The sequence below is a fragment of the Oryx dammah genome, unplaced genomic scaffold (genome assembly GCF_014754425.2).
Source record: "Oryx dammah isolate SB20612 unplaced genomic scaffold, SCBI_Odam_1.1 HiC_scaffold_25, whole genome shotgun sequence".
NCBI lineage: Eukaryota > Metazoa > Chordata > Mammalia > Artiodactyla > Bovidae > Oryx > Oryx dammah.
In genome coordinates this window covers 14,698,476-14,770,564 of record NW_024070209.1, presented here as the reverse complement: position 1 = coordinate 14,770,564, position 72,089 = coordinate 14,698,476, and the positions used below count along the sequence as shown (strand labels likewise).

Genomic DNA, 72,089 nt, shown 5'->3' with positions numbered 1-72,089 from the left:
TACCTCGTTAAGAATCATTGGGTGTGATCATATTTTTAAAGAACTAAAATTTAATTTTAGAGATACTACTACTGTGTCAACCTTATTTCTTTTGTGATGAATTTGTCTTACATATTCTCATTACATTAGACTTGAGAAATATAGCCACAATGGACTTTGATTCTTAGATGAGATAAATGTAATCTTTAACACTGCAGTTGAGCGGCATTTTCAACTAACTTATGAATAGCAAAACAAATATGACTTGCTATTTTTAGCTTAGGGAGTCTATCTTAAACCATACATGCTGGTACAACTGTGAAATCTAAGCTTTTAGGATTTCTCCTGAGTTAACCAGATGGCATGCTTATGGTCTGCCTAAAAAACCTTTCCTTTCTTTTCAAATAAGCTATTTTTCACTTTCCACTTTAAGATCATATGCTTTTAGATTCTTTCCAAGTGAGAAAAAAAGTCCAGGCTACATTAGACACTAAAGTAAATTATCACAAGTCCTGAGATTCCTGGGACTTATAAATCCAAGGAAAATGTCACCTATCTCCATGTTTTTTACCCTCACCTTGTTATATCTTCATGTAACCTTAGCTTCTAATCTATCCTTGCAGTAACAGCAAATGCACATATACTCCTTATTTGCCAGGCATCATTCTAAGCTCCTTCACATTTATTTAAATTGCTTTTCACTTCATTGAGGCATAACTGATATACAAAACTGCACATATTTAAAGTATATGATTCAGTAAGTTTGCACATGCATACAACTGTGAAACCATCACCACAAAGCAATAAACATATCTATCGAAGTTAAAATGTTTTGACTTAATTTCAGACAGAAAAATTACAAGAATAGTACAAAGAGCTACTGGATATCTTTCACCAAGATTCAGCGGTTGTTCCCACCCTACTACATTTGATTCTCTCTTCCCCCCTCTGTATGTATGTTTGTCTATAGTATGTAATTTTTTCCTCAACCACTTCAAAATATTACATTATGCCATTTTACCTCTCAATACCTCAGTGTAGTGTTTTTCCTAAAACCAAGGAACTTGACATTATGATGACATTATCTAATTTACATTCAGACCTCACCATTTGTCCTAAAAATGTCCTTTAAATCAGAAGAAAATCCAAGATGAATATGTGCATTCAATTGCTATGCCTCTTTGTCATCCTTTAGTCTGGCAGTCTCAGTCTTTCTCTGCAGAGAATGATATTGACATTTTGGACAACTAAAGGCCACTGGTGTTGTGGATTGTTCCTGTTTGAATTTGTGTGATAATTCCTCATGAAAGAGATTCAGGCAATGCAATGTGGCAAGAACACCACAGAAGTGATGGTGAGTTCTTGTCAGTGCCTCAAAAGACGTATGATACTGGTTTTTCCCAATATGAGTGATACTATCTTTGACATTGGTTAAGGCATGATCAGCTAGATTTCCCCAGTCTTTTGTAGTTAATAGGTATCCTGTAGAGAGATACTTTGAGATTACGTAAATACTTTGTTATCCTCAAACTTTCACCCACCAGTTTTAGCACCCGTAATTATTACTATGATGGTTGCCAAATAATGATTTTCTAATTTTATCATCTCCTCTACATGGCTTTCTACTTAAAAAAATGAACTTTCTTTACCTATCTGCCTATGTATCTACCTATCTGTATGTCTGTCTAGTTCTATCAGTGTGGTCCTACTCTTTACTCAATTAGTTATATTCCTTCGCTTTCTTTCATTTTTATTTTGATGTCAGACTGTTAGATTCGGTCAAATTAGAGTTCCTTCAAACAGGTTTCTGTGATTGACATAGCTCAAAAAGATGTCTCAGCCCTGGAATCAAGTCTTGGTTGTTTTGAATGGTATTTAAAAGCATCTGCATGCTGTGTGTTTATTGCTATTGGGCTCTGTGAGTAGACAAATGGGAACTGGATGTATTTATAGACATTTATGGAGAAGGCAATGGCACCCCACTCCAGTACTCTTGCCTGGCAAATCCCATGGACGGAGGAGCCTGGTAGGCTGCAGTCCATGGAGCTGCTAGGAGTCGGACACAACTGAGTGACTTCACTTTCACTTTCCACTTTCATGCGTTGGAGAAGGAAATGGCAACCCACTCCAGTGTTCTTGCCTGGAGAATCCCAGGGATAGGGGAGCCTGGTGGGCAGCCATCTATGGGGTCGCACAGAGTTGGACACAACTGAAGCAACTTAGCAGCAGCAGCAGCATAGACATTTATACATACATATCTGTGTGCATATACATACACGTATACATATACCTTATTGCACTTCACTTTATTGTGCTTCACAAATACATCAAATTGAAAACTGAATCAATAATACATCAAATTGAAAGTTTGTGGGAACACTGCAGCAAGCAAATCTATCACCATCATTCTTCCAAAACCATTTGTTTACTTCATGTCTCTGTGCCACATTTTGGTAATTCTCATAACATTCCAAATACTTCCATTATTATTATATTTCTTATGGTGATATTTGATCAGTGATCTTTGATGTTACTATTGTAAAATTATTACAACTTGCTGAAGACTCGAATGATTAGCATTTCTTCCAAGAAAGTATTTTTAAATTAAAGTATGTATATTGCTTAGAGACAGAATACTATTGCACACAACAGGCTGCATTATAGGGTAAACATAACTTTTGTATCCACCAGGACACAAAAAAATGTGTGTGGATCGCTTTATTGCAGTATTCGCTTTATTGTGGTGGTCTAGAATCAAACTTGCAGTATTCGCAAGGTCTGTATTAATTCCTAATGTCTGTATTAATATTTATTCATTGTTACAATCCTATGAAGTATCTACAACTTTTATTTTCATTTTACAGCTACAGAAACTAAAGCACAGAAAACATTAAATAACTTGCCAAGGATCTTCCAGTCAAGTTAGAAGGCTGAGATCGGAACTTAGGCAGTCTGGTTGCAGGCTTACCCTCTAAGCATAACTATACAAAGACAAAAGTTTTTCCTCTTTTGCGGAAAACCCAATGCCAAGGAAATTGACATTATTATATGACATTATCTAATTTACATTCAGACCTCACCATTTGCCCTAAAAATGTCCTTTAAATCAGAAGAAAATCCAAGATGAATATGTGCATTCAATTTCTATGCTTCTTTGTCATCCTTTAGTCTGGCACAGTCTCAGTCTTTCTCAGGGTTGAGAAGAAAGTTTATCCAACATGGTCTAAAATTTTTACCGAGTTCTTTGACTTTAATGTCATATCTCATTTATTACTTGGGGAAAAGTAAAGGATGTCCTACTCATCTGGGAATCAAATCCGAGCAATAGACTTGACACACAATTGCTTCTTCACTCAGAAAACTAAAGGTGTGCAACTGCTTCCTATGCTTGGTTCTCTTTCCTAAAGCTGAGTCTAGCCCTTCAAGAATTTTTAGACCTTCATGGAAACAGGCTTCTGGTGAGCCTACCCAGCTATCCAGTGGACGTGATCAGACTTCCCTTCAGGCTAAGCTGAGGTTCCACCTCCTGCTACTTATTCACATTTTAAAGTACTCATGCAAACCAAGGAAATTAGTGTTATTTAAACAGAGGATGAAGATGACTGTGGGGCCTTTCCTTTTATATGGTCAAAGGAAATTTATTACTTTAAAAGTAATCAAGAAATACCTCATAGTGGGATATTGGAACATTTTAAAAACCTATCCAGAGAATACCTGCTTTGTTCAAGATTATGTTGCTCTGAAGGAAGCAAAAAATCTAAGAATGACTTTAAAAAGCCAAATTTAAGACTGTGATGATACCAGTATGAATTTATCCTTGGAAGATTTTATAAAAGCAAAAAGAAGGTTGAATATAAATTTAACATATACATTATGTCTAATTTTGGGAGTGGTATCATGAAAATTTTAAGAATTCATGTGATACCAAGGCCAGTGGCTCTTAAAGGAAATACAAAAGGATAGGGAAGCTTTTATAAAGATATTCTAACAAAGTAAGTGCCAGTGATTCCATAAAGCAACCAAAGTGCCATGAATGGAGCTCGCAGATGAACCCAGACAAACTCAAAACTCAAGGATGAATAAAAAATACAAGACAAACCCTCAGGATACTGTAGTAGGGCACACCACGAATGATCTCTGTATAGATGTATACATACCTTGAAACTGGACACATTGCAGGTGGGTGGGGATATGTTGAATTATCTATTAAATATTGCTTGGACAATAAGTTATCTATATAGAAAATAGTATTTGTTCCTACCTCACACCATAAGCAAAAATAATTAACAGGACAATTAAAGTCCTCATATGAAAAGCAGAAATTTTACACACAGGTATGCTGAGGTTAGGGAGAATATCCTTCTGACTAAAGGACAGAAGAGCTGTTTGTTGTTGGTTTTTTTCTTTAAACAAAATTAAAGCATACATGCAAGAAAATGACATTTGATCAGGTTAAGCTTTAGAAACTGTACATCTTTAAAACATTCCCAAAGTTAAAAAAAAAAAAAAAAAAACAAGCTGAAGATTGGAAGACTATTTGCAAATGCAAATGAATGACAAGGAATCAAGTTTCTTGAATACATAAAGAACTTAGTACAAATTAATACAAGAAAGACAACCCGATACTGTAAAATAGTAATATCGAGAATAATGATGACATGGTATTAACACATAAGAGTTTTACAGAAAGCTGAATAGTCAACAAATATATGGAAAGATGCTCCACTTCAGTGGTAATCAGGGATGTTCAAACCATGATCAGGTACAATTAGACTGGAAGGTTAAGAATTTTGAGAATGAAAAAACAAAAAATTCTGAAAATGTTAAATATTAATGAAGATGGGAAGTAAAAGAAAAGTTCTGCTAAGAGATTATGGTGTTGTATTCACTTTGGAGAGCAATATGGCAGCTTATATTGAGCTAGAAGATGCATGGCCCTGTCAGTCAGTTCAGTTGTTCAGTCGTGTCCAGTTCATTGCGACCCCATGGACTGCAGCACGACAGGCTTCCCTGTCCATCACCAACTCCTGCAGTCTACTCAAGCTCATGTCCATTGCGTCGGTGATGCCATCCAACCATCTCATTCTTTGTCGTCCCCTTCACCAGCCTTCAATCTTTCCCAGAATTAGGGTTTTTTCCAATGAGTTGGTCTTCACATCAGGTGGCCAAAGTACTGGAGTTTCAGCTTCAGCATCAGGACTAATTTCCTTTAGGATGGATGGGTTGGATCTCCTTGCAGCCCAAGGGACTCTCAAGAGTCTTCAACACCACAGTTCAAAAACATCAATTCTTCGGCGCTCAGCCTTCTTTATACTCCAACTCTCACATCCATACATGACTACTGGAAAAACCACAGGTTTGACTAGATGGACCTTTGTTGGCAAAGTAATGTCTCTGCTTTTTAATATGCTGTCTAGGTTGGTCATAGTTTTTCTTCCAAGGAGCAAGCATCTTTTAATTTCATGGCTGCAGTCACCATCTGTAGTGATCTTGGACCCCCCAAAAATAAAGTCTGTCACTGTTTCTTCTTTCCCCATCTATTTGCCATGAAGTGATGGGGCCAGATGCCATGATCTTAGTTTTCTGAATGTTGAGCTTTAAGCCAACTTTTTCACTCTCCTCTTTCACTTTCATCAAGAGGCTCTTTAGTTCTTCTTCACTTTCTGCCATAAGGGTGGTGTCATCTGCATATCTGAGGTTATTGATATTTCTCCTGGCAATCTTGATTCCAGCTTGTGCTTCATCCAGCCTGGCATTTCACATGATGTACTCTGCATATAAGTGAAATAAGCAGGGTGACAATATACAGCCTTGATGTACTCCTTTTCTGACTTGGAACCAGTCTCTGTTGTTCTATGTCCAGTTCTGTCACTTCTTGATACAGATTTCTCAGGAGCCAGCTCAGGTGGTCTGGTATTCCCATCTCTCAGAATTTTCCAAAGTTTGTTGTGATCCACACAGTCAAAAGCTTTGGTGTAGTCAATAAAGCAAAAGTAGATATTTTCCTGGAATTCTCTTGCTTTTCCAATGATTCAAGTGATGTTGGCAATTTGATCTCTGGTGCCTCTGCCTCTTCTAAAACCAGCTTGAACATCTGGAAGTTCATGGTTCATGTACTGTTGAAGGCTGGCTTGGAGAATTTTGAGCATTACTTTACTAGCATGTGAGATGAGTGCAACTGTGTGGTAGTTTGAGCATTGTTTGGCACTGCCTTTCTTTGGAATTGGAATGAAAACTGACCTTTTCCAGTCCTGTGGCCACTGCTGAGCTTTCCAAATGTGCTGGCATATTGAGTGCAGCACTTTCACAGCATCATCTTTCAGGATTTGAAATAGCTCAACTGGAATTCCATCATCTCCACTAGCTCTGTTCGTACTGATGCTTCCTAAGGCCCACTTGACTTCACATTCCAGGATGTCTGGTTCTAGGTGAGTGATCACACCATCGTGGTTATCTAGGTCATGAAGATCTTTTTTGTACAGTTCTTCTGTGTATTCTTGCCACTTCTTAATATTTTCTGCTTCTGTTAGATCCATATCATTTCTGTCCTTTATTGAGCCCATCTTTGCATGAAATGTTCCCTTGGTATCTCTAATTTTCTTGAAGAGATCTCTAGTCTTTCCCACTGTGCCCTGGGTCCTCCTAATTCTACTCCTAGTTAAAATTTCCTTTAGAAAAATGTTATATGCACAATGCACTGGGAGAAAGAATGTGCATAGCACATTGTAATAGCAAATATTTGGCCACAACCTAAATGCCCCATCCACCGGAGAATGGGAAATAAATACTATGTGGTATATTCAGTTGAACAAATTCTCTTAAGCTGTGGAAATGAGTAAAATTTATAGCTATCTGAATCTCCACATATGGAGGATGCAAAAGAATATATAAATACTCCATTGACATAAAAATTTTAAACATACAAGGAAATCCTACACATACTGCTTAAGAATACACACACATACACACGTAGTTAAATTATAAGAAAAGACACAGAAATAACAAATCACCAAATTTAGGAGTTGGCATTTTTGTTGGGGGGATGAAATAAATTATTGGTAAATTTTATCTAAGTTCTTTAACACAGGTGCTGATTTTATTAATCTGCATTCTTTTTATTAGTTTGAAATGTTTTGTAGTATATTTAAAGATGAATCACCTTGGTCTTATTTTCCTAACTGTAGGCACACCATGATACAAACGTAGTTCATCATGATGAAAATGTATTACCCCTTTTCCAATCAAGCTTTTTTTAAGAAAAGAATTTTTTATTTCAATTGGAGGCTACTTTACAATATTGTAGTGGTTTTTGCCATACATTGACATGAATCAGCCATGGGTGTACATGTGTTTCCCATCCGGAACCCCCCTCCCACCTCCCTCCCATCCCTCAGGGTCATCCCAGTGCACCAGCCCTGAGCACCCTGTCTCTTGCATCGAACCTGGATTGGTGATCTATTTCATGTATAATAATATACATGTTTCAATGTTATTCTCTCAAATCATCCCACCCTTGCCTTCTCCCACGAAGTCCAAAAGTCTGTTCTTTATACCTGTGTCTCTTTTGCTGTCTCACATATATGGTCATCATTACCATCTTTCTAAATTCCATATATATGCATTAATATACTGTATTGTTCTTTCTTTCTTCACTCTGTATAACAGGCTCCAGTTTCATCTATCTTATTAGAACTGACTCAAATGCATTCATTTTTATAGCTGAGTAATATTCTATTGTGTATATGTACCACAGCTTTCTTATCCATTCATCTGCCGATAGACATCTAGGTTGCTTCCATGCCCTAGCTATTGTAATCAGTGCTGCGATGAACATTGAGGTACACATCTCTATCGTTTCCTCGGTGTGTATGCCCAGCAGTGATTGCTCGGTCATATGACAGTTCTATTTCCAGTTTTTAAAGGAATCTCCACACTGCTCTCCATAGTGGCTATACTAGTTTGCATTCCCACCAACAGTGTAAGAGGGTTCCTTTTTCTCTACTTCCTCTCCAGCATTTGTTTGTAGCCTTTTTGATAGTAGCCATTCTGACCAGCATGAGATGGTACCTCATTGTGGTTTTGATTTGCATTTCTCTGATAATGATATTGAGCATTTTTTTGTATGTTTGTTAGCCATCTGTATGTCTTCTTTGGAGAAATGTCCATTTAGTTCTTTGGCCCATTTTTTGATTGGGTCGTTTATTTTTCTGGTATTGAGCTGCATGAGCTGCTTGTATATTTTTCAGATTAATTATCAGTTGCTTCATTTGCTATTTTTTCCTCCCATTCTGAAGGCTGTCTTTTCACCTTGCTTATAGTTTCCTTCATTGTGCAAAACTTTTTATGTTTAATTAGGTTCCATTTGCTTATTTTTGCTTTTATTCCCATTACTCTAGGAGGTGGGTCACAGAGGATCTTGCTGTGATTTACGTCAGAGTGTTTTGCTTATGTTTTCCTATAGGAGTTTTCTAGTTTCTGGTCTTTAGATCTTTAATCCAGTTTTTTTTTGTGTGTATGGTGTTAGAAAGTGTTCTGGTTTCATTCTTTTCCAGGTGGTTGACCAGTTTTTTTGCCTCTTTTGTCAAAAATAAGGTGTCCATAGGTGCATGGATTTATCGCTGGGCTATTTTGTTAGGTTGATCTATATTTGTCTTTGTGCCAGTACGATACTGTCTTGATGACTGTAGCTTTGTAGCAGTCTGAAGTCAGGCAGGTTGACTTCTCCAGTTCCAGTCTTCTCAAGATTGCTTTGGCTATTCGAGTTTTTTTGTATTTCTATACAAATTGTGAAATTATTTGTTCTAGGTCTGTGAAAAATACTTTTGGTAGCCTGATAGGGACTGCATTGAATCTAAAGATTGCTTTGGATAGTATACTCGTTTTCACAATATTGATTCTTCCAAGTCATCCAAACCATGAACATGGCATATTTCTCCATCTATTTGTGTTCTCTTTCATCAGTGTTCTATAATTTTCTATATATAGTTCTTATTTCTTTATATAGATTTATTCCTGTTTTATTCTTTTCATCGCAATGATGAGTGGGATTGTTTCCTTAATTTGTTTTCTCATTGTGTGTAGGAAAGGATTTCTGTGTATTAATTTTATATCCTGAAACTTTATTATATTCATTGATTAGCTCTAGTAATTTTCTGGTGGTGTCTTTAGGGTCTTCTATGTATAGGATCATGTCATCTGCAAACAGATGATCATGTCATCTACCGCTTCTTTCCCAATGTGATTCCTTTTCTTTTTCTTCTCTGATTGCTATAGCTAAAACTTCCCAAACTATGTTGAATAGTAGTGGTGAGAGGTGGCACCCTTGTCTTGTTCCTGACTTTAGGGGAAATGCTTTCAATTTTTCACCATTGAGGATGTTTGTCTGCATTTATCATATATGGCTTTTATCATGTTGAGGTATTCTAATCAAGCCTTTATGTTCTAGAATGTGGACTCTTCTGCACTAGGGTGTGTGCTGGAAGTGGGGAGGGTCTGTTGTGGCTCCTTTGGTGGCTGTCACGGAAAAAAAAATTCTTCCAGGGTTTATTGCAAAGGAATTAATCTGGGTTGGGAAGATCTCCTGGAGAAGGAAATGGCAACCCACTCCAATATTCTTGCCTGGAAAATCCCATAGACGGAGGAGCCTGGTAGGCTACAGTCCATGGGGTCACAAAGAGTCAGACACGACTGAGCGACTTCACTTACACTTTCAAGAATGGAAGAAGGATGTGGGAGATACTGGTACTGGGATGGAAAAGCAGCAGTCTGATTAGAGAAAATGGAGGCGTCCTGGGGACTAGGTTTGGGGGATTTTCTTAAGACATTTAGATGAATCTCTCTTGGGTAGTCATACCAGGATGGTCAAGGCTGGTGTAACTGCAGGGACCTTGAGAGCAAAGCATAAGTCTATGTTGTGTCAGCCTATGATTAGAGCGGAAATGGCAGTGAGGGCATCTCAGTGGCCCTCACAGAGCAACAGGGCCTACTAGAGAAAGGTGTGCCATCCCCAGCCAGCAACAGCATCCTCTAGAAAGTGTGGAAACAATGAGGCACACCCAACCTTGGCATGAGATAAGGCCAAGGGTTCTTTTAGGATTCAATGAAGGGGTTAGGGAACCCAGTTTCTGACCCACATTGGAAGTTCTTTAGCTAGCCCTGAGGAAGCTCAGGTTAGATTTAACTTATTTTAGAAAAACAGAAAAATGTGATGTTTCTTGTAACTGAAAGACTACCCATTAATGTCAGAAAGCTACCACACAGAATAAGCAAAGGCTAGAGACTATTAGGAACAGGTCCAAATCCAAAGAAGAGAGTTCACTGTCAGTAGATAATTGGAAGCAAACAGCTAGGAGTCTCTTTTTCCCTTCTTCTCAAGGGAAAAAAAAACAATCTTCAAACTAATGGGCCAGAACAATGGTAAAACAAGGAAACTCAGGTTCCCCAACAAGTGAGTAACAGAAGCATTAGATGAACCAACTTGGGTCATCGGTGTGATTCAGCTTCCAAGAAAGCAAACCCCATAGCAGACTGCACTGTCAGCTTGGAGGGTCAGATCATCAGAGGGAAAAAAAACCCCACCGACTGCCAATTAGACCACAGCCAGATTTGAGGAACAGCATGAAACTACTCATTAAGTGAGTGAAATTAGCTTTCAGGTAACCCTATTCTTTTTTTTTTTTTTTCTCGCTGTGCAGCACATGGGATCTCAGTTCCCCAACCAGGGATGGAAACTGTGCCCTCTATATTAGAAGTACGGAGGATTAACCACTGGACTTCAAGGGATGTCCCAGGTACCCATATTCTGTAACAAGTTGTTTATATATATGACAACTCATCTACAGAAAACCTTTCATTCCTTATGCTTTAAAAGGTAAGTATTATAAAACTATTTTCTCTTATATAGGTTTCTGACATTCAATGAGCACTAAAGTATACTTAGAATAAGATTACACGAAATTTACTTACATAAAATGTCCATGTTTTAAGACTATGTATAAGGAACAAAAAAATAAAGTGTATTAGGTTTCTCCAGAGAAACAGAACCAAATAGGAAGTGTGTGTTTGTATATATTTTGCTCTTAGTAAAAATAGATGCCAGAGTGTTCTCTAGTCCCTTCGGCCACATGAAGGTACAATGTGAAGTCTGAACACCAAGAAACAACAGTTCTTAGGGACAAACACTTTTAAAAGCATACCTATGGTCCTAAGAAACCCAGAAGTCTAGGGATACTTACTAACTGCAAAAAACTGAATACATCTTAATGACCTCTGAGAAAGGGCTAAGTTATATGTAAATTCTACAATTCTAACGGCAGCAATAATAAAATTCCTCTACAAATATTTTTCTTTTAAAATGTGAGGCCTAAATGCTCACTGACACATACGTTTAGATATATATATATATATTCAAGTAGATTTATTAAAAGGAATTAGTTCACAAGCTTATAAAGGCTGACAAGTCCCAAGATATGGAGGGTAAGCAGACGAGCTGGAGACCCAGGGGAGACAAAGGTACAACTCCAGTCCAAAGGCTAGCAGGCTCAATCGAAGAGTTCTGAATTGAAGGTCAGGAAAAAAAGATATCCTAACCAGAGGCAGTTGGGCAGGAGGAATTCTTACTGTGGCCAGGGTGAAGAGGGGCAGCCCTTTTGTCCTCCTCAGGCCTTTAAGTCCACCCACCTTGCTGTGTTAAGTCGCTTCAGTCGTGTCCATCTCTTTGTGACACTGTGGACTGTGGACTGCCAGGCTCCTCTGTCCATGAGATTCTCCAGGCAAGAATACTGAGTGGGTTGCCATGCCCTCCTCCAGGGGATCTTCCCAACCCAGGGGTTGACCCTGAGTCTTTTGCATTGTAGGCGGATTCTTTACCACTGGGCCATCAGGGAAGCACCCCAACCACCTTAGGAAAGGCAATCTATTTTACTCAGTCTGTATTTAAACGTTAATCTCATCTAAAAAACATTATCACAGAAACACCCTAATATCTGGGCTCCACGTGGCCCAGACAAGTTTACATATAAAGTTAACCATCACAGAAGGGAATACATCAATATGTTATCAATTAATTGGGTAGTAATACTTTCACTTGCACTGGCCTTCTATTTTGTTATTTCAAATGGCATATTTCTATATTTTAATTATTTTTAAAAATTTTACTGAGTTATAACAATCAAGAGACTTCTCTGGTGGTCCAGGGTTAAGAATCTGCCTTCTAATGCAGGAGATGTGGGTTCAATCCCTGGTCAGGGAACTAAGATGCTACAGGGCAACTAAGTCCACACACACCACTACTGAGCCAAGTGCCACACTAGAGAGAAGCCCACATGCCACAGAAATGATTCTGCCTGCCACAACTAAGACTCGATGCAGCCAAAAATACATAAATATTAAAAAACAATTAACAATCATTATCATATATATATTTCCATATTTCAAATCATTTCTGCTTCTTTTTCACGTTTTTAGTTTCAACCACATTTAGTTACTGTCAAATTAATTTATAAACCTCAATTAATAAAACACTACTCTCTGGAGAACCTAAATAATTGATATCTTCACTAAATAATTCTAGTAAGGACAACTTTCTAAAAATATTTTCATATTCTAAATGTTTGTTCTGGTATCAAAATCTCTAATGAAGAAAATATACAAGGCTTGATAAAATTTCCAAATTACTTTTGTAGTTCTAGCACTACAGGTTGCTACTGAAACCAAAATATAATTCCAATTCTCATTATCACAATTTATCACAAATTCTAAGCTCTTCGGGTATTATTAACTTTCTCAGAAAAATTTTACATTTGCTATCACAAATTTATCACAAAATTACATTTCACTGGGAAATACTTATAAGTGATTCATTTATTTACATATTTATATCATTTGGAAATATTTTAGTGTCTTTGGGCCAAATTAAAACATCAGGAAATCTAAAACTTTGGCTAAATTTCCAGATTTTTTCCCCAAGCTTTCCACAGTACTGGCTGTTCAAAACCCAGTAAAGTTTCTATATAGTTCTTATTGTTATTATTTTCCTTGAATATCTGTAATAAATTTTGGTATCTCCCCCCCAGATAATACCTTTAGGTCCACAGCATTTTAAATTATGATATTTTGCCTCTTAAGTAAATTATGAAGCCACTTTCATGTGTAACAATTGAAGCTGTGCAGTAATGACTGAATTTTTTCTCTTCTGTTTTTGTCAGATATGTTTTACAAGTGAGACCATAAATCTAAATTCCAACAAGTCTGCATTAATTATGTTTTATTAATAATGTTTTATTGGGAGAAGGAAATGGCAACCTACTCCAGTGTTCTTGCCTGGAGAATCCCAGGGACAGGGGAGCCTGGTGGGCTGCTGTCTATGGGGTCATACATAGTTGGACCCAACTGAAGCGACTTAGCAGCAGCAGCAGTACTTAACAACATAGCAGATGGTGTTAACAATTTGAAGGGTATTTAAAAATATTTTTTATTTGAGCAATTGAAACTCTTAGATAAAATTTTCAGAACATCACTTGCAATAAATCATGTTTTCATTTCAGAAATGAAAATCATTTATTTTATATTAATTCTTAGGCAATATCAAAAGATGTTTCAGGACGTTTTTAAGAAACATTTCAAGCTATAGTTCATTGTCATGTTCTTCCACAGTTTTAGAATATGAACACTTACAGCATTTAAAAGGAATGTTAAGAAGCTTACCAACATTTTGCTAACACTCATTCTGGGTGTTTTTTCTCCCTCCAATTCACAACTGTAAACTCAAACACAATAACTTCACAGAAAGGTATAAATGTTACATATGTATAGTTTGATAAATTTTCATAAACTGAACACATACACGATTAGCACCCAAATAAAGAAATAGATCATAGAACATACCAGCATCCCGAAAGTCTCAATTCTCATACCTTCTTTCAGTTATTTCCTTCCCACTTAAAGAGTAACCAACATCCTGTTTTTGTACTTCATATAAAGAGAATCACAAAGTATGTATTCTTTTGTGCCTGGTTTCTTTTGTTAAACATTAGCTCTTTGAGATAATCCGTAATCTTACACATGGTTATACATCTTTCAATATTATTGTATTCTATTGTGTGACAACACCATAATTTGTCAATCCGGGTTGTTTCCAAGTTTGGATATTAGTAATGTCACTGCTGTGGACACTCATTGCTCAGACCAATAAGATAGGTACTAGCCTCCTCAGTTGCACTAAGCACATTTCAAATGGTCAGTGGCTACATGGCTAGCGGCTACTGCATGGATAGCACAGAACAGAGCACTTTCATCACTGCAGCAAGTTCCACTGCATAGTGCTGAATCCACAAGTTGGTGAACATATGAAATTGCTGGGTCAAAAGCTATGCGTATGTTCCACATTAACAGAAGATAGCATCAAACAGTTTTAGAGTGTCCATTATTATTCTAAGTTCTTCTATTTTAAAATATTAAAACACTGTATTTACTTTTCACCTAATAATCATAATACACTAAATAGGAAAACCACAACAGCCACTGTTAGAACATGGAATGATTCACAGGCAGGAACATTAGTTACCATAACACAGTTCAAGTTAACACGTTCCAAATGTTTCTCAGATGTCATTACAACAAAAGGTTCATTATCAACGGCTGTCAAAAAAGAACTAATGGACTTATATCTATTAATTTTAGTGCTATTGCAGTTACAGTAAAATGATCTACCACTGGTATAAATTTCAGTATTTTAACTGAGACAGCCATGCTGGTGTCTCTATCAGCTAAACATCAGATCTCCTCATAATCCCAACCAATTAACACCAAATATTACCAATCATCTCAAGTTTTGGCAAATGGAGGCCAATGTTGTTTAAACTGTATTTAACCACGAATGAATTTGTGCACCTGTACATATATATGTTGGTCTTTATCATTTCTCCCCTCTTGAGTTGCTCATTTATATTCCTTGTCCATTTTAAACTATCAATTTATAAATTATTTTACTATTATACATTATATACTATGATTGCTCATGTATGTCCTTTGCTCAAAGTTACTAATTTCCAAATGTTATTTTTATATTAAGGAAATTAGCCCTCTGTACACATAAGTCGTAAAAATATTTTCCTCCAAATAGTAGTTTATCTTTTTCCTATAAAATTGTTTTAAATGCTAGGTAGTCAAGTTTATTTTTTTTTTAGATTTTGTGTTTTACGTCATGTTTGAAAGCCTTATCTTCTCAAATAGCGTATGAAAAGTCAATTTTTCTCCTGCCTATTTAAAAAAATACTTGATATATCTGTAACTTACATACTCCAGCCTAAGAAGTAGAACCATCCTTGCATTTTTTAAAGTGGCCTATAATGTTTCTGTTAGAAACTGCTAGTTACCTACCTGGCACCCATTCTTCCTTACTAACAGACATGACTTTGTTTAGGGCAGTAAATGTGCCCAGCTTAAAATACTTTACCAGACTCTCTTACAGCAAGGGGTGGCCAAGTGTTTCTGTTCTCTGCTGAGATATAAAAGGAAGTCACTGAATGTGGCTTCCAGAGAGATTTTTAAAGGCAACTTTGACTGACATGCTCCATTTGGCCTCTTAACCTTCCCTTTCTTCCTGACTGGAATCTAGATGTACTACCTAGAGGTGAAACAGCTATCCTGAGACAACATGGATGAAGGCCACCAACCAAAAAAATAACAGAGTACAAAGATAAAAGGAACCTGAGTCCCTGGCGACATTAAGTTGCTGTTAGTCCTAGATTATACACCCTTGGATTGCTTATGTGAGAAAAAGAAACTCTTTGTTTACTGAAGGATCATAGGGTACAATTATCCAGTATGACCGTACTGATCATAGGACTGTTTCTTGCAAACAAATACATTTCTATCTGATGCATTATCTCATGTACACCAATTTGGCATGTGACTTTTATCTCATACTTTCTGTATATAATTGAGTATGTTTCTGGAAACCTTCATTTCATTGATCTAAATAAATTCAGTTAAATAGCTTTTATTGAATATGGGACACTTTTATATGCTTTATATTAACTAGCTCACTTAAGCCTCACAACAGCTCTCTGAACCTTCACTATTTACTATTAATGTGTAGTACTTGTAAACCTAACGCTAATGGTAGATTTTTTTTTAATGAAATGGAAAAAGATCAAAAAGGAAAGAGAAAGATGTTTCAATTATCTATATGACGGACTGCAGCAGAAGGCAATCATCTATGTTGCCCTCTATCTGGCAACACTGGTGTTCCACACTGTAATGGAAAAAGCAGCAGAAGGATGGTTTGAAGACATAAACTCTTATTCCAATTCTGTTGGTCAAAGTTGTTTGACAACCCTTCCTTAGACTTTAGTTTCCTCGTCTCTACAATGAGGTATGATTACACTCAGTAGATGATCTCTAAAGCTTTCCCTAACTTTAATAATCTATGAAAAACTAATAATTAAGCTATTGGTTTTGAAATTCACTGGATCCAAATCTGAATTTGGGATTCAATAACCAGGCTGCTGTATTCATTCAACAAAGTACTGGGAATACATTAACAAACATGTCAGAAAATGTCCCTGCCCCAGTGGAGCATACATAATAGTGGAAGAATTAAAAAAAAGAGAAATCTAGACACTTACCAAGTAGTAGTACTACAAATGAAATAAGCAATGATGTAATAAAGATTTAACTGAGGCATACAGCCGGAGAGTTACAAGATTCAGGGAAGATTCCTCTGAAGTATGGTTATGAAGTCTGTAGAACATGAAAATAGTTATGGCATAATACATGAAAAAGAGTAAAATGTGAAGTGGCAATTTAACTATGTTAAAACAATTACAAAAATTAAGGATGCCCTGTAACACACATACAGAAAAGCACATAAACCGTAGAGCTTAATTATTAAGTCCTCCTTAAGATTTTTTCCAAATACAACTTTTCTCCCTCCTCAATAAGGGTAAAGCATTAAAACATTTTGGTGGTCACTTTCTTGCACATGGCACTAATTATTTTCATTGCATAAAATCCCACTGTATACTTGTACCTATTTTATGTTGATGGACATGCTATGTCCAATTTTTTGCTATTACGAATCATATTACTATGTTCCTGTTTTCTGTGGCATATGTACATGCATTTCTGTTGGGGATATATCAAGAGTAGGACTACAGACCTTGGCCTTGGTATTAAAAGCACCATTATATCTAATCAAAAGCTCTGACAAGTACTAACTTCCGCCAAATGAGTTTTCATTTCCTTCTACTCACCTGCTATTCCCTCTGTCTGTAATAGTCTTCCCTTCCTTCTTTGCTTAGTTAACTTTTACTTACCCAAGGATTTCAGCTTAAACATCATTGCCTCCGGAAGGCTTTTCTTGTCTAATTCCTCTGTCATATACTGTCTTGTTACCACAGGCCCCTTTCTTCATTTGTTGCAACTGTTTTTACAATTTGTTAAACTAATTGTTTTATCTCTCAAAAATACTGGCTCATTAGGGTGCCATGTGTGGTCTCTGTTGTGCATCATTTATTCCTAAACCTAGGGCAGAACCTGGCACATAGAAAGGGGTCAATAAACACTTGATGGATATCTGTTCTCTTCGCACATTCACGGTACCCAATTCAAATGCCAATTCTTCTGAATGCTTCATTCCTGAAGCTACAACCAGTACCATTCTTTGAAAATAAATCTATATTAAGCAAAAGTTTCCTAGGTCTCATTTAGCAAAAATATTGAGTATGAAGCACTTAGCATGTAAGCCCATCATCAACAACAAAAATATTTTCACTGTTTTCTAGGGCGACGCTACAGTTATCAGAGTGTAATTTAGCATAAGGATTACAAAACATATGGGTTGTTTCATTATCAAATGCTGCACACAATTAAAGTGATATTTACACAGCAACTGATTAATTTTAACAAAAGTAGAAAGAATCACTATAAAATCAAGAAAAATGTACAATTTCAATCATTTATCACTGAGCATTTATGAATAGCAGCAATCTTTTATACCAGCTTTTCCTCTTTATTACCAGATGACAAATTTCTCCCGTAATCAGTCATTCATTGTAATTTCATTTGATCCTATCTAAATACTTCGGTAAGCTGTTTTCACTTGCTTGGTTTTTAATAAAAATTGCTCAGTGGCAACTATTATAGAGAAACTAGTGCCTCCATTCTTGATAAATCAAATTTACTTATATTCCAAGTATTAACAAGCTTATTACAGGTAGGAGAGCGTACTTTCTCTGCCCCATAAGCATTAATAATCTTTATATACTCTAATTACAAGTTAAATTCAAAATACTTCATTAAAATGTTTTTCATATTAATATCTAACTTAAATCTCAGTGACAGTATATCGCTGAACTGTTCAGAAAGGATGTTTAAAGAATTTTTTCCAAGCATTTGCAAGTTGTAAACTAAACACCTTCAAAGTAAAAACTTACAGATATCTTGCTGAAAGTCAGAAAAGTTGAAACCAGGGTAATCACCAATACAGAATGTAAAATAGGGAGTTATTTTACTAATGCCATCTTAATCATTCCAACAATTTTACCTAAATTAACCTCCAAGGTGTAACATCAGCATATCGAGAGAATTCAAGTGAGCAACCTAACCCTGTAAAGTGTCTGACTCTTTCCAAGTCCATGGACAGTAGCGCCTGCTAGGCTCCATGGTCCACAAATACTGCAAGCAAGAATACTGGATGGGTAGCCATTCCCTCCTCGATGGGATCTTCCCAACCCAGGGATCGGACACGAGTCTCCGGCACTACAGACAGATTCTTTACCAACAGGGAAGCTCCAACCTAACCCTAAGCTTTATGTTTAATAATATACGCTTTGCACAGGGAATATTCTCTTAACCATTTCTCTTTAGACAACTATACCCACTAAGACATAGCAGAACCTAAAACTGTCATAAAGTATATTGAAAGTCTGTTATAAAGAAAATGTATTTCACAAACAGAACTTTCTTCAGAACTATAATGATTTCTAGTGAAAAGATATAAGAATGTCTAATATTAACTAATGTCAAAAACCATATTTTGGAATTTATTTAAAAAGTGATAGCAGATTCTCAAACACAAAAACTACTGTCAGATTACACAAAACAGGAACAGAACACTTGTAATTCTGTTTCTAAAGGGAAATTACCATTTGGTACTAGGTAAAGCCCAAGATGTAACACAAGGGTTCAATTAAAGAAACTTCTTAGGATAGTAACTTATTTTATGTGACTAAAATATCAGAGAAGAGAGAATCTGAGGATGATTTTTAGCTCTATTAAGACTTATTTCAGACTGCCATGAACTGTATTAATTCAAGTCTAAATCCTGTCATAGGGCCTTTTAAACACTCTGAGACACTCTACAGTTCGCCATGATGTGTGTTGTTCTCCTTTGCAGCAAAAAACAAAAAAAGAAACCCAACTTGTATATTAGTATATTATATATATAAAACAAAACTTTGTGGAAGTAAGACATTTTAACAAAAATTATCAAACGTGTCACAATTTCCTAAAACTTAACACTAGCTAAAATACGTATTACTGAAAAGGTAAAAGTAACAATCATCTTAAAATATTCAGTTTGTTGAATCTGAAAAATATTATTTTTATTAGTTTGTAGAAGGATTATTTTATTCAATGTTTTATTACATCAGAATTTTTTAAATTAACTAAATTTTAAACAATATATAAACAAAAATATCTACCTCACATTTTAAGTCAATGTAAATTTTCACTAATTTAGAAATATATTAATATTTAGGGAATTTTTGGAAATAGATTATATATAAAATTGCATTACAGACCTTAGAAATAAGCAAGTTTAGTAATGGTTTATAAAACTTTATAAATCTTCCTAGACTGTATTTTAATATAAACAAAATTATATATAGATTTTGATTTATAATCAATTTAAAACAGAAATAAATGTCTCTAATTCTTTTTTTTTTTTGAAGATTAACATTCATCAGGATTACTACGACTGGAAACACTTTAAACATTTATACACACATACAACTAGGAGAGATCATCTGGGTAATTCTGTTTTAAAAATACTAATGAACTAATAATTAGGTTGGAAATCATTATTTTAAATCAATATAACATAAAATATTTTTATATATAAATTCAAGCAGAGGACATTATGGTCAACTTACCATTATTAGCTGTAACAGTACTGTATCTTGTTCACATTTACAAATCATGTTTCAAACTGACAATCCTTTTTAAGTGCTTTGCTCATTAGCCCATGAAGACAGTGGCTGAGCTTGAAACATTATGAAACATTATAAATTGTTTTTATATAAACCTTAAACTGGACTAGTCCCAAGATTAAATGCTATTATTTTAAAATACTTTTTTGGAACATAAGTACTTCATTTTATCTTACATCAATAATAAACAAGATTCATACAAGTGAACTTTTCATTCACATCTTAAAAAAATGATAGCTTAAAAAAAAATTTAAACCACCTTTGGATGGAGTTGGTCCTAAGATCACTTGACTTACTGCTTAGTAAAATTCTACTGCCTGGGACGGACCCCCAAGCTTTTGGGGGAACATTCCAGGGTCAGCGCTATGAACATCAAATATAATAATCAACCAAAACAAAGTATTACTCTCAGAAACCCTTACAGTATGATAAACATTTACTTTGTAGTTACTGCTTCTGTAGCTATAGATCCTTCCTTACTATTCCAAATTATTTTAGGTTTTAGAAGTTTTATCCCTCTGTTGCTTCTAGTCTGTTTTCCTAAGCTTGTTTAAATTATCAGCATCATGTAATTTTCCCACATTATTCTGGCCCAAAGATAGCTCTATACTTCTCACTTCTGCAGCTTAAAGTTTTTTTGTGTTTTTTTTTTTTCTATTTTAGGGGGAGAGGAGAAAAGAATGAGAGATGGGCTTGATATCTTGTTAACTTGTAGGCTTATTTCAGAGTTGCTGGATATTTCCTGACACATTAGGGTGCTCAAGGAATATATCCCAAGAGGTGGCCACATTATCATATTGAAGACAGCAGTTAATTCTTCCAGTTGAGACCAGAAAAGACAATATAACAATTTGCTAATAGTTCTTAGGCATTTGGTATTTTATGGATATCAAATATTTCACCTACTTTACAAACTAGCTGGAATTTCTTAGTATCTCTCACCTGATACTTGGTTAAAATATCAGGTAATACAAGACAAGGTGTTATAAAACAAAACACACAGCTGGGAAGCATTTTATTTTTTTTCTACTTCATATAACATTGCTCGGGACCACAAAACTCTAAAGGTCTCTTTTCAGCAAATTTTACGGCTTAGAAGTGCCACTTAAAAATATTTATTGATGCTATAAATAATATTGTTTTTCTACATACTGACAGTTTTAATAAATGCCATATCTGTCATCAAATGCCATAAGCAGAAACTTTAAATCAGATATTTAGACATTCAAAAGTGGTTTGTAAAAAATAGCACACCCAAACAAACCGAATCTACATCAGCAACTGTTATAATTAGTTTTAGTTGTTATTACTGAGAATTCCGATGTATGGCAGAAACCAGCACAATATTGTAAAGCAAATATCTTGCAATAAAAAAGTAAAAAAAAAAAAAAAGAATTCTTAACAAGGACATATTGCCAGAAGCATGTACGAGACTTTAAAAATTATATATAATTTAAGAACAAATTTAATTTCATAAATAAAAAGATTAAAGGCCAAATTAAAGAAAGTGTAAGCATCGGATTTAAAATATCTTAATTTTTAGGCTATTCAGAAATATATTTTGTGAATAAGAATTACTTCATAAATATACATGTATAAATATAAATATATATCTACAGGATCTGCAATGCAGGAGAAAACTCTTTAAAGGAAAAAATTGCACTTTTAGATGATCAGAATGTTATTATATTTACCCTTCAAGTGAAATATAATTACCATTCCAGGTGCTTTTGGCACAGATTTTTAGGTGAATATTGACACAATCTTAAAAACACAATGCTTTTATATTTTATTCACTGGAATATGAAGAATCAAACAGAATTCAGAATTCTGACCAAAAATATTCAGATAACTGCAACTGCTTAATTAAATACAAAAAAAAAAAAAATGTTTTAAAAAGACCTGAAACTGCCTTTACATCTGAACATGTAAAATTTTACCGTCAACAGGGTTTTTTTTAATATCCTCAAGCAAGAATTTCCAGCCTACACAGAAATGTAACATTGTCTTTTTCTACTTATATATGATTTAGATCACACCCCAGTATATAAGGACAAAAAATAAATGTATAATAAAAAGATTGGATAAATCAGGAGAGGCTTTTTGGTCTTGAATTCTTCACCCACTAACAATGAAGCAGCACTGTAGGCAGCCCAAAACACACCAAAGAGCTTAAAAAAAAAAAAAAAGACAAAAGGCAGCATATTAGCAAGTCAATTAACATTTTAAGTATCATAGAGTAAAAATAACATTTGCAATATATTTTTTTTAAACAACCCTGGCAACCAATTAGAGAAACAGCAAAATTTATTGAGAATGTTGAAACCTTATTAAGAATATTCATCCTTGCTCTGTTCCTTGACATCTGGAAATGACTTAGGTTTTACGTTAAAAAACTTGTCTAATTATAAGAGTCACCTGGGGTGACTATTAGCTTCCTGGGATTCATTCTAGTTCTACTGAATCAGCATCTCTAACAGAAGAAGGGTCTTTTAACAACTGTCCTGGATGATTTAAGACAAGGCAACTTTTGGAAAAACTATTACTGGATGAGATGCTGAAAGATAATTGTTTCCTAAGAAAAGTAACTGATTCTGTAGAATATATTATTTTTTTCCAAGAGGTAGAAAAATAGATTAAGTGAAAATTTCACACAATCTTATAAGTATCGAGTCATTTTCCCAGGACTAGGTAGAAATATAGTGTTACAAGGGAAGGAGGAGAAATGTAACATTTTGGTTTAGAGTATTCTGACTATGCACCTACTTATATTTTAAATTACATCCACTAGAAATTTATGTAATACTTCTTAGTGTAGTCACTGAAGGCATTTTATAGAATAAAATGAGAGAATAACTTCAAGGATAGAAATCAGGGAAATTATGATAGAAACACTTGCCACCGAGCAGGGTTTCTCAACCTTGCACTAATCAAATTTCTGGGCTGGATGATTGTTGTGGGAAGTTGTGCTGTGCACTGTAGGATGTTTGGCAGTACCCCTGGCTTCTAGCCACTCTATACTAGTGCCACCCCACCACCCCCATCTGTGACACTCAAAAATGTCTCCAGATATTGCCAAATGTCCCTGGAGGGCAAAACTGCCATCAGTTGAGAACCACTGGTACAGAGGTAAAAAATAAACACTGGAAGATTGACTGAAAATTATTTGAGATGATCCAATTTTCTACTGCACTTTAAAAACTAAATGCAAACAAAAAATACAAGATATTTTAATCTTACAAAAAAGTATAGAGAAATAAAATTATAATCAAATTCCATTTGTACATGATGATTAAATGTTTGTTGTGAATAAATGGTTAAGATTGGTAAAATTACAGAGATTTAATGTTAAAAAAAATTAGTGCTTGTAAACTGCTTTCCAATGCTACAGTTAAAGGATAAGAGTTCTCATGATTTGTTTATTTCATTCTTTCATTATTATTTCATTATTTCTCAACAGACTTTGGACTAAAACAAGAAACATGCAAAACAGATCACTACACAAAGAAGATTTAAGTGATTAGGGAAAGAAATGTGGCACAGAAATATCTAAAGTTCACAAAATTTTTATCCTAAAATTTTAATGATTTTATAAAAGACTTCTGTTTTATAATAACACATTCACTTGTTGTATAAAGAATATTAAAGACCAATTTTCAGTTGAACTCAATGACTAAAAATAACCAGAGGACACAGTTTTAGCAGTTTTGGGAGTAGTCTCAGAAGCATTCAAACAATCTTTAACCCAAGTAAAACAACACACAGGCAGCGATCCTGAATGACTCAGTAAAGTGGTATGTTCACTAAGACTAAATAATTAAATGCCAGCATGGGTGGGGCTAGCTTCTGCACTGCAAGACTTTCAACCTAAGCACTAATAATGATATTTTTTAAAAAATTAGGGTTAGAGGAATGAAAGTGTTTCTTGGTTTCTAGAGTGTTCCAACAGTTGAAACATACAAAGATGTTCTCAAAATATTCATTTAATATTTATAATAATAACAGCTACTGCTTGAGTGCCTACTGTATGTCAAGCACTATACTAGTCATTATTTATTCTTCAAAATTTTCATAACAAATCCGAAAAAGTAGTTGCTACGTTTACTCTAAGAGGAAAGTAAGAAAAGATGACTCCCCAAGGCGGACAGCAAGAGGCAAAACCAGGATTTGAATTCAGGAATTTAGAATTCAGTTCTAAAATCCAACTCTTCTCAATATCCAAGGCTTATATGTCAGTGTTAGCCTGGAGTTACTCAGTTCTAAAAGGAATAATTTCTTTTACACTGGAATTAGTAATAAACTTTAAGTGAAACCAAAAGTCATAAAGTAACTCTACTTAAGTGAGTCTACTTAAATACTCTTAGTATTTAAATACTCTAATATGGAGACTACATAATGGTAGTTCTAGTATTGAAAGTAGTGGTCTTAAGAAGTTCTATTTTCCATAAAGAAAAAAAATTACATTCACTGTGTAATATACATACATGTGTGAAAGTAGTCATTTTTTTTTCCAAAGTGGTTCAAAATTAATAAATGCCAACATTTGCTGTATCACTATTCATTAATAGTGTTTAATATTAGCAGTAAATGTTTAAAGTGGGTACACTGTTAGTAAGTTTAACACAGCCTAAAGAAGTCCTGATTTCTGCAACATAGAAACATCAGTTTATTAGAACTACGTATATCTTACTTGACCAGTAATTTACTATTCAAACAGGAGTAACAATTATTAAATAAACATCCAATGGAATTTCAAATAAATATAAATTCATCTTATAAGCACAGAAAAGAAATTTTTAACATTAAATAAAAAATTTTGAGTTTAATATCCTGAGGCCAGATTTGCTCTTTGTTCTTTATTCCACCCTAGATATACATTATAATTTCTGGCAATTAAAAGGGGAAAGTATTTGGTAAAATCAGTGAGTAAGGTCACTGTTTCAAAATACTACTAACTGCTTGATATAAACAGTTATAGATTATAAGATTCTTTAGCCATAAAGCTAGTACAGTCAGCTCTTATAACTTGTGGGTTCTGCATCTACATTCAACCAACTGTGGACTGAAAATATTTGGGGGAAAAAAAAAATTCCAGAAAGTTTCAAAAAGCCAAACCTGAGTATGCTGGACTACAGACAACAATTTTTATTGTATTAGGTATCATAAGTAATCTGGAGATGATTTAAAGTAGATGCAAGGATTTGCATAGGTAATATGTAAATACTACATAATTTTATACTGGGGACTTGAACATCTGAAGATTTTTGTGTCTGTGGTGGTGTTGGAGGCAATCCTGGAACCAATCTCCCATGGATATGCAGGGGCAATTGTAGACTGTCCTGACTGGAAAACAGTAAACTACTTTTTATAACACACACTACTTACTTTTATAAGTGTAGACACGACTTCAAATGATCCAACCACCAAAAGTATAGGGGCTATTACAATGAGAGGAAGTAATGAATATCCTATAACTCCAAGAACTTGGCCATACGCAACCTGTGAATTTTCAAAATTTTAAATAAATATCATAGAAATCAAGTTACTTATTTTAACCACTATTAAACATCATATATACTTTGTTGTATTTACATAAGCATGAGAATTAAGAAAATCATAAAAGTATCATGTAGTAGTAGTAATACTATCCCCATTATGAAGAAACTGATTCTCAGAGAAACAAAGGTCTTTGCTCAGGAAAGACACAGCTAGCTGGTTAGAGTTCAAATAAGATCTAAGATCTAGGTCTTTTAACTTCCTCAAACAGTCTCTTTTTTTTTTTCTTCAATTTATTTACTTTTTAGTTGAAGGATAATTGCTTTACACAATTTTGCTGTTTTTTGTCAAACTTCAACATCAATCAGCCATAGGTATACACATGTCCCCTCCATCCTGAACTTCCTTCCCATCTCCCTCCCCATCCCACCCCTCTAGGTTAATACAGAGTCCCTGTCTGAGTCAACAACAATCTTAAATTACCAAAACAATTAGTGATACCTGTCTTCATATAAAAATTGTATGAGATTTTATCTAGAATATAAGAAATAATACACAAATGTCATTTTAAGTCCCTGTTAAAATTATTTAAAATTTCCATAAGCAGAGTAAAAAAGTTACACAGATAAATGTTACTCTAAACTTATTCAAGAGCTGTAGATTAAGATGGTGAACTGAACACATATCTAATACCATTCCTTCTCGAAACTCCACTAAAAGGGAAGAAAAAAAAGAAACTCCTTTTTGTAAGAGGCATAAACAAGAGGCAAAAAGTTGGAACAACAGCAACTTAATTTTGGAAACTAGAAAGTAGAAGAACAAGAGCTAAGAATCAGATTTGGAGACCTTTCCCCCAAGTGTGAGAAAAAGGCTCAAGAGTTTGACATTTAGCATTCAGTGTTCATGCTGCTGCTGTTGCTAAGTCGCTTCAGTCGTGTCTGACTCTGTGCGACCCCATAGACGGCAGCCCACCAGGCTCCCCCGTCCCTGGGATTCTCCAGGCAAGAACACTGGAGTGGGTTGCCATTTCCTTCTCCAATGCATGAAAAGTGAAAAGTGAAAGTGAAGTCGCGCAGTCGTATCCGACTCTTCTCGATCCCATGGACTGCAGCCTACCAGGCTCCTCCATCCATGGGATTTTCCAGGCAAGAGTACTGGGGTCAGTGTTCATACAGTAAGCCTAATATAAGTCAGCACCCGTATGATAACTGTGCCTGACATCCCTTCTGCTTTGCTCTCTCCACAAACAGCTGAATCCCAGAGTGCTACAATTCCTAGGTATACAGTAATGCATAAACTCTAAGTTAATGGGGCAGTGATTCTCAAGGTGTGGCCCATGGTATTCTGGGGATCCAGGAGACTCTTCTAAAAGACTGGACATCAAAACTATTTTTTATAATAGTGATAAAACATTATTTGCCTTTTTAAATTAGGTTGACATTGATACTAACAGAACAAAAGCAATGGGTAAAACATCAAGCTGCTTTATTATGCCAAGGTGGTATGAACTGTATTAATAGTAACTATGTTCTTTACTACCACACACAGAAAAGAAAGAAAAAACCCCTCCTGTTTCACTTAAAAACGTCCTTAACGAAGCAGTTAAAATGACTGATTTTATTAAGCCTCAACCTTTGAATATGCCTTTTTAATATTCTGTGTAAAAAAAATGCAAAGTACACAGAAAGCATTTCTTCTACCTTGATTCAATGGTTATCCCAAGGAAAGCACGTGTACAACTGCTTAAGTGAAGAGTTGAATTAGATGCTTTATCCATGGAACACCATTCTTATGTGAAAGAACAAATGAAAAACTATAAGTATTCAGAGTTAGGTACTGATAGGCAACATGACTGAAAATGAATGAAACAAGCCTGCTGCTTCAAGAAAAACAACTCACAGTACTTCTTTCAAATTACTAAATGCTCTCTCAAGCAAAAAGTATAATTTTGGTAAACTTACATCCAACACTGTAATGTTGACATTTTTTGCTGAGATAGGTGATATTAATGAATGTGGTTTTCTGATATTGTAGAATAAAACGTGTCAACATTTGGAAGTTATGTAAACCTCAGTGAACTAGTGTTTTCTAGATGACCATGCACGGGTAAAAAGATCCATTCAAAATGAATTTCAATGAAACAGAATATAAAAAGTTCACTAATATGGTTTGAGATTCCTCACAAGAAAACTTTAAGCAACTATTTCCTGTTGAGGGCACCCAAAGCTGGTGCCCTGGGAATACCCAGAGGAACAGGGTTGGGAGGGAGGTGGGGGGGTGTGTTTAGGATGGGAGGGACACATGTAGAACTGTGGCTGATTCGTGTTGATGTATGGCAAAAACTATCGCAATACTGTAAAGTAATTATCCTCCAATTAAAATTAATTAATTGAAAAAAGTGATGGTATAGGTCAGACAAAATGTCTGATTTTTGGCAAATTATAAATATTAACAAGAGACAGAAAAAAATCTATTATATTATCTCTTGAGTGTTAATGTAGTATCAGAATAGAAAAACCACAATCATCCAAAAAAATGTGTTAAAATATCCTTCCTTTTCAAATTATATACCTGTATGAGGACGTATTTTTTATATATACTTTATCCAAAGCAATATATAACAATTGAATGCAGAAAGCAGATATCAGGATCCAGATTCCACTAACCCAGATATTAAAGCTACTTGCAAGAATGTGTAACAATGCCTTTTCCTCAATTTGTTTTTAAAAAGTCTTCTTTAAAATGCATTATTTATGTTAAAATGTATTTGATTTGCTTTTAGTTTTAAATGAATAAACACACATTAAAATTTTTTTATTTTTAATTTCTAACATGATAATTTTGTTTGCTTTAACTTTTTTGGTCACAAAATGAGGCATGTTTATTCCTTGACCAGGGACTGAACTCACACCCCCTGCAGTGGAAGTGTGGCGTCTTAACAACTAGACCACCAGGGAAGTCCCCATGATAAATACTGGTAAACACAACCTGGTAAACACATACACATACATTAAGCTCTATGGTTCAGTTCAGTTCAGTCGCTTAGTTGTGTCCAACTCTTTGCGACCCCACAGACTACAGCATGCAAGGCCTCCCTGTCCATCACCAACTCTCAGAGCTTACCCAAATTCATGTCCATTGAGTTGGTGATGCCATCCAACCATCTCATCCTCTGTCATCCCCTTCTCCTCTGGCCTTCAATCTTTCAAATCATCAGGGTCTTTTCAAATGAGTCAGCTCTTTGTATCAGGTGGCCAAAGTACCAGAGTTTCAGCTTCAACATCAGTCCTTCCAATGAATATTCAAGACTGATCTCCTTTAGGATGGACTGGTTGGGTCACCCTGCAGTCCAGGGGACTCTCAAGAGTCTTCTCCAATACCACAGTTCAAAAGCATCAATTCTTTGGCAGTCAGCTCTCTTTATAGTCCAACTCTCATATCCATATATGACTACTGGTAAAACCATAGCCTTGACTAGACAGACCTTTGTTGGCTAAGTAACGGCTCTGCTTTTTAATATGCTATCTAGGTTGGTCAAAACTTTCCTTTCAAGGAGTAAGTGTCCTTTAATTTCATGGCTGCAACCACCATCTGCAGTAGTTATTTTGGAGCCCCAAACAAGAAAGTCTGCCACTGTTTCCCCATCTATTTGTCATGTTAAATAAGCAGGGTGACAACATACAGCCTTGACGTACTCCTTTTCCTATTTGGACCCAGTCTGTTGTTCCATGTCCAGTTCTAACTGTTGCTTCCTGACCTGCATACAGGTTTCTCAAGAGGTCTGGTATTCCTATCTCTTTCAGAATTTTCCACAGTTTGTTGTGATCCATACAGTCAAAGGCTTTGGCATAGTCAATAAAGCAGAAACAGATGTTTTTCTGGAACTCTCAGGCTTTTTTGATGATCCAGCACATGTTGGCAATTTGATCTCTGGTTCCTCTGCCTTTTCTAAAACAAGCTTGAACATCTGGAAGTTAATGGTTCAAGTACTGTTGAAGCCTGGCTTAGAGAATTTTGAGCATTACTTTCCTAGCATGTGCTGCTGCTGCTAAGTTGCTTCAGTCGTGTCTGACTGTGCTACCCCATAGACAGCAACCCATTAGCGTGTGAGATGAGTGCAACTGTGCAGTAGTGTGAGCATTTTCAGTACTGCTTTTCTTTGGGATTGGAGTGAAAACTGACCTTTTCCAGTCCTGTGGCCACTGTCAAGTTTCCAAATTTGCTGCCATATTGAGTGCAGCACTTTCACAGCATCATCTTTCAGGATTTGAAATAGCTCAACTGGAATTCCATCACCTCCACTAGCTTTGCTCCTAGTGATGCTTCCTAAGGCCCATTTGACCTCACATTCCAGGATGTCTGGCTCTAGGTGAGTGATCACAGCATCGGGATTATCTGGGTCATGAAGATCCTTTTCGTACAGTTCTTCTGTGTATTCTTGCCACCTCTTCTCAAAATCTTCTGCTTCTGTTAGGTCCATACCATTTCTGTCATTTATTGAGCTCATCTCTGTATGAGATTTTCCCTTGGGATATCTAATTTTCTTGAAGAGATCTAGTCTTTCCCATTCTGTTGTTTTCCTCTAATTCTTTGCATTGATCACTAAGGCTTTCTTATTTCTCCTTGCTATTCTTTGGAACTCTGCATTCAAATGGGTATATATTTCCTTTTTGCTTCTCTTCTTTTCACAGCTATTTGTAGGACTTCCTCAGACAGCCATTTTGGTTTTTTGCATTTGTTTTTCTTGGGAAAGGTCTTGATCCCTGTTTCCTGAACAATGTCACGAAGCTCCGTCATAGTTCATCAGGCACTCTGTCTATCAGATCTAGCCCCTTAAATCTATTTCTCACTTCCACCGTATAATCGTAAGGGATTTGATTTAGGGCATACCTGAATGGCCTAGTGGTTTTCGCTACCTTCTTCAGTTTAAGTCTGAATTTGGCAATAAGCTCTATGGACCTGAGATCAAAAGTTTCAGGACTAAATAGAGAATAAATTGTATACTTCCCTATAAAGCTCTAAGTTATTTATAAATGATAGGATTTTTTCTTTCCTCTTTCTCATAACATTTAGAGTATGCATAATACTAATATATAGGTCACCTTGAAAGAAGTAGCATAAATTAAAAGCAGTTCTGAGGCAACAAACAATTATAATGAACATAGTTACTAATAGTATCTGCAATATCAAAAATAAAGCTTACCATAAAATCAAAAGACTATTTTCAAAATTAACTACTTACTTCTCCACCAAGAACTCTAGCCAGTAAGAAAATCGTTAGTGAACCAAATATCCAAATGGTTATAATCCATGAGACCACCTTAAGAAAAAAAAATTCATGCAATTAATATCTGTGTTACCAAATAAGCTGAAAATTTCCCATGAGCTCAATTCTCTACCATATAAGGTATTTTGGTATCACTGACTTTAGGTCATAGGAAGTTTGGGTTCCCAGGTATCTTCCCAAAACCTAATAAGAATATAATATATAACTTTACATCCAAATTGAAAATTTGGCAATGATCAGTTACTTAAGGAAACCTCAGTATTTTAAGATCTATGATAAAGATGACTGCAAAAAGAGAGCAAAGTGTTGACTCTCAACTGCTGCTTTACAGCATTCTACATGGTAAATTTATCCATGAAACAAAGTTACTAATCTCAGGAGGTCTCTAAAATTTACATTAATTACACATTTATCCAAGTAATAGAATGTGGACAACACTTCAGACAATTTTAACTCTTCAGACTTGACATAATAATGATACATGCATATATGTCCAAGTTCTATCTGCTTGAGGGGGTCTAGAAATAAAGATACCCGGTAGCAACGTAAGAAGACTAACTGCCCAGTTATGGTGCATGACGTGTGTCCTTAGCCGTGTCAGATTCTTTGCGACCCCATGGACTTGTAGCCCATCAGGCTCTACTGCCCACTGGATTTTCCAGACATGAGATGCCATTTCCTTTTCCAGGGGATCTTCCCGACACAGGGACTGAACCCACGTCTCTTACATCTCCTGCACTGGCAGGTGGATTCTTTACCACTAATGCCATCTGGGAAACCCAGACACTTACTGGTTTCTAAATATTCCCCTATAAAAGGAACTAGGACTCCCTAGGGAAATGACTGATTCCAGGGCTGGGACAGGGAAAATGAAAGATGAGTCCAGAATCCACTGTGGAGTCAAGAAGAAAGGAAGCACTCAAAAAAGGATGGGACTATGTCAAAAGGATACCAAAGCTAATCTGAAGGACCTTCCAGTAGCTAAAACTTCAACAATCTAAGCAATAAAATACATGATTATACTGGATTGTAGTCCATAATCATAAGGGATTTGATTTAGGTCATACCTAGAGTGCCTGATGAACTATGGATGGAGGTTCGTGACATTGTACAGGAGACAGGGATCAAGACCATCCCCATGGAAAAGAAATGCAAAAAAGCAAAATGGCTGTCTGGGGAGGCCTTACAAATAGCTGTGAAAAGAAGAGAGGTGAAAAGCAAAGGAGAAAAGGAAAGATGTAAGCATCTGAATGCAGAGTTGCAAAGAATACCAAGGAGAGATAAGAAAGCCTTCCTCAGTGATCAATGCAAAGAATTAGAGGAAAACAACAGAATGGGAAAGACTAGAGATCTCTTCAAGAAAATTAGAGATACCAAGGGAACATTTCATGCAAGGATGGGCTTGATAAAGGACAGAAATGGTACGGACCTAACAGAAGCAGAAGATATTAAGAAGAGGTGGCAAGAATACTCAGAAGAACTGTACAAAAAAGAGTTTCACGACCCAGATAATCACGATGGTGAGCCAGACATCCTGGAATGTGAAGTCAAGTGGGCCTTAGAAAGCATCAATACGAACAAAGCTAGTGGAGGTGATGGAATTCCAGTTGAGCTATTTCAAATCCTGAAAGATGATGCTATGAAAGTGCTGCACTCAATATGCCAGCAAATTTGGAAAACTCAGCAGTGGCCACAGGACTGGAAAAGGTCAGTTTTCATTCCAACCCCAAAGAAAGGCAATGCCAAAGAATGCTCAAACTACCACACAATTGCACTTATATCACGTTAGGAAAGTAATGCTCAAAATTCTACAAGCCAGGCTTCAGCAATACGTGAACCGTGAACTTCCAGATGTTCAAGCTGGCTTTAGAAAAGGCAGAGGAACCAGAGATCAAATTGCCAACATCTGCTGCATCACTGAAAAAGCAAGAGAGTTCCAGAAAAACATTTATTTCTGCTTTATTGACTATGCCAAACCTTTGACTGTATGGATCACAGTAAACTGTGGAAAATTCTGAAAGAGACAGGAATACCAGACCACCTGACCTGCCTCTTGAAAAACCTATACTCAGGTCAGGAATAAACAGTTAGAACTGGACATGTAACAACAGACTGGGTCCAAATAGGAAAAGGAGTACGTCAAGGCTGTATGGGGTCGCACAGAGTCAGACACAACTGAAGCAACTTAGCACCAGCAGCAGCAGCAAGGCTGTATATTGTCATCCTATTTATTTAACTTATACGCAGAGTACATCATGAGAAACGCGGGGCTGGATGAAGCACAAGCTGGAATCGATTGCCGGGAGAAATATCAATAATCTCAGATATGCAGATGACACCACCCTTATGGCAGAAAGTGAAGAGGAACTAAAAAATGCCTCTTGATGAAAGTGAAAGAGGAGAGTGAAAAAGTTGGCTTAAAGCTCAACATTTAGAAAACCGAGATCATGGCATCTGGTCCCATCACTTCATGGCAAATAGATGGGGCAACAGTGAAAACAGTGGCTAACTTTATTTTGGGGGGCTCCAAAATCACTGCAGATGGTGACTGCAGCCATGAAATTAAAGGACGCTTACTCCTTGGAAGGAAAGTTATGACCAACTTAGACAGCATATTCAAAAGCAGAGACATTACTTTGCCAACAAAGGTCTGTCTAGTCAAGCCTATGGTTTTTCCAGTGGCCATGTATGAATGTGAGAGTTGGACTGTGAAGAAGGCTGAGCGCCAAAGAATTGATGCTTTTTAACTGTGGTGTTGGAGAAGACTCTTGAGAGTCCCTTGGACTGCAAGGAGATCCAACCAGTCCATTCTAAAGGAGATCAGTCCTAGGTGTTCTTTGGAAGGAATGATGCTAAAGCTGAAACTCAATGGAAAAGACTGATGCTGGGAGGGATTGGGGGCAGGAGGAGAAGGAGACGACATGGATGAGATGGCTGGATGGCATCACCGACTCGATGGATGGTGAGTTTGAGTGAACTCTGGGAGTTGGTGATGGACAGGGAGGCCTGGTGTGCTGCAATTCATGGGGTCGCAAAGAGTTGGACACACGACTGAACGACTGAACTAAACTGAATTGAACTGATAGTCCACAAAGTAAAGTAAGTATCTGTCTATACTAACAAAGATAAGTAATGACAAAGAAAGAATAGCTGTTCCAAAGAGAATACTAATTAATCCATGTGGAAGAAAGGAGGAAAATCATATTCAGTAAACAATATAGTAATAATTATTGAAAGAAAGAGCCAGCAATAGAAACTAAAATTAGTGGGCTAAAATTTTATGAGAAACAGAGTGCTTGCATAGTCACAAAGTATCTCCACAAGATATTTATTATATTAAAAAGGGAAAAAAAGCAACTTTACAGTGGAGGAATTGGGCAGATACCACCCCCTTGCCTTACCAAGTGATCAACAATAATAGCACTAGGAATAAGACATATCAGCATCATGTAATGCCTAATAGTATGTAGAGAAGGGCACAATGTCACTTCTTTGATATTCCTGCCAAAAATGTATTACCTCGATCCAGCATGAGAAAATATTAAACAAATTCAAATTAAGAAACATTCTATGGAGGTAAGAATTTTCTGTTTTTAGCCTTAGAACCCTGAATTCAAAGGAAAGATTATATAGATAAAATTCACTTAGAGATGCTCTGCATGAAGGGTTGGTGGTAGGCAAGAGACCAGAACCCCCACTCAACTTCTTCAATGGTGCTTGTCTGCAACGTAATACTTGATATAAACTGATCCAAGGTAAACATTAATAGGACTGGCGTTACATAACATTAAGGATTTTGCTATGGAGAGAATACTCTGAATTATCAAGCACAGATTTAATCACAAATGTCCTTTAGGAAAGGAGGCAGAAGGATACCTGACTACAGTAGTGAAGACAATGTGACATGGAGGTTGCAGTAATGCGACCAGAAGTCAAGGAACGCCGCAGCCACTGACTTGCCAAGAGGCAAGCAACAGACTGTCCTGGAGCCTCCAGAGGAACCAGCCCTGCTGACATTTTGATTCTAGCCCTTTAACACTCAGCTTGGATTTCTGACTTTGAGAACTATCAAAGAATAAATCTGTGTTGTTTTAAGTCACTAAACTTACAGAAATGTATTATAGAACAAAAGGAAACTAATTTATTTCCAAATCACCCTGTGATAAAGAATTATTTTTTACTCCCCTAAAGTCTTAAACTAAAGATGAGGGAGTGATGTGTATATGCTGTGTTTTGATGGTACAGATAAGGCCTCTGAGAATGGGACACGGTAAAAACAAATACTGATGGAATTCCTGTCATCATTAAAAAGTTTATTTTAAAAAACAGAACTAAAAATGAATAAAAGGTAAAAACGTGAGTATTGTTTTTTCCAATTATTTACTCTTATGGAAAACCAGAAAGGGCATGGGCAACTGGGAACAGTCCCAACCACTTACCCATTTGCCATATAAATACTAATACTTTTCATGTGAATGATGATGTAGAATAGTTTGGAAGCCATTAATCCAAGGAACCTCCCACTTATTTAAGAACAGTTGTAGGGATGGAAAAGTGAGAAATAATGGGTAAAGCTAAAGCATCTTTCAAACATAATGAAGTACTACAGTTAATATTTGTTATTTTAAATTTTAAAACTCTTAAACTATTTAGAATTTGTGTAAAGGAAGATGTACTTACCCTAAACTGTCCATATAATGATATCATCGAAAAGAAAAGAACAACAGCCAGAGGACCCCAGAAGTCAGGATTGTCTCTCACCACTTGTCTATTAAAACCAAGTGATGGCATTGGCATCAAAACACATCGAATTTTGTAGTAAATATCCTTTAGATCAATATCCAATTCTTCCCTATAATTTTAAAATAAGAATTCTTAGAAGGCACATACTTTTGAATATTGAGCCAGTTGTAGAAGAATTTAAGAAAAGTTTAAATATAACAGTAGTCTCCACAGGTCAACAAAACATTTGCATTTGAAGTACATTTCCAAGATGTACATTTTCAACATCTCTAAAGTTGGGATACATCTCACAATAGCTGGTGTCTTAACAATTGTTGTCAGTCTGGCGTGAGGCCAAGTGCTTCCAAGATCTGCTTTTCCTTTTGCCAGTCTCCTCGAGGCACTACCAATTTCAGACTTTAAATAAAATTCTTCTCTTGAGAATTTTTGGGACCATAGACTGCAAGTCTATATTCTCATAGGAACTTTTTCTTCCAACACTTCATCCAGTGCCAAACAGACAAGCAAACTTCCTTGGTTTCTCTTTTTGCATGGTTGATCATTTCTCATTTATCCTTACAATAAGGAGATAAGATAGCCCTTTAATGTTCTAGCTTTATGCTGTCTTAGCCACTTTTTCTCTTTTATTAATAAATGTAAAATAACTGCATCTTAAAATCTATAACATCTTAGATTTGATGAAATTCAGTATATTAACATTAAGAAACAGAATGTTTTTAGTACTTGATCTACCAATAATTACTACAGAGAATAACCTGGTAACGCCTTGATTTTACAATGCTATAGGTTGTTCTTAGGGGAGAAGGAAATGGCAACCCACTCCAGTATTCTTGTCAAGAGACTCCCGTGGGCAGAGGAGCCTGGTGGGCTGCTGTCCAATGGGTCGCACAGAGTCGGACACAACTGAAGCAACTTAGCATGCATGCATGCATTGGAGAGGGAAATGGCAAACCACTCCAGTATTCTTGCCTGGAGAACCCCAGGGATAGAGGAGCCTGGCGGGCTGCCGTCTGTGGGGTCGCACAGAGTCGGACACGACTGAAGCAACTTAGCAGCAGCAGCAGGTTCTTCTTTCCAAACTGTTAAATTCTTCACTTTTTCCCCCTAAGTGATACATATGCATGCTATTGATTCTTTACATGTGCTAAGTTGCTTCAGTCGTGTCTGACTCTGCGACCCTATGGACTATAGCCCACCAGGCTCCTCCATTCATGGGGATGCCCTCCTCCAGGGGATCTTCCCAACCTAGGGACTGAATGTCTCTAAGTCTCCTGCAATTGGCAGGCGAGTTCTTTACTACTAGCGCCACCTGGGAGCTCAAGGGATACATAATCGCTTAAAAATCTTCAAGTACTATGAAGAAGGTGAAAGTATCCCTGTAGTCCTCCCAGGGGTAGCTTGAGAACTGCTATATGGGAGAGAGTCTGGAGAGGTAATCTTTTGGGAATTCTTAATTTGTCTTAAACTGAACTTTCAATGAGTTAAAAATATTATTCATTATTCCAGTTTTACTAATTACTGGTGACCCTGAACAATGTAGGGATTATGGGTGCCACCCTCCATCAAAGATACATGTATTAACTGTGACTCCCCCAAAACTTAACTGCTAATAGCCAACTGTTGACCAGAAGACTTAGCAATTACATAAAAAGTTGATTAACACATATTCTGCACATTTATATTTTATGCATTCATGATATTTCTAGGCTACACAGTTCACCTGTGAGTTTTTTTTGCACTATTGCAAATCTCAAAAAAATTTTCCAATACAAGTGCTGAAAATAATCCATGTAGACCTACACAGTTCAAACCTCAGTAGTTCAAGGGTCAAATGTACTAGCAAAATTGAAAATAGCTAAAACTTTTTACCAAAAAGGTTAAGGTTTTCCATACTTGTCTTAAATAATATGAAAGAATATAATCATTTCACAGACCAGCTCTAAAATCCAAAAAATATATATTATTTTTACATACAGGAGTGGCTTGTTATCTTCAGGGTCATCATCTTCAACTTCCAAAAGCCAGCCATATCCTCTTTGTCTCAGAAATGTTGTGGCTGTAGATTCTTTGATAAAATCTCCACCAAGGTTTAACTTGACATCTGGGGGTGCTATTGAACCACTGAGATCTTAGGAGAAAAGACGACAAAACTCTAAATCAAGGTAAAATGTGTGGATCTTAACCAACATAAGCAAATATTCAACTAAAAATTATCATTTGAAGATCTCTAAGTACGAACACTGCTAGTGCATACAATTTTCATATTTTATAGTTGCTAGAATTAAAAACAAGACAACAAACACAAAATGGGAGTTACTTATGCTAAGTCCCATGTCACCAAACCAAAAATTAATTACAGTTTTGGCTTCTCCCAGAAACAGAATCTTAAAACTGGAGAGTCAGAAATCACCTGGTCATTGTGAGTGAGGTAATCTGCCTGAAAGACCCTGCAATCTCCTAAAGGAAAGTGACTTTGCCATAACTAACCCACTTCCAGCTAATACAACTTCCTTTCCCTGCTTCCTTCTGCTTAAAGTCTTTCATTTTGTACAGCCCCTCAAAGCTCCTTTCTATCTGCTAAATGGAATGCTGCCCAATTCATGAATCACTGAATAAACCAATAAAATCTTTAAAAGATGTTACTCAGTTGAATTTATTTTTTCACCAATAGATACCTTCACTTTTATTTTTACAGAAAAATGAAAATCAGAGTAGTGAAGACATATGAAAGATTTCACATCTAATTAGCTAACCTTGTACCAGAATCTAGACTTGTTAACGGTAACTTTAAATTTTAAATGGAAGATATATAAAAATAAATATATTATAGGATATCATTTTCTTTTTTTGTTGTTGTTTGGTACATTGGTTGGTTTGGTTTTGGCCACACCTCAAGGCTTATAGGATCTTAGTTCCCCTACCAGAGACTGAACCCTGACTCTGGAAGCAAAAGTATCAAGTCCTAATCACTGGACTACCAGGGAATTCCCAACAGGATATCATTTTGAATTTCCTTCATTATCAAGTACATTATGTGCTTCAGAACAAAGTGACTGCATACATTCTTTTTAAAGGCACTGCATATTAATATATATATAAACCAACAGATATTATTATTTGCTAAAGGAAAACCACAGATAATTTCTCCTACTTTTTCATGTACTTATTAATATTCTTTTTTCTAAATCATCAACTATCTATGCTAAGTGCTTTATATATTAATGCTTAGTTCTGGATAAATCTAAGTAGTAAGAGTTCCCTGATATTTCAGCTAACTTTTTTTCTTTATATAATTACATCATTTATCTTTAGTTTTGGCAATTTGGGTAAATTCTAAAAAGCAGTCAAGAGATCCTGTTTATCCACATTACAAAATAAATCCATTCACAGTCTGTACCAGTGCCTCAGAGGTTACAGATAATCACAGCAGTACATGTATCACATGTTCTGGTCAAAAAAAAAAAAAATGGGAATAGTGAAGGACTTGCCTGAGGTCATAAAGGAACTAACTGAAAACACATCTGCAGGACCAAACATCAGGCACTAGTAAACGATCATCAGTGCTGCTACCTAGTCCCAAGACTGGAGTGGTCCACCAAAAAACGGTTTTGGCAACAGCAAGCCAGAACACTCAACACAGACTCTCCTTCCCTGGACACCATATACAGTAAAAAGAAGAGCTTAATTTTGCACATTACCCTAAATTCTCTAGGTTAGCTTTTGAAAAATGCTATTTTAAAAATGTGACTTAAAACTTTCATCACTGAGGGGCTCAATTATGGGAACAGTGTGGGAATTATGGGTGCCACCTTCCGTCAAAGGTACATGTATAATTTTGACTCCCCCGAAACTTAACTACTAACAGCCTACTGTTGACCAAAAGACTTAACGATTACATAAAAAGGTGATTAACACATATTCTGTACATCTACATATATTTTATGCATTCATGATATTTCTGGTTCTGACAATTCCTGCAATTGTCTGGTTCTGACAACTCCTGCAATTAATCATAATAAAGTTTGTATTCTGAAGCTAAGTTCTAACTTAGCTACTAATTAATACAGCAAATTATTAATGCTTCTGGTCTCCAGCTTCCTATTCAAAGTTCTTTCCATGTTTAATACTATATGACTCTAAGAAGCTTTAAATGGGAGTTTATTCAGCTAGAGATAAAATCCACGGAGAAGGCAATGGCAACCCACTCCAGTACTCCTGCCTGGAAAATCCCGTGAACAGAGGAGCCTGATAGGCTGCAGTCCATGGGGTCGCTAAGAGTTCGGCACTACTGAGCAACTTCACTTTCACTTTCATGCATTGGAGAAGGAAATGGCAACCCACTCCAGTATTCTTGCCTGGAGAATCCCAGGGACGTGGGAGCCTAGTGGGCTGCCGTCTCTGGGGTCGCACAGAGTCGGACACGACTAAAGCGACCTAGCAGCAGCAGCAGCAGCAGCAGCAGCAGCAGAGATAAAATCCAAGTACTTTTGAATGCACTGTCCTTCCCTGCTTAGGCTTAAAAAATAGTCTCTGTAGATGCTGCCAGAGAATCTTTTGATTAAAATACTCTCTCAAAATTACTTTGTGCTTCGTCTTACTCTGAGATGAAGACGAAAGAGTTGAAACTTAACTAAAATTCTACTTCCAACAAGTACAAAGAGTGTTATTTTATTTTATTTTTTGCTTTAACAAGATGATGATTTAGATCAGGAAGACATTAGTACAACAGTGACATGAAAGGTTTTGGAATTATGAGACAGGAAAGGACCTTAACAACTGTTTCCTGGCCTCTTGGAAAGACTGCACTTAAAGTCCTTTTCTAAACCAAAAAAAAAAAGCTATATAAATCCTAGAGCTAAGGAGTGCTGTAAGAAAGAATTGTATATGCTTAGTGGTTTTTCATAGCATGGATGCAGAGCCTCAAAAAGGCACCTTTAGCTTACAATTTGGTAGTGTTTTCCATTCTAGGCAATGTAGAAAAACATCACGGACACATACAGGACAATGCTAGAAACAGCAGTTTGACACATCACTCAGTTCTCCCAAGATACAAGTAGATGTGAGTACAAAAAAAAGCAACAGAAAAGTTAAAAATAGAAAACTCAGTAGTTATCCTAAAACATGAGCAAGCTAGCACATAAAAAACATCGGAAAACAATGAGAAATATTCCAAATCGCTCCAGGAGCACAGCTGTCTTCCATTAAACCAGAATAGAAAGAAGCTAGCTTGATCAACTCCAGCACAGGTATCCAGAATTACAGGGCTTCCCAGGTGCCGCTAGTGGTAAAGAATCTGCCTGCCAATGGAGAATACACAGGGACCTGGGTTTGGGAAGACCCCCTGAAGTAGGCAATGGCATCCCACTCCAGTATTCTTGTCTGGAAAATTCCATGGGCATAGGAGCCTGACGGACTACAGTCTATGGGGCTGCAAAGAGTTGGACTCAACTGAATGACTGAGCACATCTACCAGAATTATAATACACTCATTTTAAATTATTTCTTTGTTATTGTTATTTAGTCCCTAAGTCATGCCTGACTCTTTGCAACCCCATGGACTGTAGCCCATCAGGCTCCTCTGTCCATGGGATTTCCCACCCAAGAATACTGGAGTGGGTGCCATTTCCTTCTCCAGAGGATCTTCGCAGCCCAGGGATCGAACTTGCTTGAAAGGCAGATTCTTTACCACTGAGCCACCTGGGAAGCCCAAATTCTCTCTTACTACACTATAACATTCTTGTCATTTTCCAAGTAAAAAAACAACAAGGATAATAATAAATATAAGTGGGTTTAAGAGGAAATAATCTTTGAAAGAAATCTCAAAAATGTTTCCTTTGCTTGTCTGGGCTCAGAGTGAAGAAGAATATCAATATGTTTCAAATTTTATTGAAAGCCACCTGGAAAAATGGCAGAACAAAACTTAATGGTAATTCTCCCTCCTTTTCAATTCAATTCCAGTTGGGTTGAGGAATCCTTTCTCTGAACCTTCTACTCAGCCTGAGCAACTTTATTTTGAAGAATTTGGTCAGTGTAGTACGATGGTATATTCAGGATGAAATTTACTGCTGATCTGCCCCTATGAAAGTTCTAATTTTATGAAAGAAGAGTAAACTGCAATGAACATGAACATTTTGTTGGTACTTGCCAACTTCTTATATACGTGAATAAGCATTTTCTTAACAAGCAACAAGAGCAAGGACAAAAAAATTACTCCATTTTATTTGAATGAAAATGAAATGAAATCCATGTGAGTTTAAATCTAAACCAGAATGGACTATCTGTGCAGCAAAATAAAACAAGCACATGTTTCACACTTAAGGGATAAATTCCACTGTTCCATTTTAGTTATAAAAACACTTTAATGCACATATAGTCCAATGAAAGAGCTCAAGAAACCAAGCAAGTACATAATGGTTTTATAATAGCAATGGCAACCCACTCCAGTATTTTTGCCTGGAGAATCCCAGGGATAGAGGAGCCTAGTGGGCTGCCGTCTATGGGGTCGCACAGAGTTGGACACGACTGAAGCGACTTAGCAGCAGCAGCAGCAGCAGCAGCAGCAGCAGCAGCAGCAGCAGCCTTCCCAAGTAGCTCAGAGCTAAAGAATCCGCCTGTAATGCAGGACAAAGGTTTGTTTCCTGGTTAGGAAGATGCCATGGAGAAGGAAATGGGAACCACTCCATTACTCTTGCCTTGGAAATCCCACAGAAAGGCTGGCAGGCTACAGGCCATGGGGTGGCAAACAGCTGGGCACAACTTAGAAACAACAGCAACAATAGACCTATATTGGAGCTTGATTATATTACTCCATAAGAAAAAATTTTAAAGCCTTGTATAAAATTATGTCCTAGGTAATATTTTCATTCATATCAGTTTGGTTTACAATTTTAGTAGCTTTACTATTTGAGGCAAGAGTACTGGAGTGGGTTGCCATTTCCTTCTCCAGGGAATCTTCCCCACCCAGGGATTGAACCCGGGTCTTGCACATCACAGGCAGGTGCTTTACCGTCTGAGCCACCAGGGACGCTCTTACTGTTTGATACTACTAGTTAATTTTCATATTGCACATAATATTAATTAAAAGAAATTAAATCGCCTGAACCTACCTTTAGAAAAATTAAATCTCATGTTGGCAAACCAGCTGTTGCTGTTCACTCAGTTGTATCCAACTCTTTGTGACCCCAGAAAAAGACTGTACCCAAGTACTGCATTTCAGAGTCTTTTTGTTGACTATGAGAGCTACTCCATTTCTTCTACGGGATTCTTGCCCATAGTAGTAGATATAATGGTCATCTAAATTAAACTCACCCATTCCAGTCCATTTTAGTTCACTTATTCCTAAAATGTCAATATTCATGCTTACCATCTCCTGTTTGACCAATTCATTCATGAACCTAACATTCCAGGTTCCTATGCAATACTGTTCTTTATAGCATCAGACTTTACTTTCACCACCAAACACATCCAAAACTGGGCGTTGCTTCTGCTTTGGCTCAGACTCTCTATTCCCTCTAGAGCCATTTCTTCACTCTTCTCCAGGAGCATCATGGGTACCAGCAACCTGGGGGGCTCATCTTCCAGTGTCATATCAGCCTTTTCATACTGCTCATGGGGTTCTCAAGGCAAAAATGCTGACGTGGTTTGCCATTCATTCCCTTCTCCACTGTACCACGTTTCTGTTAGATAAATCAATTAGCTAACAGAAACCTATTTCATTTGCTTTATGCATCTTTTAACTGTTACTCTGGAATAACCATAGCTCCACAGCAAGTAAGGTCCGATGTGCCCGTCACCTTGTTTTCCCCCAATGGCACCATTACATCACTATCAAAACCAGGACACTGACACCGAGGCAGTCAATGCAACTTATTCAGATTTTACCAGTTTAAAGTGCACTTATTTGTGTTTCTATATATGTATTTGTTGTTGCTGTTTAGTTGATAAGTCACATCCAACTTTTCTGCAAGTCGGACTTTCGCCACCAGGTTCCTTTGTCCATGGGATTTCCCAGGCAAGAATCTAGAGTGGGTTGCCATTTTCTTCTCCAGGGGATCTTCCCAACCCAGGGATCAAACCCACATCACCAGCACTGGCGGGCAGATTCTTTACCACTGAGCCACCAGGGAGGCCCTGTATGTGCGTAGAGTTCTATGCAATTTTATCGCATTTTAGATTTGTCTGCTGCTGCTGCCGCTAAGTCACTTCAGTCATGTCCGACTCTGTGCGACCCCACAGACGGCAGCCCACCAGGCTCCCCCATCCCTGGGATTCTCCAGGCAAGAACACTGGAGTGGGTTGCCATTTCCTGCTCCAATGCATGAAAGTGAAAAGTGAAAGGGAAGTTGCTCAGTCGTGTCTGACTCTTTGCGACCCCATGGACTGTAGCCTACCAGGCTCCTCCATCCATGGGAGTTTCCAGGCAAGAGTACTGGAGTGGGGTGCCATCGCCTTCTCCATAGATTTGTCTAATACCTTACAAATTTAAAATTTATGAAAATAAATGTGAATTTTTTAAAAAGGTAAATCTTGCATAACTACCTTTTTTCCCTCCCCAAGAAAGGTTGAGTCATTTTCAAACAGGAAAGAAAAGCTAATTCTTGCACCCATTATATATCATATACTGTGTTTCATGAGCATACTGTATAAAGGATATTTGTGATAATACCTACATGGATATAATGTTTTTAAAAATAGGAAAGTAGGAAATTTTTTAAAAGTTAAAACTAAAGATTCCTCTATCAACACTACTAAATTGTATTAGAGATGATATCTTTTCTGGAGAGGGGGAATATCACACAAAGTAGGCTAAATAGTTACCTTAACAGATTAACAGACAATTGCTGTTTACTCAAAAAGAGCATATTAATACAAAAATTACTGCATCATATGTCTGCAAATTACTGATCACAATCATGTCCTAAGAGCTGTATTGTTTTTATACAGGAGGGTCTTAGTCTGTTTAGGCTGCTATAACGAAATACCAGACTGTGGTTTGTAAACAATAGAAATTTGTTTCTCACAATCCTGGAGGTTGGAAGTCTAAACAAGGTGTCAGCATGTTCAGGTAAGGGCTCTCTTCTAGCTGGCTGACTTCTCCTTGTGCATCCACATGGCAGAAGTGGGTCGAGAGCTCTAGAATCTTTTTTACAAGAGCACAAATCTCATTCATGAGAGCTCCATCCTCATGATCTCAGTACCTCCCAAAGGCTCCACTTCCTAACATCATCACTGGGCATCAGAATTTAAACATATGAATTTTGGGGGACACAATTATTCAGACCATAACGGGGTAGAAACGTTGAGGAGGTTGAGCTCAAAAGGCAATCTACTGAGCCCAGTTCTCTTCTGTAGACTTTAATCAACTGTCAGCTTAACATGTCAGCTTCACACTGTAGCTATTTCAAAAGCATCTAAAACTCAATACTCCGAAAGTGAATTCTGGATAAGGTCTTCCTCTAGCTTCTTATTTCAGTGAATAGTACCACTATCCTATCCAGCATTGTAAACCAGAAAGAAGTCTGATTATCTTTGACAGTTTTCTTCATTCACATGCTTTCCGCACCATTCAACCACCACTAAATTCTATCACTTTTATCTCTAAATATTTTTTGAACCTGCCCACTTTTCTCCATTTCTACCACCAGCACCAATCTAGTGCAAATTACCATCTCCTGCCTGCATGACTATAATGGTCTGCTAACTGCTTTCCCTAATTATTCTTTTTTCGATCCATTCTCACCTATAGCCAGAACAATCTTTCTTGAATGCAAATCTTTCACTCTCTAAAATCCTTTGGTGGCCTCCCATTGCTTTTTCAGCTAAATCTAATAATCTCCACATGCCCTATCCACTTCTTCAGAACAATTTTCTGTCTCCCGCCCCACCGTGACCCTATGTTCCAGGCATATTAAGCCGCTGTTTTCTGAATGAACCAAGATCCCTTTAACCTCAGAGACTCTGTATCTGGTTGTTTCGTCCAACTTCAGATAATTAAATGCCACCCATTCTTCAATTCTATGGTATACTTATTTAAGAAATTTTCCATAATTTCCCTGACTAGATAACATTCCTTTCATAGTCCCCTTGGCTTTTCCTCCACAGCACTTATAGTTTATAATAATATATTTGCGTGATTATTTGGTTAATGTCTCTAAGTTCTCTGATGGGAGAAGCTAAGTGTGTTTCTTGTCCTTTTGTTTTGAACACGTTAACTCCAATACCTGTTACAGAGCCTGGTCCATAGTAGGGAGCCAACAAATGTGTGCAGGTTGGATGAATTAATTAATGGAAGGGCATAGAGCTGTACAGATCTTGAAAGAAAGTAATAAGAATGTTGAAGTTGAAAGTTCAGTTTCAAAACTGGAAGTTAAAGGAAAGAAGACGTTTGTCATTCTGCAGTGTATTTTGGTAACACCGTAACCTGCAATAACATGAAAAATAAAATATGTATCTAATGAACTGGAATGTATTAGATAAAAAACAATAGAAGCTATATTAAGAAAAGACATTAGGGCTTTCCTGCCAAAGCAGGAAATGGGTTTGATCTCTAGTCCAAGAAGATCCCACGTGCTGTGGAGCAACTCAGCCCGTGTGCCACAACTACTGAGCCCACTTGCTGCAACTACTGAAGCTTGTGCGCCCTTGAGCCCACGCCCCACCAAGAGAAGCCACTGCAACAAGAAGCCCATGCACCATAACCAGAGAATAGCCCCGCTCTCTGCAACTAAAACCCCTGCAGCAACAAAAACCCAGCACAGGCAAAAAAAAATTTTTTTAAGGAAGAGACATTAGAGGTTTTAATAAAGCAGATATACAAAATTATATTTGCACTCTGTAAACACAGTCCTTGAAGCAGGAAATGGCAACTTATTCCAGTATTCTTGTCTGGGAAATTCCATGAACAGAGGAGTCTGGCAGGCTACAGTCCATGGGTCGAACAGAGTCGGACATGACTTAGCAACTAAACAACAAGGATAAACATAATCTTAGCTAGACTATGGAGGACTGATTTAAGGGGGGAGAGGTTGAGGAGGAAGTATTGTCAGTAAAGAACAGAGAAGAGAAACAGAAAGGACTTGAACTAAGGCAATGGAGCTATTCTGCAATAACTGGATAATCAACTGACTACGAGAAGGTGAAAGAGAGACTGGAGACAAGTTTCTGGACTTTGGCAAGAGGAACTATATCACAAACATTAACTTATCTTCTCTTTAGTACTTGCCTCATTTTCAACATTGGTTAAGTAATCCACCAATAAATATTTATGGCTTACTTATTTCTATAAGCCCTGAGAGTGATATAAAGAAGTAAGATACTTCAAAGAGTTTAAAACCCAATTGATCATATATCCAAACAATGGACTACTATTCAGCCAGAAAAGGAATGAGTTACTGACACATACTGTAACATGAACAAAGCTTGAAAGCATTAAGCTGAGTGAAAAAAAAAAAAAAAGACACAAAGGTCACATATTGTATTATTCTATTTACATGAAATATCAACAATAGGCAAATCTCTAGAGTCAGAAAGTACATTAGGGGAAAAAAAAAGAAAGTAGATTAGTGGTTGCCAGGGACTGGATACACAGGGAGGGAAAGGAGTAACTGAAAATGAGTACAGGGTTTCTTTTTAGAGTGTTGAAAATGATACAAAATCCTACTAGCACTGCAAAACACACTCTTCCCTAGGTAAAAGACAAGGCCTAGTGCCAACAGATCATAGGTGCCAGAGGAGTAAAGAGGCCTAAGTTATCAAAGAGGGGGTCAGGAGGGCTATGTGGAAGCAGACTCTGACTCTGGCATGAGGTAAGTGGATGAGCAGAGAAGGAATAAGAAATCATTCCAAAGATGGGAGAAAATATTTCCAGGGCTTAATCTCCAAAACATACAAACAGCTCACACAACTCAACGACAAAAAAAACAAACAACCCAACTGAAAAATGGGCAGAAGACCTTAACTGACATTTCTCCAAAGAAGACATGCACATGGCCAGCAGGCACATGAAAAGATGCTCAACATCACTAATTATTAGAGAAATACAAATCAGAACTACAATGACGTACCGCCTCACGCTGGTCAGAATGGCCATCGTTAAAAAGTCCACAAATAACAAATGTTGGGGAGGGTGTGGAGAAAAGGTTACCCTCCTATACTGCTTGTAGGAATGTAACCTGGTGCAGCTACCATGTGAAGCTTCCTCAGAAAACTAAAAATAGAATTACTCTATGATCCAGCAATCTCATTCCTGGGCAAATACCGGACAAAACTATAACTGAAGAAGATTCACGCACCCCTATGTTCATGGCAGCACTATTCACAATAGCCAAAACACGGTAACAACCAAAACGTCCATCAGCAGAGGAGTGGATCAAGAAGAATTGGTGTGCATATAAGATGGAATACCACACAACCATAAAAAAGCCCGCAGTAATGCCATCTGCAGCAACATGGGTGCAACTAGAGATTATCATACTAAATGATGTCAGTCAGAAAGAGAAAGACAAATACCATACATTATCCCTCACATGTGGAATCTGAAACATGGCACAAATGAAGCTATCTACAAAACAGAAACTGACTCACAGACAGAGAGAACAGTCTTTCAGTTGCCACGAAGGCAGCAGTGAGAGAGGCAAGGACTGGGAGTTTGGCGATCAGCATATATAAACTATTACATATAGGATGGATCAGCAACAAGGTCCTATATATAGCACAGGGAACTATATTCAGTCTTCTGTGCTAAACCATCATGGAAAAGAATACTTAAAAAGAATGTCCACATGTGTCTAACTGAGTCACTGTGCTGTGCAGGAGAGACTGGCAGAGCACCGTAAAACAAATCACACTTCAGTAAAAAATAAAATTAAAAAAGCTATCATTTCAAGGAAAACAAAGGGCAGAGACAAAGGCTAATGAAAGGCCCAGTTTTAAAGACTCTGGGAATTACCTTTCCCGTTTGGGAAGCACTGCTGAGGATCTACCTGTAGATGACAGGAAACAAGTACAGATCCAGCAAAGTGGTAAGGACTACTGGATGCTGAGGTAGTGCAGCTGTGAAACCAATGAAAAGCAGTAGTCGAGTTAATTAAAAATTCTGTCAATTAGGAGGGGACCTGTGAGTCATGACAGAGATGGAGGAAACAAGAGTAGAAATACAAATTTTAAAAAATGCTACAGAGAAAAACAAAGAGCAAGAAAAGCTCCAAAATAAGCAATAAGATATGGGAATAAAAGCATACAGAGGCTTATCCTAGAAAAAGAAGAAACTTTTCCTTTAAGATTTGGAAGATGGATGTTTTGATATAAATACAAAGATATTTAGGGGTAGCAAAACATGAGGGCAGGAAAATGGTTACTGGTGGTTTAGACCATCTTTCTTGCTAAGGTGTCTCGTTCATCCCCTTTCCAACCATGTGCTGGACTTCTGTCCAATTTGTGTTGGCTTCAGTTCTAGTAGCACAACAGCCTTATCTTAATCAAAAAGTATAAGGTAGTCATCAAACATTTATTAAGTTCCTGCTATGAACTGAGGTGCTGTGCTAGGCAGTGGGTATGATACTGGTAGACAGTAAAACACAGCTTCTAACTCCAAGGAGCTCAAGCTATAAATCAGTATTGTTTTAGCTCTGTAAAGATTGGGAAATATAAAATACAGGGACTCTTGTGCTCAGTCATGTCTGACTCTTTGCAGCCCAATGGACTGTAGCCTGTCAGACTCCTCTGTCCATGGAGTTTTCCAGGCAAGAATCCTGGAGTGGGCTGCCATTTCCTACTCCAGGGCATTGTCTCAGCCCAAGGATAAAACCCTTGGCATCTCCTTCATTGGCAGGCAGATTTTTTTTTTTACCACTGAGCCACCTGGGAAGCAATATACAGGGACTGCCTCAGCCAATTACTGCCTTTGCAATAATCACAAGGCTGTGAGGTTAAAACTGGAAAAAAAAAAAAAAGCCCAGGCTTAAATTGAAGAAAGCAGGGAAGACCACTAGGCCAATCAAAGTGAAAGTGAAGTCGCTCAGTCATGTCCAACTCTTTGCGACCCCATGGACTGTAGCCTACCAGGCTTCTCCATCCATGGGATTTTCCAGGCAAGGGTACTGGAATGGGATGCTATTTCCGCCAATCAGGTATGACCTAAATCAAATCCCTTATGATTATACAGTGAAGGTGATTAATAGATTCAAGGGATGAGATTTGAGAGACAGAGTATCTGAAGAATATGGACAGAGGTGCGTTACACTGTACAGGAGTCAGTGACCAAAACCATCCCAAAGAAAAACAAATCCAAGAAGGCAAAGTGGTTGTCTGAGGAGGCTTTACACACAGCTGAGGAAAGAAGAGAAGCAAAAAGCAAGGGACAAATGGAAAGATACATCCAACTGAATGCAGAGTTCCAGAGAACAGCAAGGAGAGATAAGAAGGCCTCCTTAAATGAACAATGCAAAGAAATAAAGGAAAACAACAGAATGGGAAAGACTACAGATCTCTTCAAGAAAACTGGAGATACCAAGGAAACATTTCATGCAGGGATGAGCATGATAAAGGACAGAAACAGTAACGAGCTAACAGAAGCAGAAGAGATTAAGAAGAAGTGACAAGAACACACAGGAAAACTATACAAAAAGGCCTTAATGACCCAGATAATACGATGGTGTGGTCACTCACTTAGAGCCTGATATCCAGGAGTCAGAAGTCAAGTGGCCCTTAGGTAGCATTACTACAAACAAGGCTAGTGGGAGGGACAGAATTCCAGCTAAGCTATTTAAAAATCCTAAAAGATGACACTGTTAAAGTGCCGCACTCAATATGCCAGTAAATTTGGAAAACTCAGCAATGGCACAGGACTGGAAAAGGTCAGTTTTCATTCCAATCCCAAAGAGGGGCAGTGTCAAATAATGTACAAACTACCAGATAATTGTGCTCATTTCGCGTGCCAGTAAGGTTAGACTCCAAATCGTTCAAGCTAGGCTTCAGCAGTACATGAACTGAGAACCTCCAGATGTACAAGCTGGATTTAGAAAAGGCAAAGGAACCAGAGATCAAACTGCCAACATCTGTTGGATCATACAAAAAGCAAAGGAATTCCAGAAAAACATCTACTTCTGCTTCATTAACTATGATAAAGCCTTTGTGTGGATCACAACAAACTGGAAAATTCTTAGAGATGGGAATACCAGACCACCATATCTGCCTCCTGAAAAACCTGTATGCAAGTCAAGAAGCAACAGTTAGAATTGGATATGGAACAACAAACCGGTTCAAAATTGGGAAAGAAGTATGTCAAGGCTATATACTGTCACCTTGCTTATTTAACTTACATGTAGAGTGCATCATGTGAAATGCCAGGTTGGATGAATCACAAGCCTGGATCAAGACTGCTGGGAGAAATATCAATAAGCTCAGATATGCAGAGAACACCATCCTAGTGGCAGAAAGGGAAGAGGAATTAAAGACCCTCAATCAAAGTGAAAGAGGAGAGTGAAAAGGCTGCATTAAAATTCAACATTCAAAAAAACCAAGATCATGGCATCTGGTCCCATCACTTCATGGCAAATAGATGGGGAAAAAAACGGAAACAGTGAGAGACTTTATTTTCTTGGGCTCCACAATTACTGTGGATGGTGAACGTAACCATGAAATTAAAAGGCACTTGCTCTGTGGAGAAAAGCTATGGCAAACTTAGCATATTAAAAAGCAGACACATCACTTTGCTGACAAAGATCTATATAATCAAAGCTATGGTTTCTCCAGAAGTCATGTACGGATGTGAGAGATGGATCATAAAGAAGGCTGAGTGCCAAAGAACTGATGCTTTTAAACTGTGGTGTTGGAGAAGACTCTTGAAAGTCCCTTAGACAGCAGAGAGATCAAACCAGTCAAGCCTGAAGGAAATCAACCCCGAATTTTCACTTGAAGGATGATGCTGAAGCTGAAGCTTCGATACTTTGGCCACCTGACACAAAGAGCCTACTCACTGAAGAAGACCCTGAGGCTGGGAAAGACTGAGGGCAGGAGGAGAAAAGGGCAACAGGGGATAAGATGGTTGGATGGCATCACCAACTCAATGGACATGAATCTGAGCAAACTCCAGGGGATAGTGAAACACAGGGAAGCCTGGTGTGCTGCAGCAAGGTCTCAAAGAGTCAGATACGACTTAGTGACTGAACAACATCATAGCTTTTAAAGAATGTTCTTCCCTCTTTTCAACCTGAAGAACTTTTCCTTTAAACTGTACCTCATCTTTCGCTGAAGACCTCCTGATCCCTTCCTGCACTTAACCACTTCTACCTTTCAACATCCTTTTTAATAGTATTTATTATGTATGATGAATTTTTAAAAATCCCTTTCTTATTAAGCCATTTTTGTGGTGTTAGGGACTTCTTCATATGCAGTCCCTCGCATATGGACATACTCCCTTCATTCTACATACAAAAACATTACTTATCTTTCAAAATTTGGCAAAATATTACCTCTCTTAAATTGTCCCTGATCTTTCAGCTATAAAAAAATGTCCTCCTCTCCTGACTGATCTTTCATAATATTCTAAATCAGAGCCTCTCAAGCTTTAATGTGCTACATGAATCACTGAAGGATGATCTTGTCAAAATGTATATTATAATTAAGCAGATTATTCTGCATTACTAGCGCTCAGCAATGCCAATGTTGCTGATCTGTGGAAATGTAACAGGCAAAGAATCATTGATTTGTGTGATAAAAAATAAAGTCAAAGGGTTGCTTTAAAGACTTCTATATAATATTTTACATATGTATAACAGTATCATTGTTGTTGTTCAGTCGCTAAGCACTTCTGACTCTTTTGTGACCCTATGGACCTGCCAGGCTCCTCTACATTCTTGCATTTATACACACGCATTTCATTACTGCTTTTGGATGTAGGTTTACACCTATCAGGATGTAGGTTTACACCTATTCTGAATCCAGAATATCCAGTCTAGATTTCATTATTCACTCATTTATTCATTTACTGGCCATACATAGTCTATGCTCTTTTAACTTGTACTTATGGACCCTGCTTTTATACACATTACCTTAAGCAGTTTTCACAATATTCTTGTAAGTGTGCTTTTCATTTTACTTAATGTAAGTTTACAGGAGCTATGTAATTTGGCCAATATCACAGAGCTACTGTCAGAGTCAGAACTTCAACTGAAGTCCTCCGGATCTAAATCCAGTAAGTTTTCAGCTATACCATCCAGATGTGCTAAGTTTTGTAGTCAAAAATGTCAATGTCATATGAGACAAAAGAAAGCAGAAATCATTTATTCCTTCAACAAACAATTATGTTGTGATGTTTATATTCTGGGTTCTGTGCTAAGTACTGGATACAGAAAAGATTAGGGAAGTTTCTGAGTAACAGCTAAGCAAAGTTTCAGCAAGGAAGGAATATTTGATTTCATCCTGGTGTAAGGAAGAGAAACTGCATTCTAAGCATGAGGACCAGGATACACACATATATGGATACAAACACCAAAGCACATTTTAGAACAAAGAACATGTACAGTTGGTAACTGTATTAAGAAATCTGATAATAATATAGCATTAAGAGACCTGAGCAGAATCTAGGAGAGTATACATGAAAACATCTACAAGCTGAAAACATTCGTGTTTAGACAAAAAACATAAAAACAGAAAAGCAAGAATTTACATGGCATGCTTAGGAACCAGAGAAGAGACTTGGCGTCACAGCGTGAATGTTTATGTTAGAGAACAACAGAAAATACTTGTGGGGCCAGCTGATAATGAAACTCAAAGCAGCAACAACACCGCTAACAAGTACTGAGCATTTCACTCTGCCAGATGTACTAACTGCTTTGCATCTGCAACATGTTTGAGCACTTGGCTACCATCATTCTCATTTCAAGTATATGAAAGCTGAGGTTAGGAGAGATTGAGTAATTTGCCCAATATCACATGGACAGTAATTGGTAAAGACACAATGGAAATCCAGGATTATATACTTTATATACAATATCCACTTTACAAAAATATATGAAAGCTGCATCATGATTTAGTGTAAAGAAATCTGAGGAGACAGAACACTAGCTCTTAATTCCAGATCCTTCATGTGGAGGTTACTGAACTTTTCTAAGCCTCAGGTTCACTAAAACCCAGGAATAATAAAGCTCAGCAAGATTCTTAAAAAGATCAAACAAGTTGTTTGCTTAATATAGTCTGCATATTCCAACTGTATAAGGTTATACACATGAGAATTTTATACACATATCTATCTTTGTCTATATTTCCCTAGATACATAGGGAGTCTATACAATCTTGGAGGATATGTGGACAAGTTTGAATAAACCTTATGGATTTTACTTATTCCAGGTTTCTTGGTTTTATGGAGTCAATGGATTAGTTTGCTATATTATTATCAGATTTCTTCAGTGTATTTAAGAAAGGTAATTTCTGGGGGAAGGAAGGATATGAAAACTATGAACACAGATACATGAGTTTGAACAAACAGGCTGTGATACTAAATGACATAATTTTTTCCTTAAAGTCTGGCAAATTAAGGTCACTTATTTCTCCCCAAGCACTAGGCTACCAAATGTAGAGGTAACAAATTAAACTATTTTGGGTGGCCATAGTTCACCAAATTTCGGTATTACATTTAAATGTATCAGCTGTGTTCTCTATGATAAAATTTTTGTTTTACATTTTAAATTACAGCCAAAATTACAGTACTTTAAAAAAAATAACACTAATAAAACAAAAACGAGGAAAGCAAAACAGAAAAAGGAAAAGCAAGTCGTATTAATTAAATATTACAAAACTAGTCTTCTCAGGAAACACACTATGTCCTTCTCGACGATGAAGTTTCTACAATTAAGAAAAATTTATTTTTTTCATATTGAACAGGTAAATCTCGTCACTGGAAAATTACTGGTTAACAAGTCTAACGAAAGGAGCAGAGAAAGATTTCTGTTACAAAGAGTTTGGTAAAGTACACAGAAAAGGAGGAAAACAAATTCTCCCCTACTGTAGAAAAATCTCTCTAGCTTCCTCAAAACAGTATCTGGCGAAAATCTAGAGAATCTACTGGGAACACTAGGCTGGATTACAAGAAGTTTCAAATACATCTGGGTCTACTTCTCTGAACACTGTCAAATACCATGAAATAGGAGGAAAACTAGGGACGTAGGCAAAATACTAGATTCCATAAAAACCACGAACTCCTCGAGGGAGGTTAGTACTTGTAGCGCCTCTTCTACGCAAAAGTTATGTACTGAAAAACAACAGAGCAACACAGCCCTCCTTTCTCATTCTCATTCTCTAACGGCGATCCCGGCCAATCTAACCATCCGTTTCTGAGTTACAGCAAGTCATTTTAGAAACAAAATTTCGGGTCCCGTGGGTGCACTCGAGGTGGGGGAGTCCGGCCAAATAAACCTGACACCAGATGGTGTGGGGAAAGCCAGAAGCCGACCGAGTCTCTCGGAAAGCTCCCCACGCCCCACCCTCGGCCACTCGGCCCTCTCGGAAGGCCCGGCAAACGCACAGGCTCCAGTCACCCGTAGGTCAGCTTCCGGTCGGTACCCACCAGGCCACAATCACCCCGGCATCAGAAAGACCCTGTCGTGTCCGCCCGGCGTCCCCCGGGGTGACGGGCCCTTCGGGGGCCCAGTCTCACCTTCCGCGTCTGCTGAGGAGACAAAGGTGAAGTCCCCGTTAGTCGGGGTATACGCCGGGGGCGGGCCCGGCGGCTGCATCTCGTGGCCCCTCCGAGCCCGCGGCGGAGGAGGAGGCTGCGGCTGGGCCCAGGCCCCAAGGCCGCCGCGCCGCCGACCCGCACCCGCGCCCTACGGTGGGACCCGCGAACCGGGAGATGCAGGCTGGGAGCAAGGCCGGAGACGAACGCAGCTAGCCACGAAGCTATCCCCAAAGGTCCCCACCGAAGTGTCCTCGGTGGCGACCGCCCAGGAACCACGACGCCGGCGCCCTGACAGGACCATAACAGTGACAGCGCCGATGTGATTGGCTCTTTGTAATCTGCTCTTCCATTGGCTCCAGGAGAAAGGTTCTGATTGGCTCTCCCTCTTGTTGATGGCGGAAGTTTACCCGGGACAGGAAGTTCATTTGTAATTCATGGAAAACTCTGGCGTCTCACTTTTTTCATTTGTTTCCGTCAAGTCTCTTGCCTTTTGGCTTTTCTTTATAGTCTCTAATTCTGTTAACTGGGCGGAGTAAAAATTTTGAGAATGGGGAGTGTTTTTACAGATCAGCCCTGGAATATCCCTGGATTCCCTTTCCTTTAGATATTAATTGTATCTCCCTCTCTTTTTTTTTAAGTTTTAATTTTGTATTGGGGTATAGCTAATTAACAGTGTTGTGGTAGTTTCAGGCGAACAACGAAGGGACTCAGCCATACACATACATGTATCCATTCTCCCCCAATATCTTGACTTAAATTGTATATGGTCCTTAAGACTTACTTTTCTCATCTGTGACATGAAGGGCTGGATTGGATACTTAAAAAAAAAAAAAAAAGCTATAAATTTCCACTCAAACATTAGGGCTCTGGTCTACCACATTCCTCAGTGAGTGAGGCAATTGAAGCCTGGAAAGGTAAGGAAGGAGACAATCACAAGAGCACCTAAATCTTCTGAATTCTAGTCCAGTGCTGTTTTCACAAAGTCTTGTCTACTGATAAACTTGTTCAGTTGCTAAGTCATGCCCAGCTCTTAAAACCCCATCAACTGAAGCATGGCCAGGCACCCCTGTTCTTCACTATCTCCCAGCGTTTGCTCAAATTCATGTCCATTGAGTCCATGATGCTGTCTAACCATCTCATTCTCTGCCACCCCTTTCACTTTTTGCCTTCAATCTTTTCCTGCATCAGGGTCTTTTCCAATGAGTCCACTCTTCCCATCAGGTGGCTAGGTATTGGAGCTTAAGCATCAGTCCTTCCAATGAATAGTCAGGGTTGACTTCTTTTAGGCATGACTGGTTTGATCTTGCTGTCCAAGGGACACTCAAGAGTTCTGCAGCACCACAGTTCAAAAGCATCAGTTCTTTGGCGCTCAGCCTTCTTTATGATCCAACTCTCACATCCATACATGACTTCTGGAAAAAACATAGCTTTGTAGACCTTTGTCAGCAAAGTGATGTCTCTGCTTTTTAATATACTGTCTAGGTTTGTCATAGCTTTTCTTCCAAGGAGCAAGTGTCTTTTAATTTTGTGGCTGCAGTCACTGTCTACAGTAATTTTGGAGCCCAAAAAAACTCCAGTACTTTGGCCACCTAATGTGAAGAATCTGACTCATTAGAAAAGACCCTGATAGAAAGATTGAAGGCAGCAGGAGAAGGGGACGATAAGGGATGAGATGGTTGAATGGCATCACCAACTCGATGGATATGAGTTTGAGCAAGCTCTGGGAGTTGGTGATGGACAGGGAAGCATGGCGTGCTGCAGTTCATGGGGTCACAAAGAGTCACACATGACTAAGTGACTGAACTGAACTGAAGAAAATAAAATCTGCTTCCACTTTTTCCTCACCTATTTGCCATGAAGTGATGGAACCAGATGCCATGATCTTTGTTTTTTGAATGTTGAATTTGAAACCAGCTTTTTCACTTTCCTCTTTCACCTTTGTCAAGAGGATCTTTAGTTCCTCTTCACTTTCTGCCATAACGGTGGTGTCATCTGCATATCTGAGGTTGCTGATATTTCTCCTGGCAATCTTGATTCTAGCTTGTGAGTCATCCAGACTGCTGTTTTGCATAATGTACCCTGTGTATATAAGTTAAATAAGCAGGGTAATAATATACAGCTGTGATGTACTGCATTCCCAATTTTGAACCAGTTCATTGTTCCATGCCTGGTTTTAACTGTTGCTTCTTGACCTGCATACAGGTATCTCAGGAGGCAGGTCAGGTCATCTGGTATTCCCATCTCTTAAGAATGTTCCACATTTTGTTGTGTAACACACAGTCAAAGACTTTAGCATAGCCAATGAAGCAGCAGTAGATGTTTTTCTGGAATTCTCTTGCTTTTTGTATGATCCAACAGATGTTGGACATCACCAGATGGTCAACACTGAAATCAGATTGATTATATTCTTTGCAGCAAAAGAAGGAGAAGCTCTATACAGTCAACAAAAACAAGACCAGGAGCTGACTGTGGCTCAGATCATGAACTCCTTATATCAAATTCAGACTCAAATTGAAGAAAATAGGGAAAACCGCTAGACCATTCAGGTATGACCTAAATCAAATCCCTTATGATTATACAGTGCAAGTGAGAAATAGATTTAAGGGCCTAGATCTGATAGATAGAGTGCCTGATGAACTATGGAATGAGGTTCGTGACATTGTACAGGAGACAGGGATCAAGACCATTCCCATGGAAAAGAAATATGAAAAAGCAAAATGACTGTCTGAGGAGGCCTTACAAACAGCTGTGAAAAGAAGAGAGGTGAAAAGCAAAGGAGAAAAGGAAAGATATAAGCATCTGAACACAGAGTTCCAAAGAATAGCAAGAAGAGATAAGAAAGCCTTCTTCAGCGATCACTGCAAAGAAATAGAGGAAAAGAACAGAATGGGAAGGACTAGAGATCTCTTTAAGAAAATTAGAGATACCAAGGGAACATTTCATGCAAAGATGGGCTCGATAAAGGACAGAAATGGTCGACCTAACAGAAGCAGAAGATATTAAGAAGAGGTGGCAAGAATACACGGAAGAACTGTACAAAAAAGATCGTCATGACCCAGATAATCATGATGATGTGATCACTAATCTAGAGCCAGACATCTTGGAATGTGAAGTCAAGTGGGCCTTAGAAAGCATCACTAAGAACAAAGCTAGTGGAGGTGATGGAATTCCAGTTGAGCTGTTTCAAATCCTGAAAGATGATGCTGTGAAAGTGCTGCACTCAATATGCCACCACATTTGGAAAACTCAGCAGTGCCACAGGTCTGGAAAAGGTCCGTTTTCATTCCAATCCCAAAGAAAGGTAATGTCAAAGAATGCTCAAACTACTGCACAATTGCACTCATCTCACATGCTAGTAAAGTAATGCTCAAAATTCTCCAAGCCAGGCTTCAGCAATACGTGAACAGTGAACTCCCTGATGTTCAAGCTGGTTTTAGAAAAGGCAGAGGAACCAGAGATCAAATTGCCAACATCCGCTGGATCATCAAAAAAAGCAAGAGAGTTCCAGAAAAACATCTATTTCTGCTTTATTGACTATGCCAAAGCCTTTGACTGTGTGGATCACAATAAACTGTGGAAAATTCTGAAAGAGATGGGAATACCAGACCACCTGACCTGCCTCTTGAGAAATCTGTATGCAGGTCAGGAAGCAACAGTTAGAACTGGACATGGAACAACAGACTGGTTCCAAATAGGAAAAGGACTACGTCAAGGCTGTATATTGTCACCCTGCTTATTTAACTGATATGCAGAGTACATCATGAGAAACGCTGAACTGGAAGGAGCACAAGCTGGAATCAAGATTGCCGGGAGAAATATCAATAATCTCAAATATGCAGATGACACCACCGTTATGGCAGAAAGTGAAGAGGAGCTAAAACGCCTCTTGATGAAAGTGAAAGAGGAGAGTGAAAAAGTTGGCTTAAAGCTCAACATTCAGAAAACGAAGATCATGGCATCTGGTCCCATCACTTTATGGCAATAGATGGGGAAACAGTGGAAACAGTGTCAGACCTTATTTTTTGGGGCTCCAAAATCACTGCAGATGGTGACTGCAGCCATGAAATTAAAAGACGCTTACTCCTTCGAAGAAAAGTTATGCCCAACCTAGATAGCATATTCAAAAGCAGAGACATTACTTTGCCAACTAAGTTCCGTCTAGTCAAGGCTATGGTTTTTCCTGTGGTCATGTATGGATGTGAGAGTTGGACTGTGAAGAAGGCTGAGCGCCGAAGAATTGATGCTTTTGAAGTATGGTGTTGGAGAAGACTCTTGAGAGTCCCTTGGACTGCAAGGAGATCCAACCAGTCCATTCTGAAGGAGATCAACCCTGGGATTTCTTTGGAAGGAATGATGCTAAAGCTGAAGCTCCAGTACTTTGGCCATCTCATGCGAAGACTTGACTGATTGGAAAAGACTCTGATGCTGGGAGGGATTGAGGGCAGGAGGAGAAGGGGACGACAGAGGATGAGATGGCTGGATGGCATCAGGGACTCGATGGATGTGAGTCTGAGTAAACTCCGAGAGATGGTGATGGACAGGGAGGCCCGGTGTGCTGCGATCCATGGGGTCGCAAAGAGTCAGACACGACTGAGCAACTGAACTGAACAGATGTTGGCAATTTGATCTCTGGTTCTTCTGCCTTTTCTAAATCCAGCTTGTAAATCTGAAAGTTCTTGGCTCACATACTGAAGAAGCCAAGCTTGAAGGATTTTGAGCATTACCTTGTTAGCATGTGAAATGAGTGCAATTGTAGCTTGAACACTCTTTGGCATTGCCTTTCTTTGTGGTTGGAATGAAAACTAACCTTTTCCAGTCCTGTGCCATTGCTGAATTTTCCAAATTTGGTGGCATCTTGAGTGCAGCACTTTAACAGCACCATCTTTAAGGATTTGAAATAGCTCAGCTGGAACTTCATCACCTCCACCAGTCTCGTTTGTAGTAATGCTTCCTAAGGCTCACTTGAATTTCACACTCCAGGATGTCTGGCTCTAGGTGAGTGATCACACCATCGTGATTTGGGTCATGAAGATCTTTCTTGTACAGTTCTTCTGTGTATTCTTGCCAACTCTTCTTAATCTCTTCTGCGTCCGTTAGATCCTTGCTGTTCTGTCCTTTATTGTGCTCATCTTTGTAAGAAATGTTTCCTTGGCGTCTCCAATTTTCTTGAGGGGATCTGTAGAAGACTACAGATCTTGTTGTTTCCCCCTATTTCTTTGCACTGTTTTTTAAAGAAGGGCTTCTTATCTCTCCTTTCGAATCTCTGGAACTCTTCATTCAGTTGGGTATATCTTTCTCTCTCTCCTTTGCTTTTCACTTCTCTTCTTTTCTCAGCCACTTGTAAGACCTCCTTTGATAAACCATTTTGCCTTTCTGTCTTTCTTTTTCGTTGGGGTGGTTTTGGTCACTGCCTCCTATATATACAATGTTACAAATCTCTCTCCATTGTTCTTCAGGCACTCTGTCCAAGCCACATTAATGTGATGTCCAGTTTTTGAGAGAAGTTTTGAGGGTATAATGAGGACAGAGTTTGAGAGAGATAAATGATAGATCAGCAGTAGAGCACTGGGAAGTCATGGCCATTAAAGTGTAAAAGGAAATACTGAAAATTCCTCACAGGAGGTAACAATTAACTTGGTACTTAAAGGGTGTATAAAAATTTTTGACCAAAGAGATATGTGGGGCTGGCAGCCTGGGTCACCACATTCCAAAGATCTGGAAACTAGAAGTCATTTACTTTACTTGGAGCTTAGGTTACATGAGAGAGGATGGCTACAGATGTGATTGCATGAATAGGTAAAGAAGAAATAATGAACAATATTGCATGCTAAAAAATGTTTGGTGAAAGTGTTGGAGGAGCCCTGAAAGGAATTAGAGCAAAGGAGTGACACATTAGATATTCTTGTTAGAATAATTACTAAGATATCCAGAGTAGTGGATGTTTTGATTTGGGGAGCAGAGACTTGTATTAGACTTTAGCAGAAATATAATGTCTTGGACTAAGGTTGAAGATTGGGAATGGGGAAGAAGAAATGCTGAGACATATTAAGGATTAAGAATCTGCAAGGGATTCCTGGTGGTGCAGTGGATCGGAATCCATGGCTGGTGCAGGGAACACAGATTCAATCCCTGGCCTGGGAGGACTCCACATGCCTCAGGGCAGCTAAGCCCGTGCACCACAGCCACTGAGCCTGTGTGCCATCGTTTCTGAAACCCGAGTATCCTAGAGCCCATGCTCTGCAATGAGAGAAGCCGCTGTAGCAAGAAACCAGTGCATCACAACTAGAGAATAGCCCCTGCTCTCTGTGACTTGAGAAAGCCTGTGCACAGCAACCAAAACTCAGCGATGAATACATAAATATGTTAAAAATATGCATTTGAAAAAATAGCCACCTCTCTCAGTCTATGAAGATTGGCTCTGTGTCATGGCAGTTCTTCGCTGATTGGCTGGTTGTTCTCTGAGCCTAGGGTCTTCACAACTTGCCCCTCTCAGCATGGAATCCCCACTCTCATTCTTACCAAGATTAAATAGATTTTTCTTAAATGAATGTTTCTCCATTTGTTGTGTATCCTGAGGACAATTTCTAGAGACTTTAAATAATTGGTTTTTCAAATAATTTTCTCCAACTAAACCGTGTTGTTGTTGGGGTGAGAGTGCTGAACTCTTTAGTCCACTTTGCCATAATTTTGTGCCCATCCTTTTAACTTTTCTGTATCCTTAAAGTCTGATATGTCTTTGTAAATAGCACTTTTTCCCTAGAGTAACAACCTTAGTTTTAAACTTGAGCATTGAGTCCACATACATTCATTGTAGTTACTGGTGCATTGCTTTTTTTTCCATCTTGTTTTGTGCTTTCTATTTGTCTGCCTATTAAATTTAACTGTGTTTGGCTTCTCTTCTTTCTTTATTTTGATTATTTTCTCTTATTGTATTTTTTCATTTTACTAGTTTAGAGGTTATACTCTCTATTTCTATTTTCTTATCAGTTGCAATGCACATCTTTAAATCTTTTTTTTAATTATTTATTTTTTAATTGAAGGATAATGGCTTTACAGAATTTTGTTGTTTTCTGTCAAACCTCAACATGAATCAGCCGCAGGTATACATATATCCCCTCCCTCTTAAACCTCCCTCTCATCTCCCTCCCCATCCCACCCCAAAATAGCAAATCAAACAATCAACAAAAGATTAATTTCCAAAATACACATGCAACGCACTTTTAACACGTGTACTTAACTTATCAGGCTTCCCTGGTGGCTCAGACAGTAAAGAACTCAAACTTAATTTATCACAGTCTAAAGTTAATCAATATTATTACTCTCTCGAGATAATACAAAAACTCTAGACCACAATAACTTTGATAAGCTCCAAACAACTTGGGTGTTAGTTCTAGAAGGTCGTGTAGTTCTTCATAGAACTGTTCAACTTCAGCTTCTTCAGTGTTACTGGTTGGGGCATAGACTTGGATTACCGTGATATTGAATGGTTTGCCTTGGAACTGAACAGAGATCATTCTGTCATTTTTGAGATTGCATCCATGTACTGCATTTCGGACTCTTTTGTTGACCATGATGGCTACTCCATTTCTTCTAAGGGATTCCTGCCCACAGTAGTAGATATAATGGTCATCTGAGTTAAATTCACCCATTCCAGTCCATCTTAGTTCACTGATTCCTAGAATGTCGACGTTCACTCTTGCCATCTCCTGTGTGACCACTTCCAATTTGCCTTGATTCATGGACCTAACATTCCAGGTTCCTATGCAATATTGCTCTTTACAGCATTTAATCTTGCTTCTATCACCAGTCACATCCACAACTGGGTGTTGTTTTTGCTTTGGCTTCATCCCCTCATTCTTTCTGGAGTTATTTCTCCACTGATCTCCAGTAGCATATTGGGCATCTACCGACCTGGGGAGTTTCTCTTTCAGTGTCCTTTTTGGCTTTTCATACTCTTCATGGGGTTCTCAACGCAAGAATACTGAAGTGGTTTGCCCTTCCCTCCTCCAGTGGACCATGTTCTGTCAGACTCTTGGACTCTGTCAGTCCCTTGGACTCAAAGAGATCCACTCAGTCCATGCTAAAGGAGATCAGTCCTGAATTTTCATTGGAAGGACTGATGCTGAAGCTGAAACTCCAACACTTTGGCCTCCTGATGCGAAGAGCTGACTCATTTGAAAAGACCCTGATGCTGGGAAAGATTGAGGGCAGGAGGAGAAGGGGATGACAGAGGATGAGATGGTTGGATGGCATCACTGACTCAATGGACATGGGTTTGGGCAGACTCCAAGAGTTGGTGATGGACAGTGAGAACTGGCGTGCTGCAGTCCATGGGGTCGCAAAAAGTTGGACACGACTGAGTGACTGCACTGACTGAAACTATTTGGAAACTACTTTTGTTATAGATTTTGGTTCTGCTTCATGCTACTTTGTTACTCCCCAAAATTGATATTATGTTTTATATTGTCAGTGTTTATTTAGATTCCTTCCCCCCAATTTAATTTTCTTTAATCACCATTAGTTCTTTCACCCCTGACTTTCTACTTTGTTCTGCCTGAAGTGCATCCTTTAAGATTTCCTTTATTGAAGATACAGTGGTGGAATAATATGTGTTTTTATATACAGATGTCTTTATTTTCCTTCTATTTAAAAAAATGTTTGTATTGGGAACATCATTGTGTGTGTGCGCGTGTGTGTGCCGCTTCAGTTGTTTCCAACTCTTCAGTTGTGTCTGACTTCACAGACTGTAGTCCCATGTAGTCTGCCCATGGGATTCTCCAGGCAAGAATACTGGCGTGGGTTGCTATTTCCTCCTCCAGGTAACACCATTATGGGTCAACAGTTATTATTTCTTAGCACATATTTCTCAAAAGATATCCCCCTGTGTTTTGTTTTCTGGTTGCTATTGAGAAAACAGCTTCATTTCTTTGAAGATGTTTCCTCTGTCTTCTCTGGTTGCTTTTAATATGCCTTTGCCTTTCTAAATGCAGAGAATGGGTATTGAAATGAGTATGGTATGCATTTCTTTTTGTTTATATTCCTTAGAACCTATTGCATAACCTGAACCTCAACACTGTGTCTTTCTTCAGTTCTTGAAATTTTTAGTTATAATCTTTTCCAACATTGTTCCTACTCTATTCTCTGTCTCCTCTCCTGAAACTCCAATTGGATGTATAACCATAATGGATAACATTTGCATGATACTTACAGCTAATGGTTTCATTACTAAGTGCTGAGCATTATGGTAAAGCATTATATTAAATCATTTAATCCTCATGACATCCTCCTTAAGCAGATACTGTTATTTTACCCAGCTGATGGATAACGACTATGAGGCAGAAAAGAGTTTATCACTTGTCAAAAATCACAGAAATACTAAGTGGCAGGACTAAGATATGAACAGAGGTCATCTAACTCCAGAGTCTCAGCCACAGTGTTCTGAAACTGCTTTGTATTTTGCTACTCCTCAGAGTTCATTACTCTTCCTTTGATGTTTAAGGATTTCTTTGTTTTTGTTCATTTTTTTTGCTTTTTTTTTCCCCACACAGCTCTGGTTGTCAACTGAATTTGGCACCTTAGCAATCAGTTTCCAGTTGTTACAACAAAATTTAAGAGAGCAGATTTTGATGTCGTTACCCAGGTGCTCCAACACACTCAGTAATCATTTTGTCAATGAGGATATAATCCTAATAAATTATAGACATTCGTGTCTCCAGTTGAGACTTTGGGCAGCTGAGGTCAGGATATTTGTGGGCTATGATTCCTGTTTCAGGAATTCATGTCCTGTTTTGTTTCTTTAAATAATGGGTTTGTTGACCTTCAGAAGTGGTACACATGCTATATTTAATTTGCTTATTTGACTTTCATGTTTTAAATATTGTTTAAGAGACTAGTCTTCAGACTAAAAAACTTTAGTTGTGATGTTTATTGAAATTAACTCAAACTTAAGTGGGAAACACGAATTTTTTGTTTTGTCTTTTAGTTTATCACTCTTTGTCTTATCTTAAAATTATTACATGCTTATTGGAGAAAATTGTAAAGAAAATTGGGAGCTCGTATACACCCATGGTGGATTCATGTCAATGTATGGCAGAACCAATACAGTATTGTAAAGTAAATAAAGTAAAAATAAAATAAAAAAAGAGAATTAAACATCAGCTTAAAAAAAAAAAAAAAAGAAAAATCATCCTGTTATATTACCCATAGAGGTAACCACTATTAACGTCTTAAACTCTTACAATACTTTTTGAAGTATTTATATATAAGTATATATTGTATTCCATAACATTAACATTTTCTGATGTCACCATGTTTTTTCTATAACATTTTAATGTTGACTTTTAGTCATTTACTGGATATATTATAATTTGTAAACTCTCTGTATTCATTGACTTTCTTTCCAAATTTTCATAATGATAAAACAGCACCATGATAAACAAACTTATAGCTGTACTTCTGTATTAATACATATTTATGAGCGTTTCCTTAAGCTATATTTTTAAAAAGAGGAATAACTCAGATCAAAGAGTATGAATGTCTGAGGTTTTAAAATCCATATTTGTAAACTGTCTTCCAAGAGATAGTAACAAATTATACCTCCATTGACACAGTATAAGACTTTCCCTACCCTCATCCTTGTTATTAATACTGGACATAATTATTTTTAAAAACATGCCAATTTGCTGCATATAGCATTTTTTGGTTTCAATTGTCTTTCTTTTTTTGACCACACCACACAGCATGAGGGATTTTAGGTCTAACCAGGGATTAAACCTTTGCCCCCTGCAGTGTAAGTGTGGAGGCTTAACCACTGGACCACCAAGGAAGTCCTGAAACTATCATCTTAATGATTTCAATTAAATTATGATACTTCAGATTGATTGGAAAGTAGCATCTAAAGAGTGGGTCGAAGAGACACTTTAGATGTGAATGGAAGGGAACGTTTTCTATTTTGAACTAATACTAGTGAGATAAGAATGTAATACAACAAACTGTAGCATAAATCCAAAGTGAAGTGAAGTCGCTCAGTCATGTCTGACTCTTTGCGACCCCGTGGACTGTAGCCTACCAGGATCCTCCATCCATTGGATTTTCCAGGCAAAAGTACTAGAGTGGGTTGCCATTTCCTCCTCCAGGGGATCCTCCCGACCCAGGGATTGAACCCGGGTTTCCCGCATTGTAGGCAGATGCTTTACCGTCTGAGCCACCAGACCTCAGTCAATTGTCATTATATTTATAACCTAGGAAGCATATGTTTATCCACTTGAATGGACAATAATCCAGAAAAAATGAATTGAAAGTTTTCAAGATTTATTTAAGCATGTTTGGAGCCCGTACGTACCGCTGCTAACTCATTTTTACCTTGGTAAATGACACTTTCATTCACTGCAGCTGGAAACTTGAATGTCATTACTGACTCCTCCCTGTCACTCACCCCTCAGGTCCCATCGGGTCTTGCTTGTTCTACATCTCAAATAGAGCTTGGAAGAAATTCTGTTCATCTTCACTATTGCCACTCTTATTCAAGTTACTGTTATCTCTCACATGGAAATCTGTGAACACATCTTAACTGGTTTTACAATGCAGCAGCTAAAGTGATCTTTTAAAACAAGAACACCATCATGCCTCTCTCAATGTTGAAACTTTTCATGGATTCCCAATGTATTTAGGATAAAATCCAAGCTCTTTTACCTTCTCCTGCATATCTCACTAGCCTCATCTACTTGCAGTCAATCACCCTGGACTTTTTTCAGTTCTCTGTGCTTGCTCTTCTCTCTCCGGAAAGTTCTTCCTTGGCATTTTCAGGGCTGGTTCCATCCATTCTTAAGAACTCAGCTTAAATATCACCTTCCTAGATTCCTTGACTGCCATATTAGTCTCAATGATAGTACCCTGGCTATTTCTAGAACTTATCACAAATATGTCATTATGCTATTTGTCTGCTCATTTAAATAATTTATTTATTTGGCTGTGTCTGGTCTTTGTTGTGGCATATGAGCTCTTAGTTGTGGCTTGTGGGACCTTGTTCCCTGACCAGGGATTGAACTCAGGCCCCCTGCATTGGGAGAACAAATCTTAGCCACTGAACCACCACCAGGGAGGTCCCTGTTCATTTATTGTTTTAAAGGGCAAATAAATGAAAGTGTAAATGAATGCAAAAACCAATTTAGGTACCACTTTTCACCCATAGGATGGCTATAACCAAAAAGACAATAGCAAGTGTTGACGAAGATGTAGAGGAATTAGAACCATCATAACACCACTCTCATTATTTAAAGAAAATAGTGCCACTACTTTGGAAAACAGTCTGTCAATTTCTCAAATGGTTAAACACAAAATATGATTTAGCAGTTTTACTCCTAGGTATATACCCAAGAGAAATGGAAACATATGTCCACACAAAAACTTGTTCACAAACATTTATAGCATCATTATGCATAATAGCCAAAAGTGGAAATAGTCTAAATGTTTATCAGTTGATGAATGGATAAGTAAAGTTGGTATATCCATACGATGGAATATTATTTGGTAATAAAAAGTAGTGAGTTAATGCTACAACATAGATGAATCTTGAAAATACTAAGAGAAAGAAACTAGTCACAAAAGAGTGCATATTATGATTCCATTTATATGAAATATCCAGAAAGGAAGTCTCTAGAGACAGAAAGTAGGGCTAGGGCTAGAGGGTGTAGGGGTTAGGGATGACAGCTAAAGAGCACAAATTTTCCTTTTGGTGTAAAGAAAATGTTCTAAAATTGACTGTATGTATATTCCATAAATGGGTATACAACATTAAGAATATACTAAAAGCTACTGAATTGTACACTTTAAATAAGCAAAGTGGAAAGTATTTGAATTATATCACAATAAAAGCAGTGTAAAAAGATAAGTGAGTGACCTCGTGCAGAAAGTGAATAATATCCAATCTGTAGTTTATTTGTATGTGTGTGTTAGTTGCTCAGTCATGCTCAACTCTTTTGCAACCCCATAGACTGTAGCCTGCCAGGCTCCTCTATCCGTGAAATTCTCCGGGCAAGAATACTAGAGTGGGTTGCCATTCCTTTCTCTAGGGTATCTTCCTGACAAGGGATTGAACCCAGGTCTCCTGCATTGCGGGTGGATTCTTTACCATCTGAGCCACCAGAGAAGCCCAGTTTATTTTTAGCAGTTACTAAAAGACTGAACTTCAGTTTTAACATATTTCTGTCTAAATCTTATTCTGCCACTTATTGGTTATATGACACTGGGGAAGTTCAGTTCAGTTCAGTTGCTCAGTCGTGTCCAACTCTTTGCGACCCCATGGATCGCAGCACGCCAGGCCTCCCTGTTCATCACCATCTCCCGGAGTTCACTCAGACTCACATCCATCGAGTCCATGATGCCATCCAGCCATCTCATCCTCTGTTGTCCCTTTCTCCTCCTGCCCCCAATCCCTCCCAGCATCAGAGTCTTTTCCAATGAGTCAACTCTTCAAATGAGGTGGCCAAAGTACTGGAGTTTCAGCTTTAACATCTTTCCTTCCAAAGAAATCCCAGGGTTGATCTCCTTCAGAATGGACTGGTTGGATCTCCTTGCAGTCCAAGGGACTCTCAAGAGTCTTCTCCAACATCACAGTTCAAAAGCATCAATTCTTCGGCGCTCAGCCTTCTTCACAGTCCAACTCTCACATCCATACATGACCACAGGAAAAACCATAGCCTTGACTAGACGGACCTTAGTTGGCAAAGTAATGTCTCTGCTTTCGAATATGCTATCTAGGTTGGTCATAACTTTTCTTCCAAGGAGTAAGCGTCTTTTAATTTCATGGCTGCAGTCACCATCTGCAGTGTTACTCCTCTGTAAATTGAGGATGATAATCATGTCATAGGTGAGGGTTAAATGACATAATCTGTATAAAACAATTAGCAGACTGGTTGGCACTTAGTAAACACTCAATATGTGTCATGGTAAAAAAATATTCAGCAAACTAGGAACAAAAGAGTAGCTCCTCATTCTGATAAAGGACATAATACGGTAGACAGAATAATGCCCCCCAAAGAGTCAGACATGACTTAGCGCCCAAACAACCAGCAACAACAAAGATGTCCACATTCTAATACCCACAACCTGTGAACACATTATGTTATGTGGCAAAGGAAAATTGAGATTGCCGATGGAATCTTTGCTATCTTGTGGTAACAAACTTAAATGTGACAGAAAAACACAAAACATGAAAGAAACAAATGGTGAATTGAACTTCATAAAAATTAAAAAAGGTTGAAGATTTTGTTAAGTCAATGAAAAAACACACCACAAACTGGGAGAAAATATTCACAATCCATATATCTGACAAATGATTTGCCTCTAGAATAATTAAAAAATTGTTACAGCTTGTCATTAAAAATATGGACAAAAGATTTGAACAGATGTTTTACCAAAGAAGATATTCTTTTGATCAATGAGCATATTAAAAGTACCCAACATTGTTAGTCACAATGGAAATGTAAACTATAACCACAATGAGATGCTACTGCAGGCTCATTAGACAGCTACATTGAAAAAGACTGATATGGGACTTCCCTGGTGGTGCAGTGGTTAAGAATCTGCCTTCCAATGCAGGAGACACAGGTTCAATCCCTGGGTGGGGAACTATTAACAAGATCCTACACACTGCAAGGCAACAAAGCCTGCATGCCCTAGAGAGCGTGCTTCGAAATTAGAGAAGCTTGCGTGCTGCTGTGAAGATTCTGTGTGCCACAACTAATAACCACACAGCCAAAGAAAAGTACATATTTCTTAAGAAAGAAAAAGACTGATAATACTAAGCACTGGAGAGGATGTGTATGTGGGACTCTCATACACAAAACCAAACTTCAGTAGTTACTAATAAAGTTGAAAACATATAGTTAACATGGGATCCATGAATTCTAAGTACTTACCTAAAGAACACCTATGTCTATGCAAAGATTTCTAGGAAATGTTCATAGCAGATTTTCTAAATTAATTTATTTTTTGAAGGATAATTGCTTTACAGAATTTGTTGTTTTCTGTCAAATATCAACATGAATCAGCCATGGGTGAACCTCCCTCCCATCTCCCTCCCCATCCCACCCCTCTACGTTAACACAGAGCCCCTGTTTGAGCTTCCTGAGCCATACAGCAAATTCCCGTTGGCATCTATTTTACATAAGTTTCATGTTATGGTAACATGGTAACATAAGTTTCCATGTTACTCTCTCCATACATCTCATCCTCTTCTTCCTCCGCCTCCCATGTCCATAAGTCTGTTCTCTATGTCTGTTTCTCCACTGCTGCCTTGCAAATGAATGCATCGGTACCACCTTTCTAGATTCCATATATATGTGTAAGTATATGATATTTTTCTTTCTTTTTCTGACTCACTTCACTGTATAATAGGCTGTAGGTTCATCCACCTCATTAGAACTGACTCAAATGCTTTCCTTTTAAGGCTCAGCAACATTTGATTGTATTCCATAGCAGATTTATTCATAACAACCTAAAACTGGAAGCAACCCAAATGTCCATCAATAGATTAGTAGATAAATGCATAAATTGTGATATAGCCATACAATGGGATAGTACTCAGCATAAGAAGGAATGATCTACTGATACGCATAAGGATATGGATGAATACCAAAGCCTTATGCTCAGTGATTGAAAACAGGCACAAAAATGTGTATGCTTTATGATTCCATTCATATGAAATTCTAAATAAGAGAAATTATGATCTATAGTGACAAAAAGCAGATTGGTGGTTGTCTGGGACCAAAGCTACAAAGAGGCTTGAGGGAAATTTTAGAGTGATAAAAGGGTTCTCTGTTATGTTCATGGTGGTGTTTATCAAAACTCATCAGCTGGACAACTTTAAATGGGCACAATTTCATATATGTAAACTGTAAATCAATACATTTGATTTGTAAAAATGAGGCTATATTGCACAGGGAACTCCATTCAACATCTCATAATAACCTATAGTGAAAAATAATCATATACATATATGTATAAATAAATCATCTTGCTGTACACCTAAAACCAATGCTGCTGCTGCTGCTAAGTCGCTTCAGTCTTGTCCGACTCTGTGCAACCCCATAGACAGCAGCCCACCAGGCTCCCCTGTCCCTGGGATTCTCCAGGCAAGAACACTGGAGTGGGTTGCCATTTTCTTCTCCAATGCACGAAAGTGAAAAGTGAAAGTGAAGACGCTCAGTCGTGTCCAACTCTTAGCGACCCCATGGACTGCAGCCTACCAGGCTCCTCCGTCCATGGGACCAATTCAATGCTGTAAATCAACTGTACTTCAATAAAAAACATAAAGAAAGAGGCAAAGGACTTGAACAGACAATTCATAAAATAAGGACTCAGAATTGTCAGCAAAAATGAAAAGAACTCGACTAATAACCTAAAGGAAAGCATAATCAAGTAATAGTGAGGTACCATTTTATATATATATATATATATTTTTTAAGAATGAAAAGGCCAGATTTATTATTCTGAAATATTGTTTTATAATGAAAGACTAGAAGAATGCATATTTTTAGGAATCCTAGATTTTCTGGAATCTTCACTTAGAAATATTCCTTGGATTTTTAAATGGTACAATACACACAGCAAAGGTACCGTTTTCTATTAATCAGATTAGCAAAGATTAAGTGAATGATAATGCAGTGCCCAATGTTACGGGTTTTGAATGGTTCATCTC

The 72,089-nt window shown here is 37.8% G+C and overlaps 1 protein-coding gene across 1 annotated transcript; it reads right to left on the bottom strand.

The window, feature by feature from the left end:
- Positions 1–19,918: 19,918 nt before the first annotated feature.
- On the bottom strand, positions 19,919–55,706 carry YIPF4 (Yip1 domain family member 4). Its single transcript, XM_040224592.1, has 6 exons — positions 55,370–55,706; positions 37,693–37,846; positions 35,656–35,827; positions 30,931–31,008; positions 25,578–25,691; positions 19,919–22,363 (listed from the first exon to the last, which is right to left on the bottom strand). Exons 1-6 carry the CDS (start codon positions 55,446–55,448, stop codon positions 22,226–22,228), a joined length of 735 nt encoding a protein of 244 aa, XP_040080526.1. The 5' UTR covers positions 55,449–55,706; the 3' UTR covers positions 19,919–22,225.
- Positions 55,707–72,089: the final 16,383 nt, after the last annotated feature.

What these genes read in the sequence shown, in the direction of transcription:
- YIPF4 (XM_040224592.1), bottom strand. Translation starts at nt 55,448, where the DNA reads ATGCAGCCGCCGGGCCCGCCCCCGGCGTATACCCCGACTAACGGGGAC. An exon ending in CTCCTCAGCAGACGCGGAAG is followed by an intron (nt 37,847 to 55,369) that starts GTGAGACTGGGC and finishes TTTTCTCCTAAG; the next exon opens with ATCTCAGTGGTTCAATAGCA. An exon ending in TCGTGTCTACACTTATAAAA is followed by an intron (nt 22,364 to 25,577) that starts GTAAGTAGTGTG and finishes TTTTTTTTTAAG; the next exon opens with CTCTTTGGTGTGTTTTGGGC.